The following is a 72,089-nucleotide window of genomic DNA, read 5'->3' on the forward strand; positions in this document are numbered from 1 at the left end:
TCTTCTTTCAGGCACGACTGATCTCGCTCTATTTTGACACCAAAAGATACCAGGAGGCCTTGGCGCTTGGTGAGTGTTTAGAGACAAAACATTTGTATCTTTTGGTAAATGGCAGTTTCTGTCTTCTGCTTCAGAGACTTAACGAGAAGGCCGGCCAGGTAGCTTATAAACAAAAGGTTTGCAGTGCAGTTAGACGCGTTTCACTTAGGAGAGGAGAAAAAAGTAGCACATATCAGGACTATAAATGCTGTTTAGTGTTGTACAAAGTTATTGCAACAGTGAACGTGCATGACATTATCTCTCGTTCAGGCACCCAGTTGCTCATGGAGCTGAAAAAGATGGATGACAAAGCTCTTCTGGTGGAGGTTCAGCTGCTGGAAAGTAAGACGTACCACGCTCTCAGTAACCTGCCCAAGGCCCGCGCAGCCCTCACCTCAGCCAGGACCACCGCCAACGCCATCTACTGTCCCCCCAAGCTCCAGGCCGCCCTGGACATGCAGTCAGGTCAGACGTGTTCACGAGTCTCACTTCCAACGCTTACCGGGGCTCAAGTGTGTGTGGGGGGGTTTTACATACAGTTTTAAGATGGGTTTATTTAATGTGACACAACACTGTCCATGAAGCAACTCCTCTTCTCAACAGTTGCTTTAAAAAGACATTTGTGGTGTGTTCTGCATTGACTCATTTTATGCTGATAACCATCTCAAAATCACACAGACCTGTGGTGGTGATGGTATCGTGGTTATTATGACTCCTGGCTAATTCTTCTGACAACATTTCTGTTAAGTGTGGTTTAAACATTTCTTCAGTCACACAGCAGCTCCAGCGTTCGTCTCCAGCCCAGCGAGTTCCTCCAGTTTTTGTTGGTATTTCACAACGTCACGGTGGCCGGCGCGGTTTGTTTTGGCCACAGATGATTAACCGTCATGCTGCGTCGTCTCTGTTGCAGGAATCATCCACGCAGCGGAGGAGAAGGACTGGAAGACGGCCTACTCCTACTTCTTCGAGGCCTTCGAGGGCTACGACTCCATCGACCATCCCAGAGCCGTCACTTCGCTCAAATACATGCTGCTGTGCAAGATCGTCCTCAACCTGTGAGCAGTGCTTCAAAACTTTACTGTTTACTGTTGCTTTACTTCCATCACTTTCACATCAACGTGGTTACTTTTGAGTCTATATATGTTGTTATTAATGTTTCTGTTACCCGACTGTTACAGACCAGAGGAGGTCCAAGGCCTGATCAGTGGGAAACTGGGTCTGCGACATTCCGGCCGACAGGCAAGTACCATCATTTTGTACTCAGAGCCGACTGGGCAGAGCAGGGATGTCATTTGTTTAAACATTAGTTGTTTTTCCTGAATATCGCTGCTGTTAAAAACCAATTTCTGCCTCTTGTTCACAGAAACAATGTTCTATTTTTGTTGGATTTTGTAATGTAGCCGAACAGTGTTTAGGTTTCTTTGTGATTACTTCTTGTTCTGTCGTCTCTTAGTTTCGTGCTGCTACACGATGTATTTGAGGTGGTTTCTGTAGAATGTAGTTAATCTTTTTTGCCGTTGTCCGTCCAGACAGATGCAATGAAATGTGTCGCCCAGGCCTGCAAGAACAGATCATTAGCAGACTTTGAAAAGGTAAGAATCAACTGTGTGTTCAAGGATTTACATGCAGATGAAGCAAACCTCCAATTAGCCTTTCTGCTCTACTGCTCCTATTGCATGCTGGGTACTCTGTGACTTTTAGTTTAGATGATTGTACCTGCTTATAATGAGCCAAAACCTTTCCTCCAAGTGTTGCTCAACATGTAACGCATTTGAATGGAGTTTTTGCAGTAAGCTTCCACACAAATATCCTGACTGTTGGAGTTGTGCGTCTTCCAGGCCCTAACGGAGTACAGAGCCGAGCTGAGGGACGACCCCATCATCAGCACTCACCTGGCCAAGCTGTACGACAACCTGCTGGAACAGAACCTCATCCGAGTCATCGAACCCTTTTCCAGAGTACAGGTACGGACGTACTGGGCATGTTATAATAGTATTATTCAGTAGAACCATGCTGCGTTTTATTACCAGGTCCTAAATCTTTCTTTTCCCTTGTTCCTCAGCATTTTAACAAATATTTAATCTTTCTCTCCTGTTTTCAGATGGAACACATATCGGGTCTAATCAAACTGTCAAAGGTATGTATATTTGCAGTTAACCAATTCTTCCTGAGTTTTAAAATCATCATTTATATCTCTTTAAAGTGTGGGTTTTATTATCTTTTCTTCTCTTTTCATAGGGTGATGTTGAGAGGAAGTTATCACAGATGATTCTGGACGAAAAGTTTCACGGTAATTGGTCTGATCCGATGAAAAGAAATACCAGATGTGTGTACTTCACAGGCAGATTAAGAGTCTTCAGTGTACTGTGATATATTCCTGTGCAGGCATCCTCGACCAAGGCGAAGGTGTCTTGATCATTTTCGAAGAGCCACCGGTGGACAAAACATACGGAGCAGCCTTGGAAACAATTCAGAACATGAGCAAAGTCGTGGATTCACTTTACAACAAAGCCAAGAAGCTCACATAGGTAAAAGAATATCTAAATATATATATAACTGAGAAAACGCGTTGTTTCCTGCTCGTTCTTCAGTCTCTACTAAATGGTTTGTCTCTCGTCCTCAGAGCAGATTTCCGCGGCAGTGCGATGGAGGATCTGTGTGGGTTTGACCAGCGTGAGTAACATTTTAAGAAGGGGACGAGGGAGAGCATCGAAAACGTCCCGCAAACTGCAACAAACAGGATCCCCCCCCTCTCTCCCTCCATGGACAATTTCATCACTTCTCTTGTTTGTTAGTTTAGTTTTTTCCCTCCTTTTTAATTTTGATGTCTCTTCAGGATTCTGTATAACACTCAGCGGCCAAATCAGGCCATCAGGGAATATTGTACAACCACGCTAAATAAAAAAACAGATGAAAAGGTTTAAGAATACATATATGTTTATATCTGCTTATACGTACGGTCGGGCTTCAAAAGGCTGAAGCTGACTTCACTGCAACCTCAACGGTGCAACATTGACCTCTGCGACCTCGGACTGCGTACGCAGAAACGAGCTCTTCCTCCTCTTCCTCCTCCTCTTTGTCCACAGCTTTCAGAAGCACACTGTTTTTGGAAGGTTGGGATGCTCCTTGGGTTACTGAATTTTAGTCAAAGAGCCCCCCCCTCCCCCTAACTCTTTATTTCTTTATTTCCTCACCATATCAATGCCAACAGTTAAGTCCCCACTGTATTTCAGATATGTATTAAACTCACTTTATTTGTTTTTGGTTTTGTGTTTTTGTTTAAAAGAAGAGAGAGAATCGGATGGTTGCCACGTGTCTGCCCGCCCTGGTTATTATGTACGTTTTAAACAAAAACGGACAGGATGCCATTTCACCACTTGTGCCACTTTTTGGGCGCTTCTATTTGCCGCAGTGTTTTGGGTGCGATCTGAAAACGGGAGGGCAGAGGTGGAGATGTACTCATCGCCTCTGACTGAGCGGTTCTCCATTGTTAGTTCCTAGCACTAGTGTGGTATGCTAGTAACCAAACAATTTGTATGGTTTTGGTTTTTTCTTTTTCTTTTTGACTCTTATAAAGACATTTTCAAAAATAAATATTTTGTATTTTAAGGATTTTTGTCTTGTCTCTTGACGTGGTGACTTTAATGGTCCACTCGGCTGTGTTTGTTTAACCGTGTGAGGGAGAAGACGGGATGTTTACGTGTTGCAGAGTGTCTTTGAAATGTGACCCAGAAATAAATGTATGAAATAAAATCAGAGGACAAGTCGAAGGGAAGGTTTCTACATCGGGAACCGGTTTTATTTTTGGACACTATGAAATACAGAATTCACCCGGGAGTCTCTTGCTATTTGTCACTAATTTGAAAAAGCAACTCACATCAAAGGGCATTAAATCAGTCAAACGGACAGCTTTGGATCGTCTTTTATTTTGATTTGTACACAAACAGCATGATAATGACCCCACATGTAAATTGCGCTAATCAGAGAAGTTCTCTCACATGAGGGGGTGAGCTGCACCGTAGTGCAATCTCCCGAAACGTTATTGGCCGACAGTCTACTCTGCGAAAGTGAAACATTTGCGCCCCCAGCGGTCAAAGTCTGCGTTAATTGAAGAATGTGTAATGTCGCCATCAAGTGGTCAATTTGTATCGGTGGAACCAATAACTGTAGAATGCATATTTGCTCCCTGAATTTGTCAAACTGGTATCAGCAGCAGAATCATGTACCACTATTTACTCCAAGCACATGTTAGTTTGTGCATCACAATGACTTCTTTCATGATTGTCATACATGCACCACAATACACAAGATCTGGAAACAGAAATCTGCACATTGGTCCACCAGCTGCTAGACGTGTCCCTTCATACATAAAGATCTTTAAGACTGTTTACAGGAGAGAGCGTCAGAGTCCCCACCACCGGAAAATATGCACACAAGATTCCCACGTGTGGAATTTGGAGTCTAGAACACGCCTCACCTCCTTTCAAAGTAGATGTTGCGACACTTGTCATCTGGATTGATTCCATGTGTGTAAAATTGTCCATTTCAGATTGTAATTAGCTATTTATTGTGATACCTGTTGAAGTTATAATAGAATGGCGCTAAATAGAGAATCTCAAGTATCGTCAAGTCAGCAAATGCTAAATAATTCATGTCATTTATTCAGGTCTTTTTTTCAATAAAATACATCTTATTTAAAATCAAAATTATACAGAATTATATATAGATGTGAGAGAATGCCGTTTGTTTATATTTGTCTTTTTAAATTCCCTTATGACACCTGGGAGGCTAATTAGAAATAGTTTCATATTTTCTGAGGCTGTTTAATGTTTATGTTAAAATGATCTGATATTGTAATTTAGGCATGTGCACTGACATGTAAGTCATCTGGAACTCTATATATCCGTGTCCCTATTGATGACAACAAACACCCCCGTGTTGCATTCATCAATTGATATTCCACAACTCGATGTAACTTTAACACTTTATTGAATACAGTGCATGAAATGGAGAACAATCAGAAAAAACAGTGCAGTCATAAAAAAGAAGACTACAATATGTACACGAAGATCTTAACTATTTACAATGCATGAGTATTTACACATATATACAGGGTGTCAAGTTGAATTTCTACCATTTTCATTTCACTTGTGCAGAGCCGTAATAGAGCAGCAAATCAAGGCAAGACTGGAAATTAGATTAGACCTTTAGTTATGAGGAGGGTGTGGTGTGTGTGTCCCAGTGAGGGCTCAACAGAACACTGATTATCGAATCCAATAAATTGCTCGTTTGAAATGAAAATAGCAACGGAGGGACAGAAACTGGATAGAGAAAATAGTTTCAATGTCCTTTTAACCTCACCAGTGGCCAGTCCTTCAGCCGGTGCCAGATGCTGAACTGTGTCGTCGCTCACCGGCCAGTCAGGGAGCTCGGCCTTGATGTTCTTCAGACCACCAAGCTCTTTGAGCTCCTGCAAGGAGAGAAAGGGCAAGGGCAGACATTTTAGGGTAACACCACCTTCAGTAGTGCTTTAGTTTTATCACAACCTTAGCCCCTCCTTTCATATTGGTCCTGCACTGACCTGATGAATAGCTGGTCCCGACTCATTGTACTCCCAGAGCTGGTTCCTGTATCCCAGAGCATCACCAACACCACTTAGCAACACGGCTGCTTTATAGTGCTCCACTGTAGCCGAGCTAATGGGACAAAAGAGAACAAACAAATGTATGTATGCCACTGAGCCATAAGGAAACTAAGCCACTCCAGGGAAACTATAAAACCAGAAAATTGCAAATGTAGATGCTCTTTTTAACAGTCCAATTTTCACTGTAACAGTACTGAGGAGAAGATGTTTTATGAGTTTTTATCAAGATCATTTCTTCTGTCTGAGTAATTTCAACTGAAGCGGTGTTGCACATTTAAATGTTTATATTTGATTTGATTTGTAGAAAAACACCAGTAACATCACCAGCGTTATGTTTCTATTGATCATAATGCAAATAAAAAACACTGTGCTAAGTGAACACTTCAAAATAATATTACAACAAATAAATGATATATAAACACACACACACACATGCATGAAGACATCCTTTTCTGACCATTTATGTAACGTTCAAACATCGACATGTCAACGAGTCATCTTAGACATTACGTTACTCTCTGGCTTGATTTGAGAATACTTTCAGTCAAATGTTGCACTTGCTGCAGGAAGTCTCCATGCTGTGGTCAGTGGAAGTCTCACCGGTCCATTGCATGGTGTCAATGTACATGTTGAGGTTTAAAACAAAGGATGTGAGAGCCTGCAGGCCGCAGGTACTTTTCTGCTGCGAGCTTCTTACTGCGCATCAGAAAAATGAGCTGGATCCGGTTCAAAATTAAAAACAATATTTAATGTACTACACAAAGTTCAGTTACAAACTGAATTAACTATCAATAGTAATATTTCATGAAATAGAGGCCCCATCCGCACCACACGACAGACTGGTGTGTCCGCCTCATGGTCCAGATGAGGTCTGATTATCTCCGGGGATTCAGTTTCTTTGTCTCTCCAAAGTCTCTGAAATGTCTCATATTACACATTCCTTAGCCCATCGATCAGCTCAGTGATTGGCTGAACCCTTCGGCCTTCAGTCGGCCACTTCCTTGACCAATTCACCCCCCTTCTTGAAGGCTGTGCTCAGAAAGTCTTCAGCAACATCCCCCTCTCTCTGACTTAATGGCGGTGTCATAAAGTCTCTGGTTTCTCTCACAGTGCACAACAAATTCAGTAACTCTCCCTTTAGTTTAAACCTTCTACAAGTAAACATATTGTAACACATAATATCCATCGCTAGGAGCGCTTTAAAACTTAAATTCCTCACATACAGATCCACTGGTGCCTGTTCCGTGCTTTCTGAAACAGCATGGACTTTCTCGGGCTTGTATTTTCATGGCTGCTACTGTGTTTTTGTCCTTCACATATTAGCAAAGTGGTTGGGCTTTTTGCATTTGTTACACTGACGTCCTTTTGCGGGGCATTGCTCCGTGCGACCGTGTTCTCTTCCTGCTAACTGCATGAACAGACTGGCTAGCTGTATTAGCGGCGGGGCAACCCATAGTCTTTAGCTGCTGCTGTGACAGCTCGTGTGAGCTGCAATGTCGATCGCTTTCTCGAGCGTGAGATCTGGACCGTGACTGAGTAGTTTTTCCCGGACTCTTGGAGAGTTTGTACCGAAAACGATCCTGTCTCTAATCATCTCATCACCGTTAGGGTAGTTGCAGTCTTTTACTAGCAGCTTTAGCTCAGTCACAAACTGGTCCAAATGTTCACAATCCTTCTGTATCTTTTCGTCAAATTTATATCGCGCGAAAATGGGGTTAGCTTTGGGCGTTACAAATGCTTCAAACTTCGCATAGTACATTTGGAGTACCTTCCTCTCATCTGCCGTGAGGGTCCATGTATTATATACATCTCTGCCTTTTTCACCGACCCACAGGAGTAGATAGCTGCACTTTTCTTCCTCCTCTTTAGCGCTCAGCGGGCCGGAGAACATTAGCTCCACATGCTGGCGAAACTTTCTCCATGCGTCGGGCAGGTTAGATGAATCCCAATCCACCCGTGGCGTGGGGACGCCTGTGTTCTCCATCTTCCGTCGTCAGGTCGAAGTGAAAACCAAGCTATTCTGACACCATGTAATACTCTGTTTCTACTGACATGTAAGTGTCTAAGTAAAACGAATGATACCAGTTTGTCTCATAGGGCGCGGTGGGCGTCCATCTTTGTTTGTATCGTTCGTTGAACCGGAAGTATCCAAGTATCCAAGATACCATACCCATGCCGTTCTAGAACGGCATGGGTATGGCGTCACAGATCAAAGCACAGATCAAAGCACAGATCAAAGCACAGATCAAAGCACAGATCAGCATAGCTCAGCACTCAAAGCCCACATTTACATTACATTACATTACAGTCACTGAGCAATCGAACACGCTAAAGTTCCTGAAGACGATCCTCTGCCTAGTCCATTCAAGAGACGGAAGAGAATGACTAACACAGTAGAAGAGGAGAGGAGCTGCAAAAAAGTCAGATGGTGGGATGAGTCTGCTGAAAGCAGCACCGACATCAACAAGGAAACTGAAACTAGTTCAATCGAACACACTAAAGTTCCTGAAGACGATCCTCTGCCTAGTCCATCCAAGAAACGGAAGAGAAAGACTAACAGAGTAGAAGAGGAGAGGAGCTGCAAAAAAAGCAGACGGTGTGATGAGTCTGCTGAAAGCAGCACCGACATCAACAAGGAAACTGAAACTAGTTCAATCGAACACACTAAAGTTCCTGAAGACGATCCTCTGCCTGGTCCATCCAAGAAACGGAAGAGAAAGACTAACAGAGTAGAAGAGGAGAGGAGCTGCAAAAAAAGCAGACGGTGTGATGAGTCTGCTGAAAGCAGCACCGACATCAACAAGGAAACTGAAACTAGTTCAATCGAACACACTAAAGTTCCTGAAGACGATCCTCTGCCTAGTTCATTCAAGAGACGGAAGAGAATGACTAACACAGTAGAAGAGGAGAGGAGCTGCAAAAAAGTCAGATGGTGGGATGAGTCTGCTGAAAGCAGCACCGACATCAACAAGGAAACTGAAACTAGTTCAATCGAACACACTAAAGTTCCTGAAGACGATCCTCTGCCTGGTCCATCCAAGAAACGGAAGAGAAAGACTAACAGAGTAGAAGAGGAGAGGAGCAGCAAAAAAAGCAGACGGTGTGATGAGTCTGCTGAAAGCAGCACCGACATCAACAAGGAAACTGAAACTAGTTCAATCGAACACACTAAAGTTCCTGAAGACGATCCTCTGCCTGGTCCATCCAAGAAACGGAAGAGAAAGACTATCTATTATCTATTATCTGTCTGTCTTTCTATTATCTATTATCTAACAGAAAGACTAACAGAGTAGAAGATGACAGATAGTTATATGGACTGAGTGAGTCAGACAGACAGTTTTAAGGAAGGAAGTAACCTCTTGAACACTAGCCCTATTTTTAGGCCTCTGCTCGAAAATTGCATACCCATACTAAAGAGAGTGTATTTCTGCAACTACAAGGTCTATTTTAATAATTTTTTGATTGTATAATACAGGTAACACTTGTGAGATGTGCTAATATGTGTATCAGCACAAAAGTTTCAGGTTCGCCTGAAAAAAAGCACTTGTGTCTAAAATATTACTTGAAATAATGCCTAAAAATGTCAATGGCATAGCCACAGTCATAGCACAACAGGTTTTACAGTCTCTAAAACTGATTTGACTTCGATTGAGTGAAGCAGGCCAGCATAAACCAAGCAAAGGCATGCAAAATTCTCATTTTTGGAAGCTCATCCGCCATGAACGCTCTGCGCTTTCTCATGAGAGACCAAAACAAAGACCATAGTACGCAGTATTTATGGTCGTTAGGATTTTATTGTCATATACATATACACATACACAAAATTTGACTTCTGCATTTGACCCATCCCTGCATATAGGGAGCAGTGGGCTGCCAATGATAGGCGCCCGGGGAGCCGGGGGTTCAGTGTATCTATCTGTCTGTCTGTCTATTATCTGTCTGTCTGTCTATTATCTGTCTTTCTATTATCTGTCTGTCTGTCTATTATCTGTCTGTCTTTCTATTATCTATTATCTGTCTGTCTATTATCTATTATCTGTCGGTCTATTATCTGTCTGTCTATTATCTATTATCTGTCTGTCTATTATCTATTATCTGTCGGTTTATTATCTGTCTGTCTTTCTATTATCTGTCTGTCTATTATCTATTGTCTGTCTGTCTATTATCTGTCTGTCTGTCTATTATCTGTCTGTCTATTATCTATTGTCTGTCGGTCTATTATCTGTCTGTCTGTCTATTATCTGTCTGTCTATTATCTATTATCTGTCGGTCTATTATCTGTCTGTCTATTATCTATTATCTGTCTGTCTATTATCTGTCTGTCTTTCTATTATCTATTATCTGTCTGTCTATTATCTATTATCTGTCGGTCTATTATCTGTCTGTCTATTATCTATTATCTGTCGGTCTATTATCTGTCTTTCTATTATCTATTATCTGTCTGTCTATTATCTATTATCTGTCTGTCTATTATCTATTATCTGTCGGTTTATTATTTGTCTGTCTTTCTATTATCTGTCTGTCTATTATCTATTGTCTGTCTGTCTATTATCTGTCTGTCTGTCTATTATCTGTCTGTCTATTATCTATTGTCTGTCGGTCTATTATCTGTCTGTCTGTCTATTATCTGTCTGTCTATTATCTATTATCTGTCGGTCTATTATCTGTCTGTCTATTATCTATTATCTGTCTGTCTGTCTATTATCTGTCTGTCTTTCTATTATCTATTATCTGTCTGTCTATTATCTGTCTGTCTGTCTATTATCTGTCTGTCTATTATCTATTATCTGTCGGTTTATTATCTGTCTGTCTTTCTATTATCTGTCTGTCTATTATCTATTGTCTGTCTGCCTATTATCTGTCTGTCTGTCTATTATCTGTCTGTCTATTATCTATTGTCTGTCGGTCTATTATCTGTCTGTCTGTCTATTATCTGTCTGTCTGTCTATTATCTATTATCTGTCTGTCTATTATCTGTCTGTCTATTATCTATTGTCTGTCTGTCTATTATCTATTATCTGTCTGTCTGTCTATTATCTATTATCTGTCTGTCTATTATCTGTCTGTCTATTATCTATTGTCTGTCTGTCTATTATCTGTCTGTCTATTATCTATTATCTGTCTGTCTATTATCTGTCTGTCTATTATCTATTGTCTGTCTGTCTATTATCTGTCTGTCTGTCTATTATCTGTCTGTCTATTATCTATTGTCTGTCTGTCTATTATCTGTCTGTCTGTCTATTATCTGTCTGTCTATTATCTGTTATCTGTCTGTCTGTCTATTATCTGTCTGTCTATTATCTATTATCTGTCTGTCTGTCTATTATCTGTCTGTCTATTATCTATTATCTGTCTGTCTATTATCTGTCTGTCTGTCTATTATCTGTCTGTCTATTATCTATTATCTGTCTGTCTATTATCTATTATCTGTCTGTCTATTATCTGTCTGTCTATTATCTATTATCTGTCTGTCTATTATCTATTATCTGTCTGTCTATTATCTGTCTGTCTATTATCTATTATCTGTCTGTCTATTATCTGTCTGTCTGTCTATTATCTGTCTGTCTATTATCTATTATCTGTCTGTCTGTCTGTTATCTAAACAACCGACCAGTGTTGAAATCAACAGGAGAGCTAACAGTGAACATTTCTATTGTATTTCCTTTTTTATAATAATAATATAATAAATTAACTTAAATTTGAACAAATTTTTACAGTATTGTTCTCATATTTTGCCTTTTATTTAAAATGTAAATGAATGTTTAGGTTGAAACGTTGGTGATACAAAGTCATGAGTTTTAGAAACAAACATTTGATTCCCAGCTTTAGTCACGTTGACTTTATGCCCAAAAATAGTCACAAAAACACTCGATTTGTTTGGTTCCAGTTGTTTTTCAGCCATCAGGTGACAAAAAGCAGATGTCACAGATTTTTGTAACTTTAACCACAACATCATGTGCAGCAGCACCATATTTATATTTCAAGGAAGTGAAATATTACAAAATGCTTTCACGCTGTTGTGGAATAGAACTTGACTTTCTACTGTCAGATTTAAGCCTTTTGAGCTCAGCCTGTGTTTCAGAGTTGCTTTTTATTAACAGACTTTCTTCTGCTCTCAGAATAGTTTTCTCAAGAGGATCAAATGTCTTTGTTTTGATCTCATGTCCTCTGTTTGCCTGCTCATGTCCAGGGTGATGTGTAATAATGTACATATAATAATGTACATTCTTGGGTATTAAATAAAGAGTCTGTGCTGTCGGGTTAGAGGTACATGTGTCCCTGTGATTCTGTAGCTTCTCTTCACTAGATTTGAATCTTAACCTCGACCTCATCGCCAACCGAACGGAAACAAAACGAGACTTCTGTCCACACGTACGTATCACTTGAAACTGAATACTTGTGCTGATAGATCAGATCATTTAAATGTGTATTATCATTGGACTATGATAAAAAATGTGGTTTCACAAAGTAGCATGCAAGGTATCATAATTCATATTATCATTGTATAGTGAGACTTGTTTGATTTGCCTGTGTTGTCAAAGTGTGTTAAATATAAATTGTTTATTTTGATCTGTAGTTTTCTCCACTCACCTTTTTGAATAAACTTTAACGCATTTAATAACTTAAAGACTCGTCTTTCCACCAAACCTTTTATAGCAGCAATATTATTAATAATACCAGACAAGCAGATGTTTTAAAACATTTCCTCAAAGCCTCTTCAAATTTATTTTCTGTCAGGAGATTACACACACACACACACACACACACACACACACACGCACACACACACACACACACACACACAGACACACACACACACACACACAGAAAGTTCATCATAATATATCAAAAGTATTTAATGCACGGCGCTCTCATTGAGAACAGCTCTTCTGCTGCAATGCGACGTTTTGACCACTAGATGTCAGTGTGATGCAGTGATTTTAAGGACATCCCTTAAAACAGACACGACTCATGGAAGATGACAGAGACAGTATCACAGACTGGTTTCATGTCATCTCTAATGTAATATTTATTACCAGATACTATTTAATCAATGACAGTACAGGGCTGTCCTGAAGATCCACTAAAAATCACAATATGGCCGCCTGCAGTTCACAGCAGGCGCACCATTTGTAAAATGTCAAAAATACCATTTTACATGTCATTTGTCTTGCTGCAGAGATTCCCTGTTCGACATCATATTCTACAGATGTAAAGCCTTTAAACACTGCAGGAGTTTTTTAATTATAATACTGTTGAACACCATTATTTGGCAGCGAAAAAGCGACATCATTATTTTACAAACTTTATTACTCTTTTTAACCTTGACAAATGCAGCGCAGACCAGATCCACCCTCTTACCTTTCACAATAAAAGCACTACACATATGACGTGCACAGGCGAGTATTTTACTTTTTCGTATAGTTTATTCTTCAAACCCCAATAAACATCCCACCATAATGATTTTTCAATAAAATAGAATAACGATGTAAACAATGATCATTCCCTTTTAATATCACACATCATATGCAATCATTGGAATTAGTTTTTCTAAATATTTCTGCTCAGGTGACGTGAAAGTCTCTCACCTATAACAGTTTACCAGAGTCCAGGGTCTCCGATCAACAAGCCAAAGCCCAAAAAAATTCAGTTTAATATCAACTACAACAAAGAAAAGCAGCAAATCCTCACAGTTGAGAAGCTGAAACGAGGTAATATTCAGATTCTTCGCTTGGAAAGTGATTCATCAATGTAGAAAAATAAAAAGCTGATTCGTTTTCTAATCGTTTCTTCTGGCTAATAATACCTTTAAATGTTCTTTGTTGGTCTAACAATAAGGTTGTTGCTGTTTATTTGCCTCTTCAGACTTTTTCTCTTCTCTATAGATAGCATATAAGCACCTTTGGAATTCGGTGAAGTTGAGCCAGAAATGCATAATCGGCTTTTCTTTTTTTTTTTTGCATGTGAGCAAACTGAATGCATTTCACAATGAAAAAGGCCTCAGGTAGTCTTACATAATACATGTGATGCATTGGAGAGAATTGTGTGGATGTTTTGATCCTGCTTTGTTTTTTCTGTATTCATCATCACTTTTTATCTAAAATTCTAACTTTTTCCCGTAAACCCGGTGAACAAAGTCCCTCCGCTGAATGCGTCACGCTTCATTAGGTCCTGTGTGCTGCTGAACAGGTGTGGCCAGACACGCAGGTATCAGTGTGACGCTCATTACTTATTAACGTCCACCTTCCAACAGTCAGTCGCTCTGTAGCCAACAACATGCTCACTAACAGAGAGGCCTTATGTCATCGCTGACACACAACTTATGATTGTGATTAAGCGCATGATCCTCTTTAGCAGCCGCATTACAACTGTGGTTTGTTTGGACGCCGGGTATTATGAGTTTCTGATGACGCAACATGTTGAATGAGGCTCTGATCACAGACGGAGCTGGTTCTGTGAGCTGCCAACAGACCTGGACAGACCCAGATCTGGAGCTCCGGAGGGAGGAGGAGAGCTCAGCTCCCGGTAGCAGCAGCAGCGTCTCCTCCTCCTCCAGGAGCAGAGCTTCTCCTCTCTGGGAGCCAACACCGACACCACGCTGCTGGAGACCCAGGATGTATGGCTGGACCGTCTGGAGGGAAGGGAGGCACGGGAGAACCAGAACCAGGACTGAGAGGGTCAGACTGTCAGACCCTGCTGCAGTAAAATGAGATGTTTTCTAAAGGTTCAGAAACACTACCACTTTAGTCCACAGGGGGAGACAGAATCAACACGAATGAAAGTTCATTGTAGTAGCTTTAAATATCGCAATGCAAACACAAAAACAAAACTTCCCATTATTGAATAAAAACATTAGGTCCAAATATCATTGACACTTAAATAAAATACATCTTTACACAGCAGATGTTTTGACCCTAAATCTAAAATGAATTCTTCTTTTTTACACCTGTGCTTTTTCCTCTGCGACACCCATCTACAACTTCCTTGACTTTCTTGTCTGGACTCATATTTAGTGAGTAAAAAAGACTTTAACTTCCTGCAGCAGCTGGTCACTGTAGTTTTTAGCAAACATTACTCAAACAGGAGGAAATGGTGCATTTGTTGGGGACTATTTTCATCGGCGGTATGATACAAATGTGGCGCACTAGTGCAACCCAGCCGCCAGACTTAAATATTGGAATTGTACGTTTCTGCAACCCACGGATACGTTGAATCTTGACGTTTCTGAACCAAAAATATGTCAACATTATGTATCAACGTTGCGCTTTTGCAGTTTTAAAAACGGTATTCTTAGTTACGTTTAGGTTCAGGTAACAAAACTTCTTGGTTAAGTTTAGTAAAAGTAAAACACAGACAAGTGGTCTCCTGGGTGAAAAGTCCCATGTTTGACTCATCCATCCGCCTCCACCTCCTCTCTACGCAGACTTATATTAAACGTATTTGTGATACATCAAAAATAAACGACATCCGGGAGAAAATACTTTCCTTCGAAACGTCATTGACAATGAGGTTCTATTTCATCCTTACTGACCGCCAGAGGCAGTGCTTCACACTGGATATCTTCCGTCTCGCGCGTGCGCAGGTCGAATATTTATACCAACAAAGTCACCTGTGACCTCGGATGACCCCCGTCGTCTATAAGTTCCGGTGTCATCCTGAATTCAGTCCTTTTTCATCTTCTTGCTACGCAGGTTAGCTACCATGGTAGCATAAACAAAGATGTGTCTACGATCAAGACATATTAGAGCTTGTCGCTGTAGCCTTGTGACCACCGGTCGGAGTTGCGGATTTCTCGCCCTCCAAGGGCTGACAAGCTGTCCCTCTTCGGAGGGAGCGGTGTGTTCGCCGTTCGGACATCGAGCCCCGGACCGGTGGACGCCCCTATCATCGGTCATCACCAGTCTGATAAGGGCCACCTAAGTCGTGAAGACAGCAATCGGTGAGATCGATTAACATTGTTTTCTATAACCGTTGTTCGTTTTCCACGGTTGGCAGAGCGCTTCCGCTCTAGCTAATCGGGTGGCGTGCTAACGAGAGCGTAGAATATACGCTGTCGGCCCGCCCTTCACAGTGAGCAGAGTGTCCTGCTCAGGCTAACTTGATGAGATGCAAGTTCGACTAGATCGACATTAGCATTAGGTCCACTGATGTTGTAACATTACGGCTATCACAGTGAGCAGAGTGCTGCTGCTCAGGCAAACTTGGTGAGAGACTAGATCGACATTGGCATTGTGTCCATTGAGATTTAGTTTTTACATCTGACATAATTCACAGTTAGCAGGGTCTTCACTCAGGCTAACTTGGTGAGATGCTAGCTAGACAAAGCTGATACTGGGACTGTGTCCATCAACTTTGTAACCTTACGGCTGTCACAGTTAAACTTAGCTTTATTAAATGTCAGGTCTCTGTCAGGAAAAACATTTTTAATCAATGATTTTATTGTTCGGCACAAACTGGACATTTTGTTTTTAACTGAAACATGGTTAAATCAAGATAACAGTGCAGCTGTTCTTATTGAATCAACACCTCACAGCTTCAGTTTCATGAGTGAAACAAGAGTGCATAAGAAAGGAGGTGGAGTTGCTATATTTTATTTAATGATTCTCTTCAATGCAAGCAGATGTCCTTTGGTCATTTTAGTTCTTTTGAATATGTGGCTCTGAATTCCACTCAAGCTTTATTCCTAAACATTTACAGACCGCCTAAATACTGTGCAACCTTCTTTGATGAGTTTACTGAACTGCTGTCTATAATCTGTATTGATTTTGACTGTGTTGTTATTGTTGGCGATTTTAATATCCATGTTGATAATCCCCAGGACAGAGGGTCTATAGAACTATGTGGTGTCCTTGATAACTATGATCTGACTCAGCATGTGACAGGATCCACACACAACAGGGGGCACACTCTGGACCTAATCATCACCAAAGGTGTAAACATTTCCAAGGTCGCTGTGACTGATGTTGCACTCTCTGATCATTTCTGTGTTTTCTTTGAGAGTGCAGTCTCCTTGCGCACAAATGTCCAAACCAAGGTTGTGACGAAGCGTTACATCTCTGAAAACACCAGTGAACTATTTATTCAGAAGTTCTCCTCCACACCAGCCCTCTCTTGCATCTCAGTCAATGAGCTTGTAGATGGCTTCAATTCTAAAGTATATCAAGGATTAGAGAACTTATGTCTCAACAGGATTAGGATAAACTTGTCCATGCATTTATCTTCAGCAGACTGGACTACTGTAACGGTGTGTTTACAGGTCTCTGTAAAAAGTCTGTCAGAAAGCTGCAACTGATTCAGAACGCTGCAGCTCGAGTCCTCACTAAGACCAGGAGGGTGGATCACATCACTCCAGTTCTGAGGTCTTTGCACTGGCTTCCTGTCAAACAAAGAATTGACTTTAAAATCCTGCTGCTGGTTTACAAAGCACTGAATGGTTTAGGGCCAAAATACATCTCTGATCTGCTGCTACCTTATGAACCATCCCGACCCCTTAGGTCGTCTGGGACCGGTCTACTTTCTGTTCCCAGAGTCAGAACTAAACATGGAGAAGCAGCGTTCAGTGTTTCTGCTCCACATATCTGGAACAAAGTCCCAGAAAGCTGCAGGTCTGCTGAGACCCTCAGCTCCTTTAAATCAAGATTGAAGACTTTTCTGTTTGCTGCCTTTAATTGAACCACATTCAATTAATATATTAATTAATTTCCTGCATTTCTGCATTTTACTACTGTATTTTATTTCTTACACTGTTTTGTAATGTTTTAATGAATGTTCTTAATTGTTTTTAAATCTCCTTTTCTTTTGCCTTATGTTTTGATGCTTTTAATGGTTTTATGTGAAGCACTTTGAATTACCTTGTTGAAATGTGCTATACAAATAAACTTGCCTTGCCTCTGGGGACGAGTATTATTAGAGGACGGGTGGAGTGAACAGGGCCCGGCTCTATTGCCAGCCGAGCTCTCCGGTGCAATGTCATCAGAGCTGCTGAGAGTGTTGCAGTGCGAGATGATGCGTTGGAGACGGGAGGATGTGCTGCTTGACGGTCTGAATCACAATCACTCAGAGAGATATGAGAATATCAAGGAGGAGTATTTTCTTTGCTGCTTTTCTCTCTCTCTCTCTCTCTCTGTGTGTGTGTGTGTGTGTGTGTGTGTGTGTGTGAGAGAGAGAGAGAGTATTCCTCCTTCGAGGTCCAGGTTTTGCTTCATGTGAACTGATTTGTTGTGCTGCAGAGAATCTTCAGGAAAAAAAAGTATTTGTGGCAGCACTAAGAAAAACACGAAACATGGAACTACTTTCAAAAGTACTGTTTACTGCAACCGATGGGAGCAGTGAACTGATTATCAATATAATATCAGTGATGTTATTTATCAACCAAATGATAACGGACACACTCGATTAACTCTGAAGAGTTCATTAGATGGGGCAGCATGTTCGATTCATCAAGCCTCATTGAGTACGTTTCTAAGTGCATCACGGACAGAACTCATTGTCTGCTCTAGAAGTTTCCTCCCAATCATCCAGCCCCTGGCTATTTATTATCACATCTTTGCCTCCTCGGATTATACATCATACGTACTCTGGGCACTTCTTCTGTGCTGCAGCCAGAGTCAGTCTCTCATGGCAGATTTCATTTTTTCTCATTGCCCTCGTAGAAAGTTGTCCTTGACCCACTTTCTAATCATCGGGGAGGGGGGGAGGGGGAGGGGGGGCATGTGAGAGTGCAGGATGTGCAAGTGTGTCAGCATGCACTTCGTCAGTCTCGATGTATGATTGCTTGTGTATGTATGTGTGTGTGTGCTTCCCTTTGTCGCTTAGTCTGCTGTCTTATTGTGAGGTCAGGTTGATCTGGGCCCAGCTCCTTTACCTGTAGTTTCTCCGCCAAAATTCTCCTCTCAAACGGGTCTTGGAGTAGAGATTTTACCGAGTTAGGGTTGAGTCTTGGAGAAGTAGTGTTAGTGCTCTCGCTCGCCATTGTCATGTCGTTAAAATAGTTACTGTAGAGGGTTAGGGTTAGGGTTAGTTAGGGTTAGGGTTAGGGTTTAGGGTTAGGTTTGCTGAGGAGCGTGGCCCTCCTAAGAGGGCCGCGAGGGGCACTGGCACAAGGGGGCTGTCCTTTAAAAAGGCTTTAATACAAACCCTGATGATAAAAGACAATAAAAACACTTTTATTAAAAACAGCCTGGCAGCAGAGCAACCACCAGCGGGACAGGAGGAGAGGAAATGTTAAAAAGGGGGGAAGGGGAATTTTAAAAAACGGGCAAACATGGGGATAAAGGAATAAAAAACACAATCATACACAATAAATCCCCAATGAATATATAAATAAAATGTATAAATAAATTAATTTTATATAAAAAGATAAATTAACATATCAAATGTATATACACAAACACCACCTCTAAAACTTTAAAAAGATAAATAGATAAGTGCTTTTTTTTAAAAAAGGAGAAAAAAGATAAATTAACATATAATAAATGTATATACACACACACCCACCACCTCTAAAAGTTTAAAAAGATAAATAAATACATAAGTGCTTAAAAAGTGCATAAAGGTGAGATAATGTGTAAAATTATGCCTAATAACCCCATCCCACGTCCGCCGTTGGATCGAAAGTAAAAAAGTGGGCCTCGTCTGCCTGTGGGGAGAGGGGAGGACAAAGGGTGTGTCTCCACCAGGGGAAAGTTAAAATAGATAAATAAATTAAAAGATAAAAATAAAAAGATGAATAAATAATTTAACAATAATATACAATTAAAGGAGTTAAAAAGGTGAATAAGACCATGCATAATATATTAAGATCACACGTGAGACAAATATAAATATATTAATAGGGTTAGGGTTAGGGGTTAGGGTTAGGTTTAGGGTTAGGGGGTAATAGCCACGATGCCCGAATGGGCATCGTCTATAACTTTCTGAAAGTTTGTGCTAGAGTCCTGAAATGTTCTGTGTATTCCTGGCATGCCCTAGCACCTGTGTATGAAGTTGCGTGGCTTCAGCTGTTTCCTTTGGTATGGCTGCCATAGACTCCCATTGCTTTGTGCTGGGGGCCTTCGAGGTCCTGGAGCCTGGCTCTTCTAGGATAAGTTTTGATAGGAAGGTCCTGGAACCTTGCAAGTGGGCTCTACCCCCACTAAGTGGTCGATTGCGGTTCGATGGGTACCAAGTTTGAAGTTCTAGGGCCTTGGGAAGGGGTAATACATCCCCTTCACCATATATGGTGAAGAGGCTTAGATGGTGTACAGCTCTTGGCTACGTTGTGCTAGCCTCCTGTAAACTTGCTGTGTGTGTTGGTATTAAGCCAGGGCACGTGTGTGTCTAGTGTTTGTGGCTCTAGCTTGTTCCTTTAGTATAGCTGTCATAGACTCCCATTGCTTTGGGCTGGGGGCCTTAGAGGCTCTAGAGTCTGGGCCCTTCTGGGATGATAACTTTTGATAGTAATGTCATATAGCCTTGCAAGTGGGCTCTACCCCCACTAATGTGTCCATTGCGGTTCAATTGGTACCAAGTGTGAGCTGTTTGTGGGTGTGTTTGGTAGGTGGGAGTGGTTGAGGTTAGGATAGAGGTGTGGTTGGGCTTGGCTTTAGTGTCTGGACCTGTCTTTGGGGAGTGCTCCATCTAGGATTACACTGTATAACTGTTGTTAGAACAGATTTCCAGCCATATAGGAAGAAATGTAAAGGGAGTCAGTAGCTTTTTCTTATTCAATACATCACATTTGGGTTGGGTAAATGGAATTGAAATGGTGTTGCCAGGCTCACCCACATATTGCAAACCACACTGTTTACATTTAATCAAATAAATTCAGTTTCTAGATTTCAGACTGCCACGGGTCCTGCATGGAAGACCTCCTTCGTATATCGATTAGTAAAACAGTTGCGGTGTTGAAAATATTCACCCTGTCCCCTGGGTTTAGGATTAGTAAGGGGTTTTACATTTGTCCTCTAAGTTCATATTCCTCCTGAATGCTGCAATGATACTGTGGTCCTGTAATGATGAGGTACCTGTAATATACGTGTGAAAGTTCGTCCTAATCACTCTTGACAAGTTTAACAGTAAACAGGGAATATGTGGTTCCAAGTGGGAGGTTAGAGTTCACCAATGTAGGTTTAGTTTGCTGAAATGTCCTGTGACACTTTCTAAGAGAGGTCCTGGTGTTCCCTCTGCTGGCCAAAGCTGGGAATAGCACTCTGCTTGCAGAATCAAAGTCTTACTGCAGCTGAGCCAGGCCATGAATCCCCTCATAGCAAGTGTCTATACCAAATGTGAAACCCCAGAGCTATTTAGCATGCCTAGATAGCCTACGTCTAGTTAATAAATGCACGATTAATCCTCAATAAATGTTTCAGAGAGAAATGTGTATCCACCTTTGCTGTTTACTGATCATCACTAGATTGTAGTGGCAGACAGATTATCAAGTACCTGACCTATTATATTGCAGTTTTTACTGTTCACTATAATGATTCACTTATTAATGAGAAATGTAAACATTAGTGAATGAAACATATTTATTGAACACACCAGGGACAGTAAACATTTTTATGAACATTTAGTCCATAAAAAACAACGACATATATATATATATATATATATATATATAATAAAACCATAAAAAATGTATCTCTCTCTCTCTAGAGGATATTTAAATTCAACAGAACCATTTAAATTTAACAAAACAAATTATAAAGTGACATTGTATCCAAATAACATATAACACAATATATATAAATGTATATATATATATATATATATATAATAAAAATATTTACAAAAAATATTTTGCTATTCTCAGAACTCAATAGTATTGGTAGTAGTGTTTAAGAAGAAGTGGTAGCAGTAGTAATAGCAGAGTAGGATACTGCAGACACATGACGTCTTCCAGAAAGATAAAAGAATGGCATCTCAACATCCACAAAAAATGTGTCATTATGGGAGACTCAGTAATCGGGACCAAAAGACTAAAGAAACGTCCATCAAGCAACTGCAGAGCATGCTGAGAGTGGCCAAAACCAACTTTCCCCAGGCTCGGATCATCTTCCCACAAATTAGCTTTTCCAACAGCCTGACGGCGAAGGAGAAATTTAACCTAACACAGCTCAACACATACATTGCACTACTTGGTGAGTACATTCCCACGTTACCCAGCACTCAATTCAAAACTGAAGCAGACAATATTCATTGGACAAATGAGACGGGAAAAATCATGTTTGACCACTGGTGTGTACATTTAAATTAAGTATCCCCATAAGCCTGCCGCCACAGGAGGGGACCAAATCGGTTATCAACTTAACCAAAAATGTAAAATTGACTACTGAAGAAATATCCTTGCTTTCTCGGGGACTCAATTTTATTCCCACCAAGGGCACTAATAAGGATCTTATCACGCAAACAAAGTATGATGTACAACAATACCACAGAAGACTCAGATTAGCGGCCTACTACGAGCACAAGCCTCCTACTAATAGACTTCCATTTATTCAGAAGTCAACATGGACTCCGCCGAAAACTGTAATTCCACCAGAAATTGACAATATCATCAAGGCTGACGACAGATATTTTGACACTAAATTTAAAGTTCACCAGGTTCCTCCCAACCTTAGTCATTCTGAAATCCAAGCCCTAAAACAATTAAAAGACAATAAACAGATTGTTATCAAACCGGCAGATAAAGGGAGTGCCATAGTAATCTTGGATAGAGAACAATATTTGTGGGAAGGCTACAGACAACTGAAGGATGAAAAGTATTATGTGAAATTAGATAAACCTATCTATCTGGACACCAGTGAACAAAATTATCCAAACTCTACATGGAAAAAGATTCATTAACACTAAACAGAAGCATTACCTGATGGGGGACTCCACACCCAGAGCCAGAATATTTTATATGCTCCCTAAGATCCACAAAGATCCCAGTAAATGGAGCTTACCTCATCAAATTCCACCAGGCCGACCTATTGTCTCAGACTGCAGCAGCGAGACCTACCACACGGCGGAGTACTTGGACCACTTTTTAAATCCTCTCTCAATCACACATCCCAGCTATATTAAAGACACTTATCATTTCGTGAATATAGTTAAGAAACTGAAGATTCCTGAAGAAGCCATCCTCTTTACCTTAGATATTGATAGTTTATACACCAACATAGACATTGAAGAGGGATTACAGGCTATGAAAAACGCCTTCCAAAAACAGCGTAATATAAAGAGGCCTGATGAAGAGCTACTGGAATTACTGAAGATTAATTTGACAAAAAATGATTTCCAATTCAATGAGGAATGGTTCTTACAAATTAAAGGAACAGCCATGGGCAAAAAATTCGCACCAGCTTATGCCAATATCTTCATGGCTGAATGGGAGACCTCAGCACTGCAGGCCTGTGAAAAAAAGCCGCTCCACTATTATAGATACCTCGATGATATCTGGGGGGTGTGGACCCATAACCAACAAGAATTTGAGACCTTCCTAAATACCCTCAATACCCACAGGGACTGGAAACAATTTCCAAAAAACTCAATGTTTAGATATCAAAGTGTTCTTTAAAGAAACTGACACACATGCTCTCCTCCACTAAACCAGTTTCCATCCAAAACATACGTACGCAGGGTTAATCAAATCTCAATTACTTAGATTTCACAGAATCTGCACAGAACAGAATGATTTTAGAGAAGCAGTGAGAATTCTATTTCGAGCATTGTCCACTAGAGGGTACTCTAGGACCTTCTGTAGAATGGGCCTCAAATCATTCCTTGATGTTAAACCTATAGCACTTACTTCAAGTCTTCCACTAATCACCACTTACTCTCCGTCCACCAAGAACCTGTCAAACCAACTCAGAATTAACTTTAATACGTGCATCAGAGGGTCTCCCACCCTGATTAATCACAGCATCATACCAGCCTTCAGGAGGAACAAAAACCTACAGGATTATTTAGTAAAGGCTCAAATACAACCACTTCTAAAACCAAGGACCACAGTACAAAAAAAATACTTCAGACAGAGACAGTGGCTCTGTAACAACAGTACAGGGGAAATATTTAAAATCTTAACCCGAGGAGACCCCTCGACCAAAAACTGTGTTTATCATATTGCATGTAAAAAGTGTAATTTACAGTATGTTGGGGAAACTGGTAATATGCTTTCCACACGCTTTGCACAACACAAGTATAACATCACCAGGAGAAAGAAGACTCATACACCACTGGTAAAACACTTTCTCTCACAAGCACTCAGTATAACAGTCGTGGAGACGAATGACATTTGGACCAAGACACAGAGGAAGAAGTAATCCCACCAGGTCACATGCTCTCTGGAACAACAGGTGACGGGCTCGACCAATCACAAATCACCAGAGTTTGGTCCAGCCCCAAACATTTCTTTTAAAAGTCACTGATGAGCATGTGGCCATCTCTACTCTCCTGAAGAAGCCTCAACGGCAAAACGTCGGGATTTTATTCTAATTTATTCTCTTTTAAACCTTCCAAGGAATTTTATTCACTTTTAACCTTTTTATGGCAAGTTTCTTAAAACTTTTGAAACAATTGAATTGTTCCAATAAAGGACGGAGATCGCCTTTTTTTATGTGGCTTTTTAATCACAGGACGCCTTCCAACAAACTCGGCACAGGAGCTTTCCGGGGAATGACATCAGGACAGTGAGTCTAACAAACATTTTTTTCCAGTGTGTGCACACTGAAGAAACTCATCAAAGACTCACTCAAACTCCTCTACTCCGGATTTTAAACCCTGCTGCTCACAGCCTTTTAAATTCTTAAACTCACTTTCAGAGTTTTACGTTGAACTTAAAATAGTTATTTCATCTGAAAGAGTAAGTCATGCAGTCTTGGACTCTGTTAATTGTAAGGGTAATTGACTAAAAACAGGCTTAAACCTCTTTATAATTACTGCTTTCATGTCCACCTCATGAGTTATCCTAATTTAACTCCGAATTTAATTCAAAAACAGCATTAAGTGTCATTCTCCAAATAACATTATTTTTGTAACTCTTAATTCAACTCAAACACGAGTGTGTCAGTGCAAGAATACATTTTAATTAGCTGCTTTGCCTGGTTTAAGTGTTAAAACCGTCGAAGTTTGCAGTGTTTTCAGGCGTAGAGACCACATGTGCCTTCTGCAAAAAGGCAGGCTGCAGGAGAGAGCCGACTCCTGAAACCCTAACCCTAATTAAAGCTGCGAGCAGCGATGAACGAGCAACCGACAACGTCGGGCCAGCGAAGGCCCTATTGATATTGTAAGGGTTATTATTAGGGCCCGAGCAACCGACAACGTCGGGCCTGCGAAGGCCCTATTCACGTAAATTGAATAATGCATATATATTTAACTGACATAATGTTATTATTATCATCAAAGAACCTTGACGTGGCTTGGCGGCCATTTTGCCTCATTGTTTTTGAAAAAATAAGTTCTTATAAGTTATTATAACTCCAAGGTACATTATCCAATCAGCACAAAACTTTTTATGCCTGATGCTACTTCAAGCTTGAACATAGTTCAATTGAAAATATTTCAATAACTCATAGCGCCGCCTACTGGCTAAAGGAAATGTCATATTTTATACTTTTCTTTATTCCTCCTAGCCAGGTGACCTGATGAGTCTCAAATTTGGTAAGGATAGCCTTAAGACATTGATGATGCCTGATCAGAATATTGTGCGCTTTCGTTGAACGCTGTTGCCGTGGCGACGCATCGTTCGCCATGAAAAAGGAAGCTGATGGTTTAGTGGGTTGGGATGCTCAAAAACTCATGGAACTTTGTACATGTGTCATAGGTCATAGGAAGACATGGTGTATATGATTTTTTGGCTTGGCCGTTTTAAATTGCCTCTATAGCGCCCCCTACAATATTTCAAAACAGCAGCCCCAGCGCTACGTTTCAGCTACATGAATGAAACTTGGAAGGTACATGTATTCTATGGGGACTTAAAAATAAGTCTCTTGGGACCATGCTCTAAACGTTTTTTCATCGAATTTGGCCTATTTCTGAACTCCTCCTAGGGACTTCATCAGATCCACTTTAAATTTTGTCAGTACCATGTCAAGACCGTTGTGATTAAAAGTTATCAAAAGCAATCGTGTAGCCGTAGCGGGCGGCTACTTTACGTGATTCCCCATGAAAAAAGCTGATGTAACTCAGCTGGACTTGTTCCAAACAGTCCCAAACTTCACATGCTTGATAACACTCATGGCCTGAGGATGTCTACAAGCTAATTCACCTGCTGGCGAAAGGAAATCTGGATTCTGTGATAAACACCTCCGATTTACATGACTTTTACACAATGTGGTTTACACTTGACACAGAGCTACATGATGCATGTTTTCACGCGTTCTGTAGCGCCAGACAGAGGATGCAGGAAGCATCGGACTATTTGCAAAGCATCATTTCCAGCATCAGGCGGTCCACGCGGGATTAAAAACGTCTCGCTCGCGGACGCGCCGTCCAACGGTCGCGGACATTCTCGGACGCGCAGGCCGGAGTCCCGCCGGCACCCCCGACACGCTGCAGATTGAGAGGGCCCGTTCATCGCTGCTCACAGCTTTAATTTTTATTAGGGCCCGAGCAACTGACAACGTCGGGCCTGCGAAGGCCCTATTGATATTGTAAGGGGTATTATTTTTAGGGCCCGAGCTACCGACGTCGGGCCGCGAAGGCCCTATTGATATTGTACCCGTTTGGGTAAACGTACGCATGGTTGGAGGACTTGCCATGCATGAAAACTCACCAAATTTTGGGGACTTGTCAGGCCTGGTGAATATAGCCATCTGAAAAAGAATGCATCTTTCTGTGTTAAGAAATGGCTCTCTAGCGCCCCCTACAAGTCGGACCGGCGACGCCCCTCGGCCAGTATGTCCGATTGACTTGAAATTTGACACACATGTCCACTTGAGCTAGAGCTACAAAAAAGCCAATCAGACCCCTAAGCTCCGCCTACTTAGATTTTCCGCCATATTGAATTTTGTAAAACACATTTCTGAGAACTCCTCCTACATGCTTAGTCCCATTACTACCAAATTTGCTGTGGATCATTACTGGATCTACGTCATCAAAAGTTATCAAAAGCTTTTTGATATCTCTTTTCGTTTACAAGATATGTACCAATAAACTTCTTAGGGGCGTGGCTTAATAGCAATACATATAACTTCTCAACCGTTTGTCCTAAAATTACCAGATTTTCAGCATATGTGCACATTGCATCCTCTAACATACCCTGATATTTATTTTGCATTCAACAACTAGGGGGCGCAACAGTAAACCCTCGAAGTTGTGCTTTTTGTCACTTTTTGCAGATTTCAGCCTTCGCACTTTAACGAACTCCTCCTAGAGATTTTATGCGATCAACTTCTACTTTGGTCAGGATGCTCTTAAGACCTTTGTGATTAAAAGTTATTAAAATTGTGCGCTTTCATCGAAGAACCTTGACGTGGCCTGGCGGCCATTTTGCCCCATTGTTTTTGAAAAAATAAGTTCTTATAAGTTGTTATAACTCCAAGGTACATTATCCAATCCGCACAAAACTTCTTATGCATGATGCTACTTCAAGCTTGAATATACCTCAATTGAAAAACATTCAACAACTCATAGCGCCGCCTACTGGCTAAAGGAAATGTCATATTTTGTACTTTTATTTATACCTCCTAGCCAGGTGACTTGATGAGTTTCAAATTTTGTAAAGATAGCCTTAAGACATTGATGATGCATGATCATGAATATTGTGCGCTTTCGTTGAACGCTGTTGCCGTGGCGACGCATCGTTCGCCATGAAAAAGGAAGCTGATGGTTTAGCGGGTTGGGATGCTCAAAAACTCATGGAACTTTGTACATGTGTCATAGGTCATAGGAAGACATGGTGTATATGATGTTTTGGCTTGGCCGTTTTAAATTGCCTCTATAGCGCCCCCTACAATATTTCAAAATAGCAGCCCCAGCGCTACGTTTGAGCTACATGAATGAAACTTGGAAGGTACATGTATTCTATGGGGACTTAAAAATAAGTCTCTTGGGACCATGCTCTAAACCCTACCGGAAGTCGGTAGTTTTGATATTTGTGTCATTTTGCAATAGATTTTGGCCTATTTCTAGTCGCTATACTTTAACGAACTCCTCCTAGGGACTTCATCAGATCCACTTTAAATTTTGTCAATACAATGACAACACCATTGTGATTAAAAGTTATCAAAATCTTTACGTTTGACGGAATCGTTTAGCCGTAGCGGGCGGCTACTTTACGTGATTCCCCATGAAAAAAGCTGATGTAACTCAGCTGGACTTGTTCCAAACAGTCTCAAACTTCTCATGCTTGATAACACTCATGGCCTGAGGATATCTACAAGCTAATTTCCCCTAATCACAGCGCCACCTGCTGGCGAAAGGAAATCTGCATTTTCTGACAAACAGCATCCGATTTACATGACTTTTACACCATGTGGTTTACAATTGACACAGAGCTACATGATGCATGTTTGCACGTGTTCTGTAGCGCCAGGCAGCGGATACAGGAAGCATCGGACTATTTGCTAAGCATCATTTCCAGCATCAGGTGGTCCACGCGGGATTAAAAACGTCTCGCTCACGGACGCGCCGTCCGACAGTCGCGGACGTTCTCGGACGCGCAGGCCGGAGTCCCCGCCTGCACCCCCCGACACGCTGCAGATAGCGAGGGCCCGTTCATCGCTGCTCGCAGCTTTAATTATGAAATAAAAGTTTGATAAGAATTTAATTTAATTCGCTTCAGGCTTTATTTAAACTGAATGATAATGTGTGTCATATGCTGTCCGTTTAAAAAAAAACTTTTCTAAAACGGCCAGCAGATGATGCCATATCACCCTACAGATTGAAAAGAATTGAATTATTTTTAAGACTTTTTTTAAACTTTAAATGATATATATTTAATCATGCTATTTATATTTAAAAATACTTTAATTCAATTATTTTTTAATTTGAAAGTATATATATATATATATATATATATATATATATTAATATTTAAAAATGATTGAATTTAATTATTTTAGCCTTTTTTTATATGCACTTTTAATTGCACTTAAAAATGAGGTTGCTTGTTGTATGAATATCAATTCATCAAAATCTATGCTCAATACTGTTGTTTACTCATTGTTTTTCTTTGGTGTTGACTTACTCATTTTAAATGGTAATGTGTGTGTCACACCGGCTGGCCATTTTAGAGAATGAACATAATTCGAGACATACGAACTCCACACCCCGATGAAAGCGTCATTTAATTGGTCCTGCATCTTCTCATAATCACTTTTATCGGTTTGGGTGTTTAGAGGAATTTTGACGTGCCCTGCTTTAATGACCAGGGTTTGTTTTTCACCAAATATTTCTCTTTCTCTTTTTCTTTGAGAAAAAGGGTTAGGGTTCTGCTCATCACCACCTCCTTGCCGTACACCACAAACCTGTCAAACCAATGTAGGATTAAAGAAATAAAGTCTTGGGTGTGTGGCTATGCAATTTTCGAGCAGAGGCCTAAAAATAGGGCTAGGGATTAAAAGGTTAAACCTTACAATGAATGCTTCACACTACAATCTAAAGTTACAGAAGAGCTTAAAATGAAAACTGTTAAATTAAAGTGTTCAAGTAACAGCAAATGGCACTACTGTTTTGTTAACTTTCATGTAAGTCCAAATACAATCAGCAGGACACTGCAGGGAGTTGAACCCCATCCCAGTAAACTGACAGTCTGTTATGTTACAAACACTGAAGCGCATTCACACACATTCATTTTCTTAAAGGCTTACATTTATGATTGTATCGGAGGTACACTCAAAACATTTGAGGCTTAAGACCTGGCAACATGATCTTACTACGCTGCTGGTCTAACCAGGAAATATCTCACTCGTGCACGCAGAGTGTGATGGTCACAGAAATACATGGCCGCGTCACCCAGAGTCCTGCCAGTACCAGGAAATACCGTTTAACTCGTGCACGCAGTGTATGACGGTCACAGAAATGCATGGCCAGAGTCCTGCTAGTACCCTCGATGTGCGTGAAGTTGCGAGGGCCCGATCAATGCTGCTCGCAGCTTTAATATTGAATTGTGTTTTATTAATAATTTAAGTGTGAAAAGGACCAAACACATCAGAGTGAGAGCAGCGTGAGTGATGTGAACTGTCCTGACAGTTTTCTCCCCCGCATCCAGTTTGTTTCCTCCCACCAGTCACAGCAGCATGGGCGGGGAGAAACGGTGACCTTATAAACGGAGGCCTGGCACCAATACATGGCTTAAAGTCTGTCTGCTCTGGGTATAGGTTTAACAATTAGCACCAGATTTATTTTGTGTTGTTGTTGTTTTTGTAGTTTTTATTTCCAGCGGCCATGAGCATGGACAAGCAGAACAAGCAGGTGCCAGAGTGCCCCGGATCTCTGTCCCCATCCAAAGGCCACCAGAAACCCCCGAGAATGCCCAAGTGCTCCCGCTGTAGGAACCACGGCTACGTGTCTCCTCTGAAAGGCCACAAGCACTTCTGCAACTGGAGGGACTGCCAGTGTCCCAAATGCAACCTGATAGCTGAAAGGCAGAGAGTCATGGCTGCCCAGGTAACGGTTGGTTTTTAAAAATTATTAAAAACGATTAGCGCGCGCAGCTAGCATTAGCTTGAGCCAAACTCAAAAGTTAAGCGTTTAAACGTGAATATTTTATGTAAAACAAGTTGTTTCTACGGTGTGAAACGGGAAATACAACACGTAATTGTTTTAGATAACATTTTGATGTATGTTTGTTTTATTTTATTTATTTTATTTGTGTACCAACAAAGACACCTGAAGTGTCAACCTAGCTAGCTTAAAACCTGCATTAGCTGTCGTAAATCTTAAACCATTAAGCTAATGTGTGCTTTTTAGAAATGTTTTTGTATATTGTTACACTTGTTGCTTACCGCAAACAGTTGATACACATATATTAATTAAAAGTTATGCTACATATATATATATATATATATATATATATATATTAGTGCTGGGCAAGTTAACACGTTATTTTCACGTTAACGCATTCATTAATTAACGCCGACAATTATTTTATCGCACGTTAACGCATTTTTAAAATGTATTATTATTATATTTATTTATTTTTATTTTTTATTGAAAGACGAGACAATACATAGACATAACAACAAGAGGATGACAAGAACAGTGGGATAAAAACCAGCAAACATCCTATAGTCAGTTGTGTGTGTGGGTGTGTGTGTGTGAACGTGTGTGTGAATGTATGTGTGTGTGTGTGTGTGTGCTGAAATTCACGGTAAACGCATTTAAATGGCACAGATCGGGAGTGACCGAAGGACTTTGAAAGTTAGCGGAAACATTAACGTGAGACAACATCCGGTTTCTTCAGACGAACATCCGGTTTTCAGAATAAGATACCAACAAAGTATGAATTATATTCACATTAAGTATAAAACATGCTACCTGCATCTCGTGAACCAAATGTTATTGCACTTTTGTTAATAAAAGTGCACAATACACTACTTTTGAATTCATTATTGAACTTTTCCATAACGATGCGATTAATCGCGATTAATCGCAAAAAATCCATGCGATTAATCGCGATTAAATATTTTAATCGTTGCCCAGCACTAATATATTGTGGTCATTTGCTTTGTAACTGTAGATTGTAGCTTTGAAGTAACAGTTTAGTTGTTTTTTTTCAGCGCCATTTTTGGGTAGGCTCATTGATGGCTATGTTTTTTGTGATTAAGTAAATCTATTTATATATTTTAAAACTATGGCATGTGGCAAACACACTGGTGTACAGATAGATAGAAGTAGATATATTAAATAGGTGGTAGGCCTACTTTATGTATCCCAATGTAAATTTGACAGTAGCACAAGTCACATCAGTCAAAAACAACCAAACAAAAAACAAACAAATATTTATTTAATAGTGGTTAAATTAGCTGAAACAAGCATCCAACTGAGACTTTACCGGTTTTGTTTCTTAATTAATTAAGATTTTAGCATAGAAAAATTCAATTTCCCAGAGACCAATGGTACAAATTCAAAAAAATGCCTTTATCGTCCAATTACCCAAAAAGATTACATTTACAATTTTAGAAAATAGATTGAAAAAGAAGATACTCCAATTTTAAGAAGCTATGAAGTTATGGCTTCAGTCTTACCCGTTTATTACAACACATTTATAAAAACGAATGGCTAAAGACAAGGATATTACACAACAAATTCCATATTCGTGAGAGAACAATTAAGTATCACAATAATTTACTTATTATGTATGTGTTATTATTATTACTATTTGTTGCATTATCAAGCAGGTGAGTCTGTCATAAGTCATAAGTAGATCCGGGTAATGTTTTGTTTTTATTTCCTCTCCTCCCCTCCAGGTCGCCCTGAGGCGGCAGCAGGCTCTGGAAGAGGAGCTTGGGATTTGTAGTCCGGTGGCTCTGTCCGGTCCCGAGGTGATGGTGAAGAATGAAGCTGCAGCAGATTGCTTGTTCTCTGAGGAGGGAGGAGCTCCTTCACCAACGCCTTGTCTTGCTGTCACAGGTGAGTTATCGTGTATTGTGTCACACTACTAATGAAGCCGATAGCTGATTGTACAGCTGCACAGGTCTTTCTATGGGTGTGTGCAACTAACAAAACATTTTTTAGAGTCTGTTTAGTCTACTGTTATTGTAAAACAATAAAACACCCAGAACGTCAAGAATACTTTGAAAGATATCATCAATAAGAGACGTTTTCATGGAAAAATCTGTGAAAATCAAATTAGATTTTGGTGGCAGCAGCATGAAAGGGCCCCTTGGCAGTCGGTGGAGGCAGACACAGATATGGTGTTCCATGCCTGATAGCAAACGTTAGGAGGTAGGAATATGACTGGTCAAGGCTTCTCGTGTCTTCTGCTTTGTGTTCATGTGAGGGTGAACCTTAAGTCTCTGGCTTGGCAACAGGGAGGAAATGACTGATCTGGAAAAAGGAGGAATTGTGTAAGGGCGAAGGATCAGGGTCTGCCTGAGAAGAATGTGGCCTTGTTGATAAGGAAAGAACAACGGATAATGAGCAATTGGATGATGATGATGGTGATGGTAATACTCGACCTGAGAGGGCAACCCACATTCCTGCATTGTGATGGTGTGAATGATGTGGTAGGTCGGCTAATTTTGACGTCAAAAAACTACTCCCACCTGCAGATGGTGCTGTTGATAGCGATTTGGGCTGTGATGGGACAGCCAGAGAAGTTCACGTCTTCTTTTCCTGTTTAATGATGGATCAAAAGATCTACTGCAAGCCGAATAACATCAGGAAATACTCAGCTGGGAAAATAAACACCTAAAAGTCAGCTTGAGCTCTGCTGTTGGGTGCATAATTCATAGTTTTACAAATTTACGTATTATTAATCCAAGTTACTAACCATAATCAGTATATAAATGCATGGACGTAATCCTCAAATCCATATTTCAAATGCGATAATGATCTAAAATCCAGCTGCAAGCGTCACACTTGAGCCTCTGAATTGATGTCGGATGTCTTATTTGTAGGCAGCCGCTCAGCTTTGTCTCCCAGCCCGTCAGCTGGTGCCGGGGCTCACAGTGAGGGATCGTCAGACCTGCTGCTGGAGACTTCCTATTACAACTTCTACCTACCCAGCCTACTACGTCAACCTGTACAACTACCAGCAATACCAGGTGACTAACAATAACCACTCCGCTGTTTGTTAATAACAGTCAAACTCTACCTGAAGCCTTTTTTAAAGGGCTCAAAGTACTGTTGGTATATCACATGCTGGTCCTTTCTGTTGGTTACCTGTAATGTGGTGAGGGTTTTGTGCCACTGAAGGGGAAACGTATGTGTGCCTTAAATACAATTCATAATCTTATTTAAATCGGAAATACTGACTTGGTAATGTAGCGTGAGCGGCTCCTGCCCCGTTTCTAGGCGGGGAAGTAGTTCGCACCTAACACGGTGGTTACTCCGTCGGCTGCTCCACCTGTGAGGATATGGGTTCCTCCTTGAGGTCTCAGAACAATACCTTCGGCCTTTTATCTCACCCCGTAGCTAAATAGTTAGGATTTCGGAATTAATTATCTTCTTGAGTCTTTTACGGCTAATGCCCTCGGCACTCTCAATGGGATGTAACCCTAACACCCTGTATGTAATAGTTATGTACATCGTCTATACTTTACTATTGCCTATTGTGAACATTCTCACCATTTATGACTCACACTGCCAAGTCTTCACCCAGAGAACTCACCTTAAGCCCCTCTGCATGTTTCAGTCGTCACATCTTATCGCACCATTAACGGACAGGGGAAGAGGGGTACATTGTTTTAAAGGACCAGAACACTGTTTTGGTTTCAGTCACTTACTAAATGTAAGGCTGTGTTTTTATTTCTGGTTTTTCACACAAGATTCACATACAACAATTTCAATTCAATGAAACAGTTACAGTGGCTACAGAACTAATTCTAGCATTCCTCTCTGTCAGCCTTCACTGATTTTATAATGAGGTATTCTTCTGTCAGCTCTCTGACATTCCCATTCTCTAGTTGGGGTGGGGAGAAGCCCCCCCTCACAGTTTTTCTGCAGCTTCTTATGCTGATCTAAGGCTGGCACCTCCTTCATTTCATGTGTCACTCACACATGAGTCCTCCTCTCTCTGAGGCTGACACAGAATGTAACTGGTGGTAACTGGTTTGATCCTGCTAGAACCAGAAGCACTGTAAGGCTCGGTGTCAAGTGTGTGTGTGTGTGTGTGTGTCTGTGCGTGTGTTGGAGGGATGACTTTACATCTGAGCTGCTTCATACCACAGAAACAGGAGATAAGCTGCTTAGCTACGAATCCCCTCAGCATGAACAAGGCTTACTTCCTATTACCTCGTCAGATAACTTGTCACAGTAATATGAAGCGAGTCAACTGCGTGAAGGCACAGCTGGAAGAGACGGATGTAGCACCAAATATTAGTCTCAGCAAATCGTCTGTCACACTCAAAATGATTTGTCTCTGGGATGAAAAGTAGTCAACTTCAAACCCCTAAAACAAAGTTCCAGTCCATTGTGGTCCTAGCCATGAGCTGAAGTGACCTCAAAATATTCTTTAAAGTTACTACAAGGGACTTTCATTTTGTATTTACTTTGGCGGCCCCTGTGGACTAAAGCGGTAGTATTTCTGAGCACCAGAGTCCTTTTTAGAAAACCTCTCATTTCACTGCAGCAGGGTCTGACAGTCTGCTCCTCTCGGTCCTGGTTCTGGTTCTCTCGAGGCTCCCTTCCCTCCAGCGGGCCCAGCAGTACAGCCTGGGTGTCCGACCCGATGACACCGATGACGAGAATTAAGAATAACTATATAGAAATGGCGACGGGGGGGGCCGTGTCACGCCTCTCTGGCAGTCATCTTCATCGGGGACAGATTGGTTAACAATGCGGGAGCAAAGGTTCCTCTCTGCTTAATTAGCCTTTGACCCCCGACACCGATGCCTTCTGTCAGCCTTGCGTCGGCCCTCCGCTCCACAGCAAACCGATAATGAGCATTTAAGTGTGTTCTGACCCCCCGTAATGGCTGCATAACGGACTGCATCGCTCCGAAAACAGTTATCTCAACACATCTTCATTTGCGAGATGAAAGAATGAGAAATACGTGGAGGATTTAACTCGCACACTCCAGTGGAATGAGTAGTCCTTATACATGATAATGTAAACGCTATTATTTCACTCTTTGTTTTATTCTCCGATTAAAGTGTTTGATGTGGCTTGAAATTAGAAGAAAGCTCGGGCTTCACTGTACGAGCTCTGTTGCGTTTGCTTCACCAGCAGCAGCAACATGTCAGAAGCCATAACTCGTAAGTGGAAAAATGCATTTGGTCAGTTTGTAAAACCTCAAGTGGATCGAACCAAATGAGAAATCTCAAGAAGAAAAGTTGCTTCACACAGCAGCTGAAAACACCACATTGGATGATGGTTTCCTTTACGTGACGTAGATCATCACTGACATTTTGTTTATGCACATTTAGAAATTGACTTATGCCCAAATTACATTTTAAATTAAGCGGCGAGCCTGTAGGCCATTTTGGTCACTATTAGACGGATTACCTGAACATTGTGTACAGATATTCATGGTACCCAGAGGATGAACTATAGTGGCTTTGATGATCTCTTCCCTTTAACACTGCCAGCGAGTTTAAATGTTCACTCATCAAGTGAACTAGCTCAACATCTCGTCGCTCTAGACGTCCGTGGTGATGAGTGAATGAATCCTTGGTTGACATTTTGTGGTTGAGGGTGAAACATCTCCACAGCTGTTGGATGCTTTACTGTGCATATTGTGCATTTATTAAGTGCTTTATTTAGAGTTTTATATATTGATTTGCATCGCCAGCATAATGAGGAAATGCTTTTAATGAACGTTATGAAACTGGAAAATAGTTACACTGAACATATCTGCAAAAGATAAGGGAAAGATTATTGTTTTAGATAAATATTGACAAAGGACGGGACGTATCTACTTTTACTAACCTAATCTTAAAGAAGAAGAGTTTTTGTATCTTAAAACCAAAATCTTTTGGTGTCAAAGCTCTGTGCTTTATACGACCACCTCCTCTCTGACTCAAGTGTTATGAAGACTCGCAGAATTAGGACTCGGCTGTGAGCAGTGATTTGAAACTAAGGGTGAAGGTCTGCGGTGTGAACATCAGCTGAGTGGCATGAGCCTCCACTGTTCAGCGCTCAGTATTTAAAGCCTGTCTGCTCTTTGACGGAGTTTTCTGGGCCATTAAGTCCTGCTGCTGGCCTGATGATGAGCAGCCGGACGCCCGGTTAGTTTCTGGAGAGGCTGAGCCGTCCTCCGTCAGACACCCGTGGGACCCCCTCGCTCTGACCAGGGCTTAGACACAGCTCGTATCATTTTAATGGGAGCCATTTAATCCCAGGCCAACCTTGTCATGTGACAGGCAACTCTTCATTCTAAAGATTGAATTTTTGTTCCCGTGATGATGGCCTCCACTAAGTGCTCTCGTCCCTGAACAGCACTGGCAAATTCACACAGGTGATTGCTTTTGTTTTTGGTAACTTGCAGGTTGTGCATTGAATGTGGTCACACTTAGTAAATTGCAGACTGTGAGACACGGTTGAAAGCTCCAGAAAAGGCGAGTAAATGGTCCATGAGTTAAGATTACTTTGTCAAACTTTCACACTTGATATCACGTTTAGTTTAAAATCCCTTTTAATCTGGTTTAACAACGATAACAACATGCAGCCAGCCGTGTAGTGTGTCAGCATAATGAATTTAAATGAATGAGACTTGATTTCATTAACTTGAAATCACTCTTAAATTGGTAATTCAAATTATTATGTTTCATACACTAAATGTTGTATGTGGAAAATATTAAAAAGGCAATACACTAGTTTTTGGCTTAAATTTGTCATTATGAAGTAAGTGTAAATTGCACAATGTGGTTCCCTTTAAACGTCACTTTCACTCTGTGGTTCTGTCTTCCAATGGGTACGATGTAGGCTTCATTTACGACACTGAGGAAGTGCGTCAACCATTGCTTAATGGTAGCTATCCGCAGATACCGAAGAAGATCAATGGAAGTTCTTTGCTGTTAACCGGAAATGACTTACGCTGGAACAACCAATGTAAAAAACAAAATGCAATGCATCCTGTGTTGTTGTTGTTTTAGTTGCTGTAGCTCTCAGGAAAACGGAAAGTGATCCAGTTGTGTTGCCGACAGCGGCAACACTCACTGAATAGAAGCAGGTTTAAACATCTAGAGAAGAATAGAGGCCGTTAAAGCTGCAGAGTAATAAATATTAAAAAATGATCAGCTTATAAAATAGAGTTCGTTAAAGATTAAAGTTGATGTCAGGACTTTTCCCCTCTAAACTGTTCAGATGGTTTCTTTCAAATAACCTAAAGAGATCAATATTTCACTGACATTCAAAGAAAAGAGAGAATAGCCAAAAATATAAATTTTACTTTACATTCATCAGATGTCCTGAAACATGCTGACTCCAAATGCATGATAATGTTTCTCCGTAACTGCTGGACGTGTAAATAAGCAACTGTTTGCAAACTAATTACATAATTGTAAATTGAATATTGTTTGGGCCAAACAAGCAATTTCAAAGCCTCACTTAAAGATCTGAGAACTCTGTTTTCTGACATGTTATCTTGATAAAACAGTGAATGAATAAATCAAAGATATAATACAAAATGTAATTGACAATAAAAGTAACTTGTTAATTGTCTAATTAGATTTCCTGCTGATGAACAGAGAATTAACAGTGAACGGGGCTAATTCACAGCTGCTGCTCTCCTCTCCACCCACATGCTGTTATTGCTGTACAAGTGGACCGCCGAGAGCCGGATTCTGGGAAACACTGGACGTCAGCTTTTGTTAATGTTGTCTTCATCAGGAGGTTATTCTGAGTAAACATGTATTCGTGAAGGTCTGCAGATACATTTAGATATTTTATGCTTTGACTGGTAGTCAAATATCTCTAGAAAGCAATAGAATATACATTGTTTTGATGTCTTTTGTGAGATAATACACCTTAAAACGCAATTTCCTTATTTATCTACTACATTTCTCTCATTGGTCAGCTCTCCTTTTGAGAACTATTTAACTCTCTAATGATAAGGGCTGCAACTTATGGTTGTTTTCAAGATTCAATCATCTGCAGATCATTTTCTTGATTCATTGATTAATCATTTGGTCTGTTAAATGTTAGATGATGAAAAAATATGTCTTGGTCTGTTGACCAACAGTCCAAACCCCAAAAGGATTCATTTAAAATTATATGAAACAGAAAAAAACAAGCAAATATTTAAATTTAAAAGCTGAAATCATTATTTTAAAAGTTGCTTCCTTAACACTTTTTTGGTTATTGCCACAATTTGTTTTTAGCAAAGTATTGAAATCTAGCATCAAATGTGTTTGTACACTGATTTGGTGATTTGCAGGTCAAGAGATGTCGAGGTTGAACAGCAACTTAACACTGAAAAGCAGCGTTTAGCCGCCCTCCATGATTAAAAGTTTCAAGTGTGTTTCACCTGTGTAGTCACTGTGGTGTAAAATTTCTAGGTTAATCGGGAGAGTTTTTGTTTACAAATCAATAATAAAGTCATAAGATTCAAAGTTGTCTTGTTCTGTTTATTCTCTTGCAAGAGGGAAGAAAGCACAACAGCTACATATTCAGTAGACTGTGTTAAAACTTTGACTAAGTTCAACATTGGACATCATCTTATACATGGAGATGTTCACTCCTCTAGATCTCTAAATCTCTAAATCATACAAAGGGGAGGAGAGGTCTTTTGACAAAGGCTGTTTTGATCTGCTCATTATCTGGAGTCTGCCAGCTGCGTTCAACTGAGAGTAAGTTACAGTTTCAAGGTCTGTCTCAAACTTGCCATACAGACAAAGAAGACAGTGTGTCTTCACTTCCCCTTCTTGTGTGGGAGCGTGTGATAAACCAAAAGTACAGCTAAGACATACATGCTTGCTATGGTCGTTTCTCATATCACTTACTGTGTAACAACCTGGTCACAGGCTAGCACCACTACTCTGAAACCACTACAGTCATTGTATAAACGCACACTCAAAATCCTTGATAAAAAATCTGTTCGTTCTCATCATTGCCCAATACTAAAAAAATATAAATTGTTTAGTTGGGAGAACATGATTAAATATGTGAATGTCTGTCTGATGTACAAAATTATACATGGCTTGACCTCTCCTCCGCTCAAACAATTTGTGATCACAAAAAGGAACTTATACAGATATCTCTCTATATATGTGTATATCAGATATCGAATGAGATGTTTCACAACGGAGCTTGTCACAGATCAACAGGGATAGCTTGCTTCAGACTAGTTATTAAGGGAAGCAGGGCGCACCACTAAAGTCTGCAAGCAGCCAGCAGAGGGCGCTAATGTTACACACACAGTTGTGCTGATTGCTTCCAGGCCATGTAAGAGAAAGTGTCTAACTAGTGGTGTATCAGTCTTCTTTCTCTTGGTAATGTTGTATTTGTGTTGTGAAAAGCGTGTGGAAAGCATATTGCCAGTTTCACCAACATATTGTAATTTACACTTTTTACATGAAATATTATAAACACAGTTTTTGGTAAAGGGGTCTCCTCTGGTTAGGATTTTAAATATTTCCCCTGTGCTGTTGTTACAGAGCCACTGTCTATGTCTAAAGTAATCCTTTTGTACTGTGGGCTTTGGTTTAAAAAGTGGTTGTATTTTAGCCTTTACTAAATGATCCTGTAAGTTTTTATTCCTTCTGAATGCTGGTATGATGCTGTGATTACTTAGGATGGGAGACCCTTTGATGCACGTATTGAAGTTAATTCTGAGTTGGTCAGACAGGTTCTTGGTGGAAGGAGAGTAAGTGGTGATGAGTGGAAGACTTGAAGTAAGTGCTTTAGGTAGAGTACCCTCTAGTGGTCAAGGCCCGAAATAGAGTTCTCACTGCTGCTTTAAAATCATTCTGTTCTGTGCAGATTCTGTGAAATCTAAGTAATTGTGATTTAATTAGGCCAGCGTAAGTATGTTTGGGATGGAAACTTGTTTTGTGGTTTCTTTAAAGAACACTTTGATATCTAAACATTGAGTTTTTTGGAAATTGTTTCCTTTAAAAGTTGTCGTATCCAGAAAATCCACCGACTTCAGACTGCATTCTCGCAGCATCCCAGACGGTATAACTGCTCCCTCTAAACACTCTCCTGTTGTGCACTTTGAACTGTCCCGACCTTTTTCTAATAAAGGTGGTTTCTTTATTTAGCACCGTGCCTGAGTTTTCGTTACGTTTTGTTGTGGTTCAAGAGCCAGACCATAACAAATTGGGGGCTCGTCCGATTCGGAAACTTAAGTGGTGACGTCAGGTCCGGGGATTCCGGGTTTTCTTTGCGCTCGTTGTGGAAACTCTCGTAGGGAGCGATGAGATGTTTTCTCATATTCTGTGTTTATGGTTAATGCTATCGGCTTAATTTGGTCTGTTCTGCAAAAGAGGCACGGGACAAAGGAAGGTAAGTTTTGACCTCTTTGTGGCACAAATGTTAAATTGACTCCCCCTGTAGGAACATCGCGTTTCCCATTTGGGATTCGTTTGCAGCTAAATGTAGTGTGGGGTGAAAGCGGTTGCGAGCAGTTGTCTCGGGAGCACGTCCATAGTGATTTGTTTTGTGCATTGGTCATTTGTGCGTCATGGCGGGGGTGGATAACTTCATTGAAGCTCCGTCCGAGGCATTGTTAGATCAATGTACAAAGGATCAGTTAATAAAGATAGCCGACTACTATAAAATAGATGTGGGTGCTAAAAGATTAAAAGAAAATGTTAAGGCTATTTTGAGTGCAAATTTGTACGACATGGACATTTTGACACTTCCAAAACCGTCACCTACGGCCATTAACCTAACTGGGGCAGCACAAATCTATGCAGCGGCTAAATTTGACATATCTCATGTCATTCTTTGCTCTGTTGTGTATTGACCATGACTCAAATGTGAGTATCTGGCAGAAAGTACCCGATGTGATAGCTCTGTCTTTTCCACTAGTGATGCATTGAATTAGACACGCATATGAACACTGTCTGTGCTCAGACTGAAACTAGGGGCAATAATTGAATTGATGTGGAACAATTTCAGCCCACAGCATCATCAAACAAGCTTACTGAAAGAGCTCTTTATTGACTAACTATTGCAGGGGTCATTAAAGCTTTTTTGATTTAAAAAAAGGCAATTTAAAAGCTTAATGAGGGCAATCAATTAAAAAAAATTGTCAGCAGAATGAGTTGAGAAGTATACATTCTGACATTTTTAATTGTAAAAAAATGGTTTGGAAAATTCCACTCCCTGAATTAAAAGTTAATGGGCCAGGTGGATACGTACGGACAGCACACAGTGTGAACAATCACACAGTGTAATTAATTACCACACAGCATTTGCATTCCTGTTTTCTTCTCCATCAAAAATGAGCAAAACCGTGATACGAAGACATTTTGCGCAGTGAAATGAGCACAGAGATTACAGAATATCCTCGCTGTGCACTATTTGTTTGACTGATGCTCTTTTATTGATTCTCATCTCATCACAAGATAGTACAGGAGAAAGTACAATTTGTTATGTCCGAGATATTTAAAAACATCAAAGAACATGATGATCTCAGGCTGCTGTTGTCATATTGGAAATGCAATTTAATGAAAGCGATTCTACACGATATGTGCCGGATAGCTTGTTAATTTGTTAATTAGTGAGCTTTATAGATGCTGGTAGGCTGAGTTTGGTACCTTTGTACAGAGCCAGGCTAGCTGTTCCCCCCCGTTTCCAGTCTTTGTGCTAACCTTAGTCGGCCAGCTGGTGGCTGTTACTTTATATTTGGCATACAGGCTTAACTAACTCTCTGCAAGAGAGAAAATATGGGTATTTCCCAAAAAGTTAATAAATTAAATCGATGGAATATTTTATTTTTGGCATGTTTGTGGTATCATTGCAACACAGTCTCACAGCAAGTTGTCTCTTGATTTGCGGACATGGAGAGGAATTTTCTATTTTTTTGTGTTGCCCAGCATGACTTCCAAACTAATGTTTTTCAATTGGAAGTATCTTTTGTGCCTGCACCACGTTTTTCTTCCTGAGAGTTAGGACAAAATTTGTCAACTGAACAAGCATTAGGTTTAGGCAACAAAACCACTCAGGGTTAGGAAAACCTTCACAAATATGTCACTTCCCAGCAACACTTTGGGGACACGGTGTCCAACACTGATTTCGTGGTTTAAAGTCCTGTGTATGTTTAAAACAAACAAACCTCAGCCATGGAGACCCAACATGGGATTAGAGCAGCCCTCGAGGCCCCCTGTGACCCACACCGCCTCCACTTCCCCCCTGTGTGTGTTTGGTACATTAACATTGAGATTAACTTGAAATGTGTATGATGTACAACGCATTACGCAAATTAGAACGTCAGCAGCTATAATTTAACATTAACAAAAAGATTTTTAGTTATGACTATGACAGACTTATTTATGAGTTATACCTTTTATAAAATGTTCTTGTTTATTTGAATGTTTTTCTATTTCATGGATTTTCTTTCTTTAAAAATAAAACGTTTGTCACATTGAGTAAATCTGACCGAATATACTTCAAGTGATTGTTATTAATCTGAGATGATGATATTTCACCCCCCCCCCCCCCCCCCCCCAAACTAAACTTCTTTAGACTCCTGCATATGTGCCATTGTAAAAGAATGGCTTGTCTGTTACACAGTGACCTATGACCTCAGGTGTCCATCTCTGGACCTTGGGTTTGCCGTCCCGTCCCGGCCGGACAATGACGGTGCTTCTGGATGCCACCGAAGGGTCTTCGTCGAAGAAGTTGAATGGCCGGAGGAAGAAGCCCACCGCGTTGCCGGGTGTTGCCGTGTTGGGGATGTCTTCTGAGTGAGGCACATGCAGGATGCCCACCGTCACCCAGGCTACCAGATCCTGCACACAGCAGAGCAAACATTACATTAGATCTTTTATTTTTAGAATAGGACACAAAATGTCAGCAATGGTGAGTCACCATGATGGTGAGTGACTGGAACTGATGAACGGATTATTTTAGGACGAGTAAACTTAAACCAATGACGTAACTTCTCAGAAAAACACCCCCACCCGTTTGAAACATCACAAAGGACGCTGTCCATTAGCGAATTGTGACTTCTTGTAGCAGTAAGAAAGAGACTGTTCAATCGTTACTAACCCCCCGATCTCAAAGAACAGCTACCGTTACCGTAGTTGCTGATCATACTCAGCTTTCCTCACAGATTTCCAAGTTATCGATACTTGTTAAGGCTTGTTTTGTAGTTAGGTAAATAATATAGCTCAACTTTCTAACGGACTATTAATAATATGGGTCATATTACTTAATATATATTCAGGCACTTTCAATGCAAAAGCTGAATTCAGCACCAAACAATACCATACAATGACTACATGGACAAAGCAAACTTGTGAGTGTCGTGTTAACTTGAAAAAGGGGAGGGGCAAGTATTAATAGAGAATGATCTTCACTACAATAAGTTTTTAGGTTTTCATCTGTGTTTTTTTACTCGTTAAGTTCTTTCTCAGGGTGGAAGGCGTGCTTCCAACTCAAGCAGAAGTACTGTTTCTTGATAAAGATCTTTTCAAAGTAAAAATAAGTGACCAAACTTTCTTTATAAGAAGGTTTTTTTAGAGGTTATTTTATGAGGGGAAAAAAAATCTTATAAACAAAGTTAATTTGAATATATTGTTGTTAACACTGTTACTGTAACCTGTTCTGAAAATGCTGCCTTTTTAAAAGTAGTTGAGTATAATACCTGATTTAAAAGTACTTTAATTTATAATGCAGTTGCAATTGTAGATTGCGCTCAAAAAGTCGGAAAGCACTTCTCAATTCGTACCTCCAATTTTGTTTCTAATTGATTTCTTTCCACCTGTTGTCATTATTTTAATCATGTATGCTGGAGTTGATTTTATGCTACATGATGTTATGTTACTGACGTTCTGTTAATTTTCTGGGAGTTAAAATGCTAAATGAACTCACTGCCATTTAAATGACTTTACAGTACATTTCTGTTTGTAAATTGCATGTATTTTGTGTTCATGTACTTTAGATCTTTTAATCTAACAAATATAATCTATTATGCAGTTCTTGTGAATAAAATTTGCTTGTTTTTAATGTTTGTCTATTTTGAATTGCTGAGTCCCCGTGGACGCAGGTTAACGAGCGCTCCTGCTCGCTTCCCTCGTCGGCGTCTCCGATAACATCACAAGGTGTATCATAAATCTAATCTATATAAGCAAATATGTAGAATAATTAAACAATAAGAAGTGAAGCTCCTCTCTGTTATGTATCCATGGACATGGAATGTTTGGCTTCACTCCGTGACGTCATCCAGAGAATTTGGCTTTGATGGCTTTGATCACATTCTCTGCTAGGGCTTCACTCTGTGACATCACGCTGCTAGGACTTAAAACCTTATATACTGTAGTATCTGATCGAAATACATTTCTTCATTCCTATCAAAACCAGTGTTGAGTACAGTCAGATTACTTCAGAGACGATCTACCACAAAACCAGTCTACAACAAACATCAAAGTCTTCAACAGACACCAACATCTAAAGGAATAAAACGTAAATAATTGTACATCATGCACGGAATACAGTTGCTTTGCTTTTATTTTGAAGGTGACTGCTGCTATTTTTTATCTCAATGTACTTACATTAGCTCGTTCGTTACGTGTGCGAGCAGCAACTGCAATCCCATTAATAGCAGTGTCGGCAGCCGGACTCGGCCGGTGTTTTTGGCGCGATTCTGGCGCGTAATTCATCCTGAGTGAAGGGTTAGGGTTAGGTTTAGGTAAAAACGTGACCACCTGGTGGAGGTCACGGGGGGCACGGGCACAAGGGGAATATTTATCTAAAAAGATCTCCGGTGTTCTTTTAAAACAGCATAGATATGCTAAAAAATCCCCCATAGCAAACAACCTTCTAAAAAAATCAGTTAAAAATGGGTAAAAGGTTTAAAAAGACATCAGAGCAGAGGCAAGACAGGCAACGGGAGTCGACCATTAAAAGAAACTCCAGGGTCTCCAAGGTCCGTCCCCCGGTGTGGATTCCTATAAAATTCATAAAACGGCCAACCAAGGGGATAAAGGTATAAAAGCAAACCCGCACACAGTGTTTCCTTAATAAATACACAAACACACGTTAAAATCATACACATATAAATAAACATAAAAAAGATATAAATAACTAGAATATATAACAAATATAAAATAAGGATAAATAAACATACAGTATAGGTATACACACACACACACCCCACATCTAAAACCTTAAAAAATAAATAAATAAGTGCTTTAAAAAGTAAAACCATCCAAAAGTGAGGCAAGGTAAGGAAACACTGGGTTAAAAGGATAAGTGCCATAAAAAGGTGTAAGACTTTGCCCAATGACCTCTAACCCCATCAGCCGTTAAGACGAAGGGAGAAAAAACGGGGGGGGGGGGGGAAGGGGGGGAGAAAGTTTTTTAGAAAAAGTCGGGAGTCCAGAGTGGGCCTCGTCTGCCTGTAGAGTTAAAATAGATAAATTTATCAATAAGATTAAAAGACAAGATAAATATATTTATAAATAACACATAATCAATAATTTAGGATAAAAGCATGCATAATATATTAAAACCACACGTAAAAGATAAATATACGTAAAAGATAAATATGTAAAAATAGATAAATAAATAAAATAAATAAATAAATAAAAAATAAATAAATACAAAGAAACCCATGTATATAAGGAAAATGCCATGGATACTGGGGGGTGGGGGAAAGGGAAGAGGGAGGGAGTTGAGGTATGGAAGGCGAGGCTCCTGGATGAAAAGGAGGGGGGGGGGGGAAAAGGGGGGGGGGGGGGGGGGGTAGGGGTGGGACCATGGAGAACCGGAACTGGTTTATTACTTAAAAAAGGTAAAAAAGCCGGTTAAAGAAGTTGGACACAACTAGTATTTCTCATTGAGACCATCAGGTTATATTGTTTTGAGTCTGTGTATCCATTTCCTCTCCGCTGCCCGCCGCTGCGCCACACTCCAATGTCTGTTGCTCTCAAGGCCCAAACTTTGTACCCTGTGCGAGCCATGGAGTTTAAAATGTGTGTACAGGACGCTCGTGCCATTGCCACTGTTGATCATGTACATATGCTGTTTGATTCTAAGCCGCAACTCGTTGCCTGTCTCCCCCATGTACAGTTTGTTGCAGGCCCCGCACCTGACAGCATAGACTACATTTGTATCCGTAGGCTGCAGGGCCTGCCCCAGATTAAAACCAGTCCTCGCATGAGGGTTAAAAACGTGGGGGAGGCGAATAAAACCGATCTCTGAACCTCGAAGCGCCTCCCTCCCGGTCCTCTCTTTATTGAGATCTGTGTGGACCAGGATATCTTTTAAGTTTTTATTCCTACGAAAGGCGGAGATCATCCGGCACCGCCCCAGTGCGGCACAGTCCTCCCTCGTCCCCTGAAAGTTACTTCTCAGTGTCTTTAAAAAGTTGTGCGTCCCATCTGAGAAGGTTGTAATTAAGGGGACAAGGGATAGGTCGGACAGCCGCACCTGGGTGTTGTTGTTGTTAAAGGTGCCGGCGACCTCCGCCTTAATACTTCTGAGGAAGCGCTTCGAGTACCCCCTGAACCTCAACGCACCAAAGAGGGTGCTGGTAGCCTCCTCCACATGCTCCGGGAAGGTGCAGATTCTGTGGAAGCGGATCAGCTGGGACTTGATGAGGCCTCTGTACGTGTGCTTGGGGTGATAGCTCGACTTGTGAAGGAGTGCATGGCGGTCGGTGTCCTTGAAATATACCATGGTAGCTAGTGTTTTCTGCTGGTCGCCGGAGTCACGGAAGAAGACCCTGGTGTCCAGGAACTCGACCGTGTCTGCCTGTATATTGTGTTTGAGTTTGATCCTGGGATGGTGTGAGTTGAGGGTGTCCAGAAATGTATGAAAGTCCTGTTCTGTGTGATTCCAGAGGCCGAAGATGTCGTCCAGGTACCGGAAGTACAGGAGGGGTTTATGTTGGAGTTTGGTAAATGCTGCCTCCTCCCAATGGGCCAGGTAGATGTCGGCATACGATGGTGAGTATTTCCGGCCCATTGCACAGCCACACAACTGGAGATAGTGCTTATTGTTGAATTTGAAGTCATTTCTGGTGAGGGTGATTTGTAATAACTGTATGATTTCTTTGTCGGGTCTGGCTGGGTCTGGGTGCTTATTGAAAATTTCTGAATGGCTGCAAGGCCGAGTGGTGTTTCAATGTTAGTATAAAGGGAGTCTATGTCTATGGAAAAAAGAAAAGTGTGACCGGGTACTTGAAGGTTTTTTATTTTATTAACAAATTGGTAAGTGTCTTGGAGGTAACTGGGATGAAGTCTGGAGAGTGGATTAATGAAATAATCTATGTATTCTGTTATTCTATATGATTCGGAGTTACAGTCACTAACAATGGGGCGGCCGACCGGAACAACAGAGGGGACCGTCCACGTCCCAGGAGGCTTGTGGATCTTGGGGAGAAGGTAGAAGAGGCGAGGCCTGGGTTCATCTGGACCGTCCAGGTATTGCTTTTGTTTTGCAGTTATCTGTTTGTTATGGTGTAGACTATGTGTAATGTTCCTTACAAGTTGTTGTGTTTCTAGTTGTATAGAATGTGTAAGTGGTTTATAGTATGTGTTGTCATTTAACTGTCTTTCAGCTTCTAAAATGTAGTTGTGTCTGTCCTGTAAAACTATTTGTCCCCCTTTATCTGCTGGTTTAATGACTATGTGTTTGTTGTTACTTAATGTTTTAATGATGTGTTGATGTTCCTGGCTAATGTTGGATTGCGTGTGTGTAGGGGGACGCCATCGTGTGAGTGTTTGTAAATTAATGTGAATTAATTGTGTGATTACTGGTGAGATAGTGTCTGCGCGTGGTTCCCAGTTGGACGGTCCAGTGAAGGGTACAGGCTCACGCCCCTGTGCTCCCCAGAAGTGGTCGATCAGTTTCAGCCTCCTGTGAAAACTATGGAGATCACCCCTGAGCTCCGGTCGGGTAGGAGGTCTTGGTGTGGGAATGAAAGTGAGACCTTTTTCCAGTATCTCCAACTGTGCGGCCGTGAGGGAGAAGGTGGAGCAGAGGTTGGTGATATTGGAGGTATGGGGAGATGTATGATTACATTCCTCCCCAGTTACATGTTTAAATGTTGCTTCCAGTACCTGAGCAACACCCCGGCCGTCTCCGCTGTCCAGTGAATGCCATCTTTTGGGTTGACGTGAAAGAGAAGTGGGTTGATTTCCGGAATGTAGTTGTATTTATTGGCAATGAAAGTGTTAAACTGGGTGAGAAGTGTTTGTTTTCTGGGTGTCAGTGTGTCCGAAAAGTTGATAATTGGGATGTAGATGGTGGCGTTGGGAAAGGTGAGTTGGCTGGTACGCCACAGATGTCCAAGTTGTTTTTGCATGGTGAGGAGATAGTTCTCTGCCAAACAGTTATTAAGGCCTATTGAAAGAATTACGTGTACTGTATCTAACTGAGGAGGGAGTTTCTTAAATATTGCTGCGATATGGTAAAGGGTGGCTCCGGGGTAACTGTCTATCTGTATGTGTGGATGTCTGAATGTTGGGATGCGTGCGAGGTTCGAGTCCCCAACAATCAGGGTCGTCTTCCGCACGTCCAGCGAGGGTTAGGGTTAGGGGTTAGGGTTAGGGTTGGGTTGGGGTTTTGGGGAACAATGCTGTGAAAACAGCAAGGTCCCCCGATGCACGGTCCATCGCTGAGCTCCGACTCCGAGCCACCGGCAAGGCCACCACTACACCCCGGCCCCTCACACAGTTCGGTTTGTTCATTCTCCCACCGAGGTAAGTATCAATGTTCCACAAGCATCCACACACGCCCAAACATCCAACCGTTCCGTCCCGACATGTGAAAAAATTGGTCATAGTGCGCTAAAATATCTGACTAATTTGTCTTGATATTGCGCTAAAAATTGTTATTATAAAAGCAGACTATATGGTCTTTACCCTGTGCTCATAGCAGACTGTATGGTCTTGGCCCTGCGCTCATAGCAGACTGTATGGTCGTAACCCTGCGCTCATAGCAGACTATCTGGTCGTAACCCTGCGCTCATAGCAGACTGTTTGGTCTTAGCCCTGCGCTCACGATTAAGCCTCTGTCGCAACGTTTCGGAGATGTTCCTCCTTCATCAGGCAACTGGCTTAATTTTCGCTCCTGAATTTCGTGACCGTTTTTTTGTCGCACTGTACCTAATTGCCTTATCCTACAGTGAGGTTATGTTTAGGGCAAAGGACAAGGGACCGAATACTTGTAGAACTAACCCCAATACCCGCTTCTCCATTGAGGTTGAGCTTAGGGCATAGGGCCAGGGAAAAGATAAAATCTGGAGGTCGGGCCGAAGAGCAACGGCAACCCCACCGACAGCAAGAGCAAAGCCCAGGAGGCACTGGCTGGTCAGGGTTGGGTTGGGGTTTTGGGGAACAATGCTGTGAAAACAGCAAGGTCCCCCGATGCACGGTCCATCGCTGAGCTCCGACTCCGAGCCACCGGCGAGGCCACCACTACACCCCGGCCCCTCACACAGTTCGGTTTGTTCATTCTCCCACCGAGGTAAGTATCAATGTTCCACAAGCATCCACACACGCCCAAACATCCAACCGTTCCGTCCCGACATGTGAAAAAATTGGTCATAGTGCGCTAAAATATCTGACTAATTTGTCTTGATATTGCGCTAAAAATTGTTATTATAAAAGCAGACTATATGGTCTTTACCCTGCGCTCATAGCAGACTGTATGGTCTTGGCCCTGCGCTCATAGCAGACTGTATGGTCGTAACCCTGCGCTCATAGCAGACTGTTTGGTCTTAGCCCTGCGCTCACGATTAAGCCTCTGTCGCAACGTTTCGGAGATGTTCCTCCTTCATCAGGCAACTGGCTTAATTTTCGCTCGTGAATTTCGTGACCGTTTTTTTGTCGCACTGTACCTAATTGCCTTATCCTACAGTGAGGTTATGTTTAGGGCAAAGGACAAGGGACCGAATACTTGTAGAACTAACCCCAATACCCGCTTCTCCATTGAGGTTGAGCTTAGGGCATAGGGCCAGGGAAAAGATAAAATCTGGAGGTCGGGCCGAAGAGCAACGGCAACCCCACCGACAGCAAGAGCAAAGCCCAGGAGGCACTGGCTGGTCAGGGTTGGGTTGGGGTTTTGGGGAACAATGCTGTGAAAACAGCAAGGTCCCCCGATGCACGGTCCATCGCTGAGCTCCGACTCCGAGCCACCGGCGAGGCCACCACTACACCCCGGCCCCTCACACAGTTCGGTTTGTTCATTCTCCCACCGAGGTAAGTATCAATGTTCCACAAGCATCCACACACGCCCAAACATCCAACCGTTCCGTCCCGACATGTGAAAAAATTGGTCATAGTGCGCTAAAATATCTGACTAATTTGTCTTGATATTGCGCTAAAAATTGTTATTATAAAAGCAGACTATATGGTCTTTACCCTGCGCTCATAGCAGACTGTATGGTCTTGGCCCTGCGCTCATAGCAGACTGTATGGTCGTAACCCTGCGCTCATAGCAGACTGTTTGGTCTTAGCCCTGCGCTCACGATTAAGCCTCTGTCGCAACGTTTCGGAGATGTTCCTCCTTCATCAGGCAACTGGCTTAATTTTCGCTCGTGAATTTCGTGACCGTTTTTTTGTCGCACTGTACCTAATTGCCTTATCCTACAGTGAGGTTATGTTTAGGGCAAAGGACAAGGGACCGAATACTTGTAGAACTAACCCCAATACCCGCTTCTCCATTGAGGTTGAGCTTAGGGCATAGGGCCAGGGAAAAGATAAAATCTGGAGGTCGGGCCGAAGAGCAACGGCAACCCCACCGACAGCAAGAGCAAAGCCCAGGAGGCACTGGCTGGTCAGGGTTGGGTTGGGGTTTTGGGGAACAATGCTGTGAAAACAGCAAGGTCCCCCGATGCACGGTCCATCGCTGAGCTCCGACTCCGAGCCACCGGCGAGGCCACCACTACACCCCGGCCCCTCACACAGTTCGGTTTGTTCATTCTCCCACCGAGGTAAGTATCAATGTTCCACAAGCATCCACACACGCCCAAACATCCAACCGTTCCGTCCCGACATGTGAAAAAATTGGTCATAGTGCGCTAAAATATCTGACTAATTTGTCTTGATATTGCGCTAAAAATTGTTATTATAAAAGCAGACTATATGGTCTTTACCCTGTGCTCATAGCAGACTGTATGGTCTTGGCCCTGCGCTCATAGCAGACTGTATGGTCGTAACCCTGCGCTCATAGCAGACTATCTGGTCGTAACCCTGCGCTCATAGCAGACTGTTTGGTCTTAGCCCTGCGCTCACGATTAAGCCTCTGTCGCAACGTTTCGGAGATGTTCCTCCTTCATCAGGCAACTGGCTTAATTTTCGCTCGTGAATTTCGTGACCGTTTTTTTGTCGCACTGTACCTAATTGCCTTATCCTACAGTGAGGTTATGTTTAGGGCAAAGGACAAGGGACCGAATACTTGTAGAACTAACCCCAATACCCGCTTCTCCATTGAGGTTGAGCTTAGGGCATAGGGCCAGGGAAAAGATAAAATCTGGAGGTCGGGCCGAAGAGCAACGGCAACCCCACCGACAGCAAGAGCAAAGCCCAGGAGGCACTGGCTGGTCAGGGTTGGGTTGGGGTTTTGGGGAACAATGCTGTGAAAACAGCAAGGTCCCCCGATGCACGGTCCATCGCTGAGCTCCGACTCCGAGCCACCGGCGAGGCCACCACTACACCCCGGCCCCTCACACAGTTCGGTTTGTTCATTCTCCCACCGAGGTAAGTATCAATGTTCCACAAGCATCCACACACGCCCAAACATCCAACCGTTCCGTCCCGACATGTGAAAAAATTGGTCATAGTGCGCTAAAATATCTGACTAATTTGTCTTGATATTGCGCTAAAAATTGTTATTATAAAAGCAGACTATATGGTCTTTACCCTGCGCTCATAGCAGACTGTATGGTCTTGGCCCTGCGCTCATAGCAGACTGTATGGTCGTAACCCTGCGCTCATAGCAGACTGTTTGGTCTTAGCCCTGCGCTCACGATTAAGCCTCTGTCGCAACGTTTCGGAGATGTTCCTCCTTCATCAGGCAACTGGCTTAATTTTCGCTCGTGAATTTCGTGACCGTTTTTTTGTCGCACTGTACCTAATTGCCTTATCCTACAGTGAGGTTATGTTTAGGGCAAAGGACAAGGGACCGAATACTTGTAGAACTAACCCCAATACCCGCTTCTCCATTGAGGTTGAGCTTAGGGCATAGGGCCAGGGAAAAGATAAAATCTGGAGGTCGGGCCGAAGAGCAACGGCAACCCCACCGACAGCAAGAGCAAAGCCCAGGAGGCACTGGCTGGTCAGGGTTGGGTTGGGGTTTTGGGGAACAATGCTGTGAAAACAGCAAGGTCCCCCGATGCACGGTCCATCGCTGAGCTCCGACTCCGAGCCACCGGCGAGGCCACCACTACACCCCGGCCCCTCACACAGTTCGGTTTGTTCATTCTCCCACCGAGGTAAGTATCAATGTTCCACAAGCATCCACACACGCCCAAACATCCAACCGTTCCGTCCCGACATGTGAAAAAATTGGTCATAGTGCGCTAAAATATCTGACTAATTTGTCTTGATATTGCGCTAAAAATTGTTATTATAAAAGCAGACTATATGGTCTTTACCCTGCGCTCATAGCAGACTGTATGGTCTTGGCCCTGCGCTCATAGCAGACTGTATGGTCGTAACCCTGCGCTCATAGCAGACTGTTTGGTCTTAGCCCTGCGCTCACGATTAAGCCTCTGTCGCAACGTTTCGGAGATGTTCCTCCTTCATCAGGCAACTGGCTTAATTTTCGCTCGTGAATTTCGTGACCGTTTTTTTGTCGCACTGTACCTAATTGCCTTATCCTACAGTGAGGTTATGTTTAGGGCAAAGGACAAGGGACCGAATACTTGTAGAACTAACCCCAATACCCGCTTCTCCATTGAGGTTGAGCTTAGGGCATAGGGCCAGGGAAAAGATAAAATCTGGAGGTCGGGCCGAAGAGCAACGGCAACCCCACCGACAGCAAGAGCAAAGCCCAGGAGGCACTGGCTGGTCAGGGTTGGGTTGGGGTTTTGGGGAACAATGCTGTGAAAACAGCAAGGTCCCCCGATGCACGGTCCATCGCTGAGCTCCGACTCCGAGCCACCGGCGAGGCCACCACTACACCCCGGCCCCTCACACAGTTCGGTTTGTTCATTCTCCCACCGAGGTAAGTATCAATGTTCCACAAGCATCCACACACGCCCAAACATCCAACCGTTCCGTCCCGACATGTGAAAAAATTGGTCATAGTGCGCTAAAATATCTGACTAATTTGTCTTGATATTGCGCTAAAAATTGTTATTATAAAAGCAGACTATATGGTCTTTACCCTGCGCTCATAGCAGACTGTATGGTCTTGGCCCTGCGCTCATAGCAGACTGTATGGTCGTAACCCTGCGCTCATAGCAGACTGTTTGGTCTTAGCCCTGCGCTCACGATTAAGCCTCTGTCGCAACGTTTCGGAGATGTTCCTCCTTCATCAGGCAACTGGCTTAATTTTCGCTCGTGAATTTCGTGACCGTTTTTTTGTCGCACTGTACCTAATTGCCTTATCCTACAGTGAGGTTATGTTTAGGGCAAAGGACAAGGGACCGAATACTTGTAGAACTAACCCCAATACCCGCTTCTCCATTGAGGTTGAGCTTAGGGCATAGGGCCAGGGAAAAGATAAAATCTGGAGGTCGGGCCGAAGAGCAACGGCAACCCCACCGACAGCAAGAGCAAAGCCCAGGAGGCACTGGCTGGTCAGGGTTGGGTTGGGGTTTTGGGGAACAATGCTGTGAAAACAGCAAGGTCCCCCGATGCACGGTCCATCGCTGAGCTCCAACTCCGAGCCACCGGCGAGGCCACCACTACACCCCGGCCCCTCACACAGTTCGGTTTGTTCATTCTCCCACCGAGGTAAGTATCAATGTTCCACAAGCATCCACACACGCCCAAACATCCAACCGTTCCGTCCCGACATGTGAAAAAATTGGTCATAGTGCGCTAAAATATCTGACTAATTTGTCTTGATATTGCGCTAAAAATTGTTATTATAAAAGCAGACTATATGGTCTTTACCCTGTGCTCATAGCAGACTGTATGGTCTTGGCCCTGCGCTCATAGCAGACTGTATGGTCGTAACCCTGCGCTCATAGCAGACTATCTGGTCGTAACCCTGCGCTCATAGCAGACTGTTTGGTCTTAGCCCTGCGCTCACGATTAAGCCTCTGTCGCAACGTTTCGGAGATGTTCCTCCTTCATCAGGCAACTGGCTTAATTTTCGCTCGTGAATTTCGTGACCGTTTTTTTGTCGCACTGTACCTAATTGCCTTATCCTACAGTGAGGTTATGTTTAGGGCAAAGGACAAGGGACCGAATACTTGTAGAACTAACCCCAATACCCGCTTCTCCATTGAGGTTGAGCTTAGGGCATAGGGCCAGGGAAAAGATAAAATCTGGAGGTCGGGCCGAAGAGCAACGGCAACCCCACCGACAGCAAGAGCAAAGCCCAGGAGGCACTGGCTGGTCAGGGTTGGGTTGGGGTTTTGGGGAACAATGCTGTGAAAACAGCAAGGTCCCCCGATGCACGGTCCATCGCTGAGCTCCGACTCCGAGCCACCGGCGAGGCCACCATTACACCCCGGCCCCTCACACAGTTCGGTTTGTTCATTCTCCCACCGAGGTAAGTATCAATGTTCCACAAGCATCCACACACGCCCAAACATCCAACCGTTCCGTCCCGACATGTGAAAAAATTGGTCATAGTGCGCTAAAATATCTGACTAATTTGTCTTGATATTGCGCTAAAAATTGTTATTATAAAAGCAGACTATATGGTCTTTACCCTGCGCTCATAGCAGACTGTATGGTCTTGGCCCTGCGCTCATAGCAGACTGTATGGTCGTAACCCTGCGCTCATAGCAGACTGTTTGGTCTTAGCCCTGCGCTCACGATTAAGCCTCTGTCGCAACGTTTCGGAGATGTTCCTCCTTCATCAGGCAACTGGCTTAATTTTCGCTCGTGAATTTCGTGACCGTTTTTTTGTCGCACTGTACCTAATTGCCTTATCCTACAGTGAGGTTATGTTTAGGGCAAAGGACAAGGGACCGAATACTTGTAGAACTAACCCCAATACCCGCTTCTCCATTGAGGTTGAGCTTAGGGCATAGGGCCAGGGAAAAGATAAAATCTGGAGGTCGGGCCGAAGAGCAACGGCAACCCCACCGACAGCAAGAGCAAAGCCCAGGAGGCACTGGCTGGTCAGGGTTGGGTTGGGGTTTTGGGGAACAATGCTGTGAAAACAGCAAGGTCCCCCGATGCACGGTCCATCGCTGAGCTCCGACTCCGAGCCACCGGCGAGGCCACCACTACACCCCGGCCCCTCACACAGTTCGGTTTGTTCATTCTCCCACCGAGGTAAGTATCAATGTTCCACAAGCATCCACACACGCCCAAACATCCAACCGTTCCGTCCCGACATGTGAAAAAATTGGTCATAGTGCGCTAAAATATCTGACTAATTTGTCTTGATATTGCGCTAAAAATTGTTATTATAAAAGCAGACTATATGGTCTTTACCCTGCGCTCATAGCAGACTGTATGGTCTTGGCCCTGCGCTCATAGCAGACTGTATAGTCGTAACCCTGCGCTCATAGCAGACTGTTTGGTCTTAGCCCTGCGCTCACGATTAAGCCTCTGTCGCAACGTTTCGGAGATGTTCCTCCTTCATCAGGCAACTGGCTTAATTTTCGCTCGTGAATTTCGTGACCGTTTTTTTGTCGCACTGTACCTAATTGCCTTATCCTACAGTGAGGTTATGTTTAGGGCAAAGGACAAGGGACCGAATACTTGTAGAACTAACCCCAATACCCGCTTCTCCATTGAGGTTGAGCTTAGGGCATAGGGCCAGGGAAAAGATAAAATCTGGAGGTCGGGCCGAAGAGCAACGGCAACCCCACCGACAGCAAGAGCAAAGCCCAGGAGGCACTGGCTGGTCAGGGTTGGGTTGGGGTTTTGGGGAACAATGCTGTGAAAACAGCAAGGTCCCCCGATGCACGGTCCATCGCTGAGCTCCGACTCCGAGCCACCGGCGAGGCCACCACTACACCCCGGCCCCTCACACAGTTCGGTTTGTTCATTCTCCCACCGAGGTAAGTATCAATGTTCCACAAGCATCCACACACGCCCAAACATCCAACCGTTCCGTCCCGACATGTGAAAAAATTGGTCATAGTGCGCTAAAATATCTGACTAATTTGTCTTGATATTGCGCTAAAAATTGTTATTATAAAAGCAGACTATATGGTCTTTACCCTGCGCTCATAGCAGACTGTATGGTCTTGGCCCTGCGCTCATAGCAGACTGTATGGTCGTAACCCTGCGCTCATAGCAGACTGTTTGGTCTTAGCCCTGCGCTCACGATTAAGCCTCTGTCGCAACGTTTCGGAGATGTTCCTCCTTCATCAGGCAACTGGCTTAATTTTCGCTCGTGAATTTCGTGACCGTTTTTTTGTCGCACTGTACCTAATTGCCTTATCCTACAGTGAGGTTATGTTTAGGGCAAAGGACAAGGGACCGAATACTTGTAGAACTAACCCCAATACCCGCTTCTCCATTGAGGTTGAGCTTAGGGCATAGGGCCAGGGAAAAGATAAAATCTGGAGGTCGGGCCGAAGAGCAACGGCAACCCCACCGACAGCAAGAGCAAAGCCCAGGAGGCACTGGCTGGTCAGGGTTGGGTTGGGGTTTTGGGGAACAATGCTGTGAAAACAGCAAGGTCCCCCGATGCACGGTCCATCGCTGAGCTCCGACTCCGAGCCACCGGCGAGGCCACCACTACACCCCGGCCCCTCACACAGTTCGGTTTGTTCATTCTCCCACCGAGGTAAGTATCAATGTTCCACAAGCATCCACACACGCCCAAACATCCAACCGTTCCGTCCCGACATGTGAAAAAATTGGTCATAGTGCGCTAAAATATCTGACTAATTTGTCTTGATATTGCGCTAAAAATTGTTATTATAAAAGCAGACTATATGGTCTTTACCCTGCGCTCATAGCAGACTGTATGGTCTTGGCCCTGCGCTCATAGCAGACTGTATGGTCGTAACCCTGCGATCATAGCAGACTGTTTGGTCTTAGCCCTGCGCTCACGATTAAGCCTCTGTCGCAACGTTTCGGAGATGTTCCTCCTTCATCAGGCAACTGGCTTAATTTTCGCTCGTGAATTTCGTGACCGTTTTTTTGTCGCACTGTACCTAATTGCCTTATCCTACAGTGAGGTTATGTTTAGGGCAAAGGACAAGGGACCGAATACTTGTAGAACTAACCCCAATACCCGCTTCTCCATTGAGGTTGAGCTTAGGGCATAGGGCCAGGGAAAAGATAAAATCTGGAGGTCGGGCCGAAGAGCAACGGCAACCCCACCGACAGCAAGAGCAAAGCCCAGGAGGCACTGGCTGGTCAGGGTTGGGTTGGGGTTTTGGGGAACAATGCTGTGAAAACAGCAAGGTCCCCCGATGCACGGTCCATCGCTGAGCTCCGACTCCGAGCCACCGGCGAGGCCACCACTACACCCCGGCCCCTCACACAGTTCGGTTTGTTCATTCTCCCACCGAGGTAAGTATCAATGTTCCACAAGCATCCACACACGCCCAAACATCCAACCGTTCCGTCCCGACATGTGAAAAAATTGGTCATAGTGCGCTAAAATATCTGACTAATTTGTCTTGATATTGCGCTAAAAATTGTTATTATAAAAGCAGACTATATGGTCTTTACCCTGCGCTCATAGCAGACTGTATGGTCTTGGCCCTGCGCTCATAGCAGACTGTATGGTCGTAACCCTGCGCTCATAGCAGACTATCTGGTCGTAACCCTGCGCTCATAGCAGACTGTTTGGTCTTAGCCCTGCGCTCACGATTAAGCCTCTGTCGCAACGTTTCGGAGATGTTCCTCCTTCATCAGGCAACTGGCTTAATTTTCGCTCGTGAATTTCGTGACCGTTTTTTTGTCGCACTGTACCTAATTGCCTTATCCTACAGTGAGGTTATGTTTAGGGCAAAGGACAAGGGACCGAATACTTGTAGAACTAACCCCAATACCCGCTTCTCCATTGAGGTTGAGCTTAGGGCATAGGGCCAGGGAAAAGATAAAATCTGGAGGTCGGGCCGAAGAGCAACGGCAACCCCACCGACAGCAAGAGCAAAGCCCAGGAGGCACTGGCTGGTCAGGGTTGGGTTGGGGTTTTGGGGAACAATGCTGTGAAAACAGCAAGGTCCCCCGATGCACGGTCCATCGCTGAGCTCCGACTCCGAGCCACCGGCGAGGCCACCACTACACCCCGGCCCCTCACACAGTTCGGTTTGTTCATTCTCCCACCGAGGTAAGTATCAATGTTCCACAAGCATCCACACACGCCCAAACATCCAACCGTTCCGTCCCGACATGTGAAAAAATTGGTCATAGTGCGCTAAAATATCTGACTAATTTGTCTTGATATTGCGCTAAAAATTGTTATTATAAAAGCAGACTATATGGTCTTTACCCTGCGCTCATAGCAGACTGTATGGTCTTGGCCCTGCGCTCATAGCAGACTGTATGGTCGTAACCCTGCGCTCATAGCAGACTGTTTGGTCTTAGCCCTGCGCTCACGATTAAGCCTCTGTCGCAACGTTTCGGAGATGTTCCTCCTTCATCAGGCAACTGGCTTAATTTTCGCTCGTGAATTTCGTGACCGTTTTTTTGTCGCACTGTACCTAATTGCCTTATCCTACAGTGAGGTTATGTTTAGGGCAAAGGACAAGGGACCGAATACTTGTAGAACTAACCCCAATACCCGCTTCTCCATTGAGGTTGAGCTTAGGGCATAGGGCCAGGGAAAAGATAAAATCTGGAGGTCGGGCCGAAGAGCAACGGCAACCCCACCGACAGCAAGAGCAAAGCCCAGGAGGCACTGGCTGGTCAGGGTTGGGTTGGGGTTTTGGGGAACAATGCTGTGAAAACAGCAAGGTCCCCCGATGCACGGTCCATCGCTGAGCTCCGACTCCGAGCCACCGGCGAGGCCACCACTACACCCCGGCCCCTCACACAGTTCGGTTTGTTCATTCTCCCACCGAGGTAAGTATCAATGTTCCACAAGCATCCACACACGCCCAAACATCCAACCGTTCCGTCCCGACATGTGAAAAAATTGGTCATAGTGCGCTAAAATATCTGACTAATTTGTCTTGATATTGCGCTAAAAATTGTTATTATAAAAGCAGACTATATGGTCTTTACCCTGCGCTCATAGCAGACTGTATGGTCTTGGCCCTGCGCTCATAGCAGACTGTATGGTCGTAACCCTGCGCTCATAGCAGACTGTTTGGTCTTAGCCCTGCGCTCACGATTAAGCCTCTGTCGCAACGTTTCGGAGATGTTCCTCCTTCATCAGGCAACTGGCTTAATTTTCGCTCGTGAATTTCGTGACCGTTTTTTTGTCGCACTGTACCTAATTGCCTTATCCTACAGTGAGGTTATGTTTAGGGCAAAGGACAAGGGACCGAATACTTGTAGAACTAACCCCAATACCCGCTTCTCCATTGAGGTTGAGCTTAGGGCATAGGGCCAGGGAAAAGATAAAATCTGGAGGTCGGGCCGAAGAGCAACGGCAACCCCACCGACAGCAAGAGCAAAGCCCAGGAGGCACTGGCTGGTCAGGGTTGGGTTGGGGTTTTGGGGAACAATGCTGTGAAAACAGCAAGGTCCCCCGATGCACGGTCCATCGCTGAGCTCCGACTCCGAGCCACCGGCGAGGCCACCACTACACCCCGGCCCCTCACACAGTTCGGTTTGTTCATTCTCCCACCGAGGTAAGTATCAATGTTCCACAAGCATCCACACACGCCCAAACATCCAACCGTTCCGTCCCGACATGTGAAAAAATTGGTCATAGTGTGCTAAAATATCTGACTAATTTGTCTTGATATTGCGCTAAAAATTGTTATTATAAAAGCAGACTATATGGTCTTTACCCTGCGCTCATAGCAGACTGTATGGTCTTGGCCCTGCGCTCATAGCAGACTGTATGGTCGTAACCCTGCGCTCATAGCAGACTATCTGGTCGTAACCCTGCGCTCATAGCAGACTGTTTGGTCTTAGCCCTGCGCTCACGATTAAGCCTCTGTCGCAACGTTTCGGAGATGTTCCTCCTTCATCAGGCAACTGGCTTAATTTTCGCTCGTGAATTTCGTGACCGTTTTTTTGTCGCACTGTACCTAATTGCCTTATCCTACAGTGAGGTTATGTTTAGGGCAAAGGACAAGGGACCGAATACTTGTAGAACTAACCCCAATACCCGCTTCTCCATTGAGGTTGAGCTTAGGGCATAGGGCCAGGGAAAAGATAAAATCTGGAGGTCGGGCCGAAGAGCAACGGCAACCCCACCGACAGCAAGAGCAAAGCCCAGGAGGCACTGGCTGGTCAGGGTTGGGTTGGGGTTTTGGGGAACAATGCTGTGAAAACAGCAAGGTCCCCCGATGCACGGTCCATCGCTGAGCTCCGACTCCGAGCCACCGGCGAGGCCACCACTACACCCCGGCCCCTCACACAGTTCGGTTTGTTCATTCTCCCACCGAGGTAAGTATCAATGTTCCACAAGCATCCACACACGCCCAAACATCCAACCGTTCCGTCCCGACATGTGAAAAAATTGGTCATAGTGCGCTAAAATATCTGACTAATTTGTCTTGATATTGCGCTAAAAATTGTTATTATAAAAGCAGACTATATGGTCTTTACCCTGCGCTCATAGCAGACTGTATGGTCTTGGCCCTGCGCTCATAGCAGACTGTATGGTCGTAACCCTGCGCTCATAGCAGACTGTTTGGTCTTAGCCCTGCGCTCACGATTAAGCCTCTGTCGCAACGTTTCGGAGATGTTCCTCCTTCATCAGGCAACTGGCTTAATTTTCGCTCGTGAATTTCGTGACCGTTTTTTTGTCGCACTGTACCTAATTGCCTTATCCTACAGTGAGGTTATGTTTAGGGCAAAGGACAAGGGACCGAATACTTGTAGAACTAACCCCAATACCCGCTTCTCCATTGAGGTTGAGCTTAGGGCATAGGGCCAGGGAAAAGATAAAATCTGGAGGTCGGGCCGAAGAGCAACGGCAACCCCACCGACAGCAAGAGCAAAGCCCAGGAGGCACTGGCTGGTCAGGGTTGGGTTGGGGTTTTGGGGAACAATGCTGTGAAAACAGCAAGGTCCCCCGATGCACGGTCCATCGCTGAGCTCCGACTCCGAGCCACCGGCGAGGCCACCACTACACCCCGGCCCCTCACACAGTTCGGTTTGTTCATTCTCCCACCGAGGTAAGTATCAATGTTCCACAAGCATCCACACACGCCCAAACATCCAACCGTTCCGTCCCGACATGTGAAAAAATTGGTCATAGTGCGCTAAAATATCTGACTAATTTGTCTTGATATTGCGCTAAAAATTGTTATTATAAAAGCAGACTATATGGTCTTTACCCTGCGCTCATAGCAGACTGTATGGTCTTGGCCCTGCGCTCATAGCAGACTGTATGGTCGTAACCCTGCGCTCATAGCAGACTGTTTGGTCTTAGCCCTGCGCTCACGATTAAGCCTCTGTCGCAACGTTTCGGAGATGTTCCTCCTTCATCAGGCAACTGGCTTAATTTTCGCTCGTGAATTTCGTGACCGTTTTTTTGTCGCACTGTACCTAATTGCCTTATCCTACAGTGAGGTTATGTTTAGGGCAAAGGACAAGGGACCGAATACTTGTAGAACTAACCCCAATACCCGCTTCTCCATTGAGGTTGAGCTTAGGGCATAGGGCCAGGGAAAAGATAAAATCTGGAGGTCGGGCCGAAGAGCAACGGCAACCCCACCGACAGCAAGAGCAAAGCCCAGGAGGCACTGGCTGGTCAGGGTTGGGTTGGGGTTTTGGGGAACAATGCTGTGAAAACAGCAAGGTCCCCCGATGCACGGTCCATCGCTGAGCTCCGACTCCGAGCCACCGGCGAGGCCACCACTACACCCCGGCCCCTCACACAGTTCGGTTTGTTCATTCTCCCACCGAGGTAAGTATCAATGTTCCACAAGCATCCACACACGCCCAAACATCCAACCGTTCCGTCCCGACATGTGAAAAAATTGGTCATAGTGCGCTAAAATATCTGACTAATTTGTCTTGATATTGCGCTAAAAATTGTTATTATAAAAGCAGACTATATGGTCTTTACCCTGCGCTCATAGCAGACTGTATGGTCTTGGCCCTGCGCTCATAGCAGACTGTATGGTCGTAACCCTGCGCTCATAGCAGACTGTTTGGTCTTAGCCCTGCGCTCACGATTAAGCCTCTGTCGCAACGTTTCGGAGATGTTCCTCCTTCATCAGGCAACTGGCTTAATTTTCGCTCGTGAATTTCGTGACCGTTTTTTTGTCGCACTGTACCTAATTGCCTTATCCTACAGTGAGGTTATGTTTAGGGCAAAGGACAAGGGACCGAATACTTGTAGAACTAACCCCAATACCCGCTTCTCCATTGAGGTTGAGCTTAGGGCATAGGGCCAGGGAAAAGATAAAATCTGGAGGTCGGGCCGAAGAGCAACGGCAACCCCACCGACAGCAAGAGCAAAGCCCAGGAGGCACTGGCTGGTCAGGGTTGGGTTGGGGTTTTGGGGAACAATGCTGTGAAAACAGCAAGGTCCCCCGATGCACGGTCCATCGCTGAGCTCCGACTCCGAGCCACCGGCGAGGCCACCACTACACCCCGGCCCCTCACACAGTTCGGTTTGTTCATTCTCCCACCGAGGTAAGTATCAATGTTCCACAAGCATCCACACACGCCCAAATATCCAACCGTTCCGTCCCGACATGTGAAAAAATTGGTCATAGTGCGCTAAAATATCTGACTAATTTGTCTTGATATTGCGCTAAAAATTGTTATTATAAAAGCAGACTATATGGTCTTTACCCTGCGCTCATAGCAGACTGTATGGTCTTGGCCCTGCGCTCATAGCAGACTGTATGGTCGTAACCCTGCGCTCATAGCAGACTGTTTGGTCTTAGCCCTGCGCTCACGATTAAGCCTCTGTCGCAACGTTTCGGAGATGTTCCTCCTTCATCAGGCAACTGGCTTAATTTTCGCTCGTGAATTTCGTGACCGTTTTTTTGTCGCACTGTACCTAATTGCCTTATCCTACAGTGAGGTTATGTTTAGGGCAAAGGACAAGGGACCGAATACTTGTAGAACTAACCCCAATACCCGCTTCTCCATTGAGGTTGAGCTTAGGGCATAGGGCCAGGGAAAAGATAAAATCTGGAGGTCGGGCCGAAGAGCAACGGCAACCCCACCGACAGCAAGAGCAAAGCCCAGGAGGCACTGGCTGGTCAGGGTTGGGTTGGGGTTTTGGGGAACAATGCTGTGAAAACAGCAAGGTCCCCCGATGCACGGTCCATCGCTGAGCTCCGACTCCGAGCCACCGGCGAGGCCACCACTACACCCCGGCCCCTCACACAGTTCGGTTTGTTCATTCTCCCACCGAGGTAAGTATCAATGTTCCACAAGCATCCACACACGCCCAAACATCCAACCGTTCCGTCCCGACATGTGAAAAAATTGGTCATAGTGCGCTAAAATATCTGACTAATTTGTCTTGATATTGCGCTAAAAATTGTTATTATAAAAGCAGACTATATGGTCTTTACCCTGCGCTCATAGCAGACTGTATGGTCTTGGCCCTGCGCTCATAGCAGACTGTATGGTCGTAACCCTGCGCTCATAGCAGACTGTTTGGTCTTAGCCCTGCGCTCACGATTAAGCCTCTGTCGCAACGTTTCGGAGATGTTCCTCCTTCATCAGGCAACTGGCTTAATTTTCGCTCGTGAATTTCGTGACCGTTTTTTTGTCGCACTGTACCTAATTGCCTTATCCTACAGTGAGGTTATGTTTAGGGCAAAGGACAAGGGACCGAATACTTGTAGAACTAACCCCAATACCCGCTTCTCCATTGAGGTTGAGCTTAGGGCATAGGGCCAGGGAAAAGATAAAATCTGGAGGTCGGGCCGAAGAGCAACGGCAACCCCACCGACAGCAAGAGCAAAGCCCAGGAGGCACTGGCTGGTCAGGGTTGGGTTGGGGTTTTGGGGAACAATGCTGTGAAAACAGCAAGGTCCCCCGATGCACGGTCCATCGCTGAGCTCCGACTCCGAGCCACCGGCGAGGCCACCACTACACCCCGGCCCCTCACACAGTTCGGTTTGTTCATTCTCCCACCGAGGTAAGTATCAATGTTCCACAAGCATCCACACACGCCCAAACATCCAACCGTTCCGTCCCGACATGTGAAAAAATTGGTCATAGTGCGCTAAAATATCTGACTAATTTGTCTTGATATTGCGCTAAAAATTGTTATTATAAAAGCAGACTATATGGTCTTTACCCTGCGCTCATAGCAGACTGTATGGTCTTGGCCCTGCGCTCATAGCAGACTGTATGGTCGTAACCCTGCGCTCATAGCAGACTGTTTGGTCTTAGCCCTGCGCTCACGATTAAGCCTCTGTCGCAACGTTTCGGAGATGTTCCTCCTTCATCAGGCAACTGGCTTAATTTTCGCTCGTGAATTTCGTGACCGTTTTTTTGTCGCACTGTACCTAATTGCCTTATCCTACAGTGAGGTTATGTTTAGGGCAAAGGACAAGGGACCGAATACTTGTAGAACTAACCCCAATACCCGCTTCTCCATTGAGGTTGAGCTTAGGGCATAGGGCCAGGGAAAAGATAAAATCTGGAGGTCGGGCCGAAGAGCAACGGCAACCCCACCGACAGCAAGAGCAAAGCCCAGGAGGCACTGGCTGGTCAGGGTTGGGTTGGGGTTTTGGGGAACAATGCTGTGAAAACAGCAAGGTCCCCCGATGCACGGTCCATCGCTGAGCTCCGACTCCGAGCCACCGGCGAGGCCACCACTACACCCCGGCCCCTCACACAGTTCGGTTTGTTCATTCTCCCACCGAGGTAAGTATCAATGTTCCACAAGCATCCACACACGCCCAAACATCCAACCGTTCCGTCCCGACATGTGAAAAAATTGGTCATAGTGCGCTAAAATATCTGACTAATTTGTCTTGATATTGCGCTAAAAATTGTTATTATAAAAGCAGACTATATGGTCTTTACCCTGTGCTCATAGCAGACTGTATGGTCTTGGCCCTGCGCTCATAGCAGACTGTATGGTCGTAACCCTGCGCTCATAGCAGACTATCTGGTCGTAACCCTGCGCTCATAGCAGACTGTTTGGTCTTAGCCCTGCGCTCACGATTAAGCCTCTGTCGCAACGTTTCGGAGATGTTCCTCCTTCATCAGGCAACTGGCTTAATTTTCGCTCGTGAATTTCGTGACCGTTTTTTTGTCGCACTGTACCTAATTGCCTTATCCTACAGTGAGGTTATGTTTAGGGCAAAGGACAAGGGACCGAATACTTGTAGAACTAACCCCAATACCCGCTTCTCCATTGAGGTTGAGCTTAGGGCATAGGGCCAGGGAAAAGATAAAATCTGGAGGTCGGGCCGAAGAGCAACGGCAACCCCACCGACAGCAAGAGCAAAGCCCAGGAGGCACTGGCTGGTCAGGGTTGGGTTGGGGTTTTGGGGAACAATGCTGTGAAAACAGCAAGGTCCCCCGATGCACGGTCCATCGCTGAGCTCCGACTCCGAGCCACCGGCGAGGCCACCACTACACCCCGGCCCCTCACACAGTTCGGTTTGTTCATTCTCCCACCGAGGTAAGTATCAATGTTCCACAAGCATCCACACACGCCCAAACATCCAACCGTTCCATCCCGACATGTGAAAAAATTGGTCATAGTGCGCTAAAATATCTGACTAATTTGTCTTGATATTGCGCTAAAAATTGTTATTATAAAAGCAGACTATATGGTCTTTACCCTGCGCTCATAGCAGACTGTATGGTCTTGGCCCTGCGCTCATAGCAGACTGTATGGTCGTAACCCTGCGCTCATAGCAGACTGTTTGGTCTTAGCCCTGCGCTCACGATTAAGCCTCTGTCGCAACGTTTCGGAGATGTTCCTCCTTCATCAGGCAACTGGCTTAATTTTCGCTCGTGAATTTCGTGACCGTTTTTTTGTCGCACTGTACCTAATTGCCTTATCCTACAGTGAGGTTATGTTTAGGGCAAAGGACAAGGGACCGAATACTTGTAGAACTAACCCCAATACCCGCTTCTCCATTGAGGTTGAGCTTAGGGCATAGGGCCAGGGAAAAGATAAAATCTGGAGGTCGGGCCGAAGAGCAACGGCAACCCCACCGACAGCAAGAGCAAAGCCCAGGAGGCACTGGCTGGTCAGGGTTGGGTTGGGGTTTTGGGGAACAATGCTGTGAAAACAGCAAGGTCCCCCGATGCACGGTCCATCGCTGAGCTCCGACTCCGAGCCACCGGCGAGGCCACCACTACACCCCGGCCCCTCACACAGTTCGGTTTGTTCATTCTCCCACCGAGGTAAGTATCAATGTTCCACAAGCATCCACACACGCCCAAACATCCAACCGTTCCGTCCCGACATGTGAAAAAATTGGTCATAGTGCGCTAAAATATCTGACTAATTTGTCTTGATATTGCGCTAAAAATTGTTATTATAAAAGCAGACTATATGGTCTTTACCCTGCGCTCATAGCAGACTGTATGGTCTTGGCCCTGCGCTCATAGCAGACTGTATGGTCGTAACCCTGCGCTCATAGCAGACTGTTTGGTCTTAGCCCTGCGCTCACGATTAAGCCTCTGTCGCAACGTTTCGGAGATGTTCCTCCTTCATCAGGCAACTGGCTTAATTTTCGCTCGTGAATTTCGTGACCGTTTTTTTGTCGCACTGTACCTAATTGCCTTATCCTACAGTGAGGTTATGTTTAGGGCAAAGGACAAGGGACCGAATACTTGTAGAACTAACCCCAATACCCGCTTCTCCATTGAGGTTGAGCTTAGGGCATAGGGCCAGGGAAAAGATAAAATCTGGAGGTCGGGCCGAAGAGCAACGGCAACCCCACCGACAGCAAGAGCAAAGCCCAGGAGGCACTGGCTGGTCAGGGTTGGGTTGGGGTTTTGGGGAACAATGCTGTGAAAACAGCAAGGTCCCCCGATGCACGGTCCATCGCTGAGCTCCGACTCCGAGCCACCAGCGAGGCCACCACTACACCCCGGCCCCTCACACAGTTCGGTTTGTTCATTCTCCCACCGAGGTAAGTATCAATGTTCCACAAGCATCCACACACGCCCAAACATCCAACCGTTCCGTCCCGACATGTGAAAAAATTGGTCATAGTGCGCTAAAATATCTGACTAATTTGTCTTGATATTGCGCTAAAAATTGTTATTATAAAAGCAGACTATATGGTCTTTACCCTGCGCTCATAGCAGACTGTATGGTCTTGGCCCTGCGCTCATAGCAGACTGTATGGTCGTAACCCTGCGCTCATAGCAGACTGTTTGGTCTTAGCCCTGCGCTCACGATTAAGCCTCTGTCGCAACGTTTCGGAGATGTTCCTCCTTCATCAGGCAACTGGCTTAATTTTCGCTCGTGAATTTCGTGACCGTTTTTTTGTCGCACTGTACCTAATTGCCTTATCCTACAGTGAGGTTATGTTTAGGGCAAAGGACAAGGGACCGAATACTTGTAGAACTAACCCCAATACCCGCTTCTCCATTGAGGTTGAGCTTAGGGCATAGGGCCAGGGAAAAGATAAAATCTGGAGGTCGGGCCGAAGAGCAACGGCAACCCCACCGACAGCAAGAGCAAAGCCCAGGAGGCACTGGCTGGTCAGGGTTGGGTTGGGGTTTTGGGGAACAATGCTGTGAAAACAGCAAGGTCCCCCGATGCACGGTCCATCGCTGAGCTCCGACTCCGAGCCACCGGCGAGGCCACCACTACACCCCGGCCCCTCACACAGTTCGGTTTGTTCATTCTCCCACCGAGGTAAGTATCAATGTTCCACAAGCATCCACACACGCCCAAACATCCAACCGTTCCGTCCCGACATGTGAAAAAATTGGTCATAGTGCGCTAAAATATCTGACTAATTTGTCTTGATATTGCGCTAAAAATTGTTATTATAAAAGCAGACTATATGGTCTTTACCCTGTGCTCATAGCAGACTGTATGGTCTTGGCCCTGCGCTCATAGCAGACTGTATGGTCGTAACCCTGCGCTCATAGCAGACTATCTGGTCGTAACCCTGCGCTCATAGCAGACTGTTTGGTCTTAGCCCTGCGCTCACGATTAAGCCTCTGTCGCAACGTTTCGGAGATGTTCCTCCTTCATCAGGCAACTGGCTTAATTTTCGCTCGTGAATTTCGTGACCGTTTTTTTGTCGCACTGTACCTAATTGCCTTATCCTACAGTGAGGTTATGTTTAGGGCAAAGGACAAGGGACCGAATACTTGTAGAACTAACCCCAATACCCGCTTCTCCATTGAGGTTGAGCTTAGGGCATAGGGCCAGGGAAAAGATAAAATCTGGAGGTCGGGCCGAAGAGCAACGGCAACCCCACCGACAGCAAGAGCAAAGCCCAGGAGGCACTGGCTGGTCAGGGTTGGGTTGGGGTTTTGGGGAACAATGCTGTGAAAACAGCAAGGTCCCCCGATGCACGGTCCATCGCTGAGCTCCGACTCCGAGCCACCGGCGAGGCCACCACTACACCCCGGCCCCTCACACAGTTCGGTTTGTTCATTCTCCCACCGAGGTAAGTATCAATGTTCCACAAGCATCCACACACGCCCAAACATCCAACCGTTCCGTCCCGACATGTGAAAAAATTGGTCATAGTGCGCTAAAATATCTGACTAATTTGTCTTGATATTGCGCTAAAAATTGTTATTATAAAAGCAGACTATATGGTCTTTACCCTGCGCTCATAGCAGACTGTATGGTCTTGGCCCTGCGCTCATAGCAGACTGTATGGTCGTAACCCTGCGCTCATAGCAGACTGTTTGGTCTTAGCCCTGCGCTCACGATTAAGCCTCTGTCGCAACGTTTCGGAGATGTTCCTCCTTCATCAGGCAACTGGCTTAATTTTCGCTCGTGAATTTCGTGACCGTTTTTTTGTCGCACTGTACCTAATTGCCTTATCCTACAGTGAGGTTATGTTTAGGGCAAAGGACAAGGGACCGAATACTTGTAGAACTAACCCCAATACCCGCTTCTCCATTGAGGTTGAGCTTAGGGCATAGGGCCAGGGAAAAGATAAAATCTGGAGGTCGGGCCGAAGAGCAACGGCAACCCCACCGACAGCAAGAGCAAAGCCCAGGAGGCACTGGCTGGTCAGGGTTGGGTTGGGGTTTTGGGGAACAATGCTGTGAAAACAGCAAGGTCCCCCGATGCACGGTCCATCGCTGAGCTCCGACTCCGAGCCACCGGCGAGGCCACCACTACACCCCGGCCCCTCACACAGTTCGGTTTGTTCATTCTCCCACCGAGGTAAGTATCAATGTTCCACAAGCATCCACACACGCCCAAACATCCAACCGTTCCGTCCCGACATGTGAAAAAATTGGTCATAGTGCGCTAAAATATCTGACTAATTTGTCTTGATATTGCGCTAAAAATTGTTATTATAAAAGCAGACTATATGGTCTTTACCCTGCGCTCATAGCAGACTGTATGGTCTTGGCCCTGCGCTCATAGCAGACTGTATGGTCGTAACCCTGCGCTCATAGCAGACTGTTTGGTCTTAGCCCTGCGCTCACGATTAAGCCTCTGTCGCAACGTTTCGGAGATGTTCCTCCTTCATCAGGCAACTGGCTTAATTTTCGCTCGTGAATTTCGTGACCGTTTTTTTGTCGCACTGTACCTAATTGCCTTATCCTACAGTGAGGTTATGTTTAGGGCAAAGGACAAGGGACCGAATACTTGTAGAACTAACCCCAATACCCGCTTCTCCATTGAGGTTGAGCTTAGGGCATAGGGCCAGGGAAAAGATAAAATCTGGAGGTCGGGCCGAAGAGCAACGGCAACCCCACCGACAGCAAGAGCAAAGCCCAGGAGGCACTGGCTGGTCAGGGTTGGGTTGGGGTTTTGGGGAACAATGCTGTGAAAACAGCAAGGTCCCCCGATGCACGGTCCATCGCTGAGCTCCGACTCCGAGCCACCGGCGAGGCCACCACTACACCCCGGCCCCTCACACAGTTCGGTTTGTTCATTCTCCCACCGAGGTAAGTATCAATGTTCCACAAGCATCCACACACGCCCAAACATCCAACCGTTCCGTCCCGACATGTGAAAAAATTGGTCATAGTGCGCTAAAATATCTGACTAATTTGTCTTGATATTGCGCTAAAAATTGTTATTATAAAAGCAGACTATATGGTCTTTACCCTGTGCTCATAGCAGACTGTATGGTCTTGGCCCTGCGCTCATAGCAGACTGTATGGTCGTAACCCTGCGCTCATAGCAGACTATCTGGTCGTAACCCTGCGCTCATAGCAGACTGTTTGGTCTTAGCCCTGCGCTCACGATTAAGCCTCTGTCGCAACGTTTCGGAGATGTTCCTCCTTCATCAGGCAACTGGCTTAATTTTCGCTCGTGAATTTCGTGACCGTTTTTTTGTCGCACTGTACCTAATTGCCTTATCCTACAGTGAGGTTATGTTTAGGGCAAAGGACAAGGGACCGAATACTTGTAGAACTAACCCCAATACCCGCTTCTCCATTGAGGTTGAGCTTAGGGCATAGGGCCAGGGAAAAGATAAAATCTGGAGGTCGGGCCGAAGAGCAACGGCAACCCCACCGACAGCAAGAGCAAAGCCCAGGAGGCACTGGCTGGTCAGGGTTGGGTTGGGGTTTTGGGGAACAATGCTGTGAAAACAGCAAGGTCCCCCGATGCACGGTCCATCGCTGAGCTCCGACTCCGAGCCACCGGCGAGGCCACCACTACACCCCGGCCCCTCACACAGTTCGGTTTGTTCATTCTCCCACCGAGGTAAGTATCAATGTTCCACAAGCATCCACACACGCCCAAACATCCAACCGTTCCGTCCCGACATGTGAAAAAATTGGTCATAGTGCGCTAAAATATCTGACTAATTTGTCTTGATATTGCGCTAAAAATTGTTATTATAAAAGCAGACTATATGGTCTTTACCCTGCGCTCATAGCAGACTGTATGGTCTTGGCCCTGCGCTCATAGCAGACTGTATGGTCGTAACCCTGCGCTCATAGCAGACTGTTTGGTCTTAGCCCTGCGCTCACGATTAAGCCTCTGTCGCAACGTTTCGGAGATGTTCCTCCTTCATCAGGCAACTGGCTTAATTTTCGCTCGTGAATTTCGTGACCGTTTTTTTGTCGCACTGTACCTAATTGCCTTATCCTACAGTGAGGTTATGTTTAGGGCAAAGGACAAGGGACCGAATACTTGTAGAACTAACCCCAATACCCGCTTCTCCATTGAGGTTGAGCTTAGGGCATAGGGCCAGGGAAAAGATAAAATCTGGAGGTCGGGCCGAAGAGCAACGGCAACCCCACCGACAGCAAGAGCAAAGCCCAGGAGGCACTGGCTGGTCAGGGTTGGGTTGGGGTTTTGGGGAACAATGCTGTGAAAACAGCAAGGTCCCCCGATGCACGGTCCATCGCTGAGCTCCGACTCCGAGCCACCGGCGAGGCCACCACTACACCCCGGCCCCTCACACAGTTCGGTTTGTTCATTCTCCCACCGAGGTAAGTAT

The 72,089-nt window shown here is 43.9% G+C and overlaps 2 protein-coding genes and 1 long non-coding RNA gene across 8 annotated transcripts in view; 2 read left to right on the top strand and 1 right to left on the bottom strand.

Annotated features, from left to right (window-relative positions):
• The window catches only part of psmd11b (proteasome 26S subunit, non-ATPase 11b), a 7,636-nt gene extending 3,691 nt beyond the window's left edge, over positions 1–3,945 (top strand). The window contains exons 4-13 of one of the 2 annotated variants that reach the window (XM_076094137.1): positions 12–69; positions 310–504; positions 950–1,094; positions 1,218–1,282; positions 1,573–1,631; positions 1,878–2,003; positions 2,141–2,176; positions 2,278–2,329; positions 2,425–2,567; positions 2,663–3,945. In XM_076094137.1, the coding sequence (XP_075950252.1) occupies positions 12–69; positions 310–504; positions 950–1,094; positions 1,218–1,282; positions 1,573–1,631; positions 1,878–2,003; positions 2,141–2,176; positions 2,278–2,329; positions 2,425–2,567 (879 nt within the window). In that variant the 3' untranslated portion in view covers positions 2,663–3,945. The remainder of the gene's footprint in view (positions 1–11; positions 70–309; positions 505–949; positions 1,095–1,217; positions 1,283–1,572; positions 1,632–1,877; positions 2,004–2,140; positions 2,177–2,277; positions 2,330–2,424; positions 2,568–2,662) is intronic. The other variant, XM_076094138.1, reaches the window with a different exon arrangement.
• On the bottom strand, positions 3,100–7,960 carry LOC142952117 (uncharacterized). Its single transcript, XR_012954647.1, has 2 exons — positions 5,621–7,960; positions 3,100–5,509 (listed from the first exon to the last, which is right to left on the bottom strand). It is a non-coding gene; the product is annotated as an uncharacterized LOC142952117 (long non-coding RNA).
• A 7,401-nt stretch (positions 7,961–15,361) lies between these two features.
• Positions 15,362–44,371, top strand: LOC142952119 (doublesex- and mab-3-related transcription factor 1-like). Of its 5 annotated transcripts, none has more exons than XM_076094139.1 (6): positions 15,362–15,623; positions 30,017–30,256; positions 32,059–32,221; positions 33,211–33,357; positions 37,178–37,303; positions 37,923–41,005. In XM_076094139.1, exons 2-6 carry the CDS (start codon positions 30,035–30,037, stop codon positions 38,066–38,068), a joined length of 804 nt encoding a protein of 267 aa, XP_075950254.1. In that variant the 5' UTR covers positions 15,362–15,623; positions 30,017–30,034; the 3' UTR covers positions 38,069–41,005. The 5 variants fall into 5 exon arrangements, with proteins under 5 accessions (XP_075950254.1, XP_075950255.1, XP_075950257.1 ...); XM_076094140.1 differs by having other exon boundaries at positions 15,363–15,623; positions 37,973–41,005; XM_076094142.1 differs by lacking the exon at positions 37,178–37,303 and having other exon boundaries at positions 15,368–15,623.
• The last annotated feature ends 27,718 nt before the right edge of the window (positions 44,372–72,089 follow it).

The sequence above is a fragment of the Anarhichas minor genome, unplaced genomic scaffold, assembly GCF_050575085.1.
Source record: "Anarhichas minor isolate MPS153535 unplaced genomic scaffold, ASM5057508v1 ptg000017l, whole genome shotgun sequence".
NCBI lineage: Eukaryota > Metazoa > Chordata > Actinopteri > Perciformes > Anarhichadidae > Anarhichas > Anarhichas minor.

Bases quoted from the DNA above. Each gene is read 5' to 3' on its own strand.
- LOC142952119 (XM_076094139.1), top strand. From the start codon at position 30,035: ATGAGCATGGACAAGCAGAACAAGCAGGTGCCAGAGTGCCCCGGATCT. The intron at 30,257-32,058 runs GTAACGGTTGGT...CCTCCCCTCCAG, and splicing joins AGAGAGTCATGGCTGCCCAG to GTCGCCCTGAGGCGGCAGCA. The intron at 32,222-33,210 runs GTGAGTTATCGT...TCTTATTTGTAG, and splicing joins GCCTTGTCTTGCTGTCACAG to GCAGCCGCTCAGCTTTGTCT.